We start from the raw sequence: 72,089 nt of genomic DNA, 5'->3' as shown, positions 1-72,089 counted from the left end.
CTTACAGTTTGGGAGGTACACTCAATTTTGTGCTCAGAGGTACTGTGGGACAGCAGGCAACAGTCCTACACAGTCAGCCCGCAAAATTTGATTACAGCAAAGCCTTCTTGTCTGACTGAGCATAGGCTCTATAGCTTGATTCGAAGAGGGCATCCTCCCCTTCGATCTGGACTAAAAACCTCCCCTTCCGCCCTACATATTGGGAGATACACTCAGTTTTGTGCCCAGAGGTACTGTGGGATAGTTAGCAGTTCTACACAGTTAGCCCACAAAAAGTGATTACAGCAAAGCCCTGATCATTTAAGGTTAGAGATATTTTTATATAGCCTCGTAGAGGGGATTGAGGGCTTTCATTTGAATCAAAAATTTTGGCGATCAGAGCTTCCTAGCTCAAGATATCGCCATTTCTGTAACAAGGGTTTTGGTGGACTGCACTTGGGATGGCAGGCCACAAGGGTAAAGCAAAGGCCCATGAGGAATTTCAGCATGAAATAAGGGACTTCCATGCCTCAATGAACGATCCTAGCTCAGCCCAGGAGGATCATGAAGACATGTTTGAAGAGGGTGCCGCTGAGATAGACCGCTTATCTCTGCTCAACCAAACCTTATGCCAACATGAGACCCATCATGCTGAACAACACCGAGAGATGGAGCAATGCCACAGAAAGATGGAAACCCGCCAAGATCACCGTCATTCTGAGATGATGATCAAGATGGAATTACTCATAGAGCGCATGGGCACTCGCATCCCCGCCATTGCCCCCCCTCGAATCGACCCAAGGAGTATGTCCCTTCCCGTGAGGCTAACCGCCCTTCCCCCTTGGAGACTGGGCGTAGCCCACAAGGTCTCGGTGGTACCCATGGCATTCCCCATAGCACTTATGAGATGGGTGAGCCCTCCACTCGACATGATGAGCCCCTCCTTCCCTCCCCCGTTACGAATCCTTCAAGCCCATCCTTGGCACCCCAACTCCCCCGTAACGGAAGCTACTTGCACACTCAAGGGAATGGCTCTAATGCAAATCTTGGGCAGCATGAAATGCACGGAGTGCATGGGCAGCATGCACATGGCAATGGGCAACATGCATATGGCAATGGGAAGCATGCATGTGGCAATGGGCAGCATGCATATGGCAATGGACAACATGCATATGGCAATGGGCGGCATGCACATTTTGGACAGCTTTCGGGTTCAAGTGGTCAATGGAAATGAGGAAGTGAGCTCCCATGTATGCACACAAGTGTCTCTTATGATGGCTGAAAATTACACAGCAAAGGTGGACTTAATTACCCTTGATATGGGCCCCATGGATGTTGTTTTGGGATGTGATTGGCTTCAGTAGTTGGGAAAAATATCTATGGACTTCTCTCAGTTGTATATGGAGTTTGTAATGCATGGGCAGCTTGTACACTTGGAGAGAATAAAAGAAAATGCAGAGTTTCAGCTTATAACAGCAAGACAAGTCAAAAAAGAATTCAAGAAATGCTCCCAAATCTTTGTCTTGCATTTGCATAAGGATAATGATGACCAACACACCTTGGGGAAGCAAAATGCGGCACTAAAAGTGCTTTTGGCTAAATATGAGGACCTATTTCAACCCCCCACTACCCTTCTATTGAGTGTTGAAATGACTTGTTTTTTGGCTGATTTTTGTTGTTTTTGAAAGCTGAATGGTTGATTTTATGAGATGATTGATTGGTTTGGAAGTGGGTTGAGAGTGTTTTGGATGATATTGATTGTGTTTTGGAAGTTCATGATGTTTATCAGTGGAGATATGTGGTTCTGTGATGTTCTGATTGGTTCTGTATACCTTCTGTTTTGTTCTGATTGTCTTCTATAAGGAGGGATGGAGTATTGATTGATGAAGATTGAGATCTTGAGAAAGTTTATTGAATGGTTTGTGAGAGTTTGGAATGGTTTGAGTATGAGTTATGTGGTTTTGATGACTTTCTGTAACCTTCTGTAGGTCTTCTGTAGAGCTTCTATCTCTGTTCTGTTCCGTTCTGTACTGTAGCTGTTCTGGTACTATTCTGTGACTGTTCTGTATGCTTCTGTATGTGTTCTATGGATGAGAGTGTAGCTTGGAAAGTTTTATAGCCTTGGAAAGAGGTGAATACAAGTGCAAAAGAGCTGAAAGAAGTGAAAGAAGTAGCTGCTGAAGACTCAAGTGAAGACTAGAGTGAAGTGATAGTAGTGAGCTATGAAAGGACACTGTAGTGGCTCTGGTGACTCTTCATATCAGACATACCTCTTGGGAGGGGTATTCACGACCTAAGAAGGATTATTGAGAGTGATTTTTGAGAGATTGTAGTGAGGATATGATGTATTATTGATGGAGAGAGAGAGAGAGAGTCAGAGATAGCCAATTCTACAAAAACAGAGTGATTGTATATGAGAGATTGAGAGAGAAGACTATGAAGATATTGAAGATGAATACTATGTGATGTATTTCCATTCAAAGATTGTGTATTTCTTTGCTTTCTTTGTTCTATTGATGGATTTTATGAAGATATTGAAGAATATGGTTGATTCTATCAAATCCGTGGGAGATCTACATGATGATGCATGAAGATTTGTTGTGCCTGGTGTTCTTTTCTTCATTGTGATCATATGAAACATAATAAACAAGCTTGTTGATGTTACAAGATAGATTTTCTTGCAAGAGAATTCCCTTTTCCTTGGTGTTCCTCTTGGGGCTCCATGTTTTTGGTGCGCAGCCAGGGAAACTTGCCATCAACAAGCACCAGAAGAGGCTGAAAATGAAGGAAATGACATTGCCAAGAAGAAAAGAATTCAATGGATGTTTGTAAAGTTCCTTCTTCTACTAAAGAGTTGGAATTTCTCATAATCAAAGCCATTTTCCACAAGAAGTTCATCCCACAATGGCGGAAACACATCACCATCATGATGCATGCTCTATGTGGTGGACAGTTTCCTCTTCCTGTTGAAGCAGCAGAAACTTGCATCTTGGTGGCAAACTGTTTGGGAATAAACTGAAGAGCAGAAACAGAGAGAATGACCATCCATGGAAGATTTGGCATTCATTGAGAAGTTTCCAGACAACATCAAGTGGGAGATTGTGAAGAAGCTTCAGGAGTCTTGGTCTATAGAGGTTCACAAAGACAAGAAGGAAAAGAGTTGGAATTTGTTCGTGGATGCTCAACAGCAAGATACATGGGATGCTTGGTGTACTGATAATCTTCTATTTGTTCAATTAGCAACCCACTGGAAGTTGGTAGACAGAGTGTTTTTTACAACATACACTGTTGAAACCATCAGAAGCTGGCATTACTATGATGATGGCACCACCACAATGCTCAGATGTATGCATTTTGACACCTTCAGAACCGAATACCTTCCTCTGTGCAGTGTAATGAAAGCAGAATTCAGGGACGTTGAAAAGAAAGAAGTAGAAGAAATGTTGGCAAGAGAATCCTCCTGAGACTGAAGCCTTCTGTGAACCCTCTGTGGAGCACTAACAACATAGTGGAGCCAACCCCCTGATGAATGATGCAATAAAGAGGCAAGCATTAGAACGAGTCCAGAGGTACGTGAGAAGAGAGAAAGCAAAAATCAAGGCTGAGAACGAGCTCGCAGCAGAAGCCACCTTTGACACCCTTGCGGAACTCTTTACCGAAGTCCCAATGGCACATCAAGCCCTTCCTCCTCCTGCTGGAGGTCCACTTCTAAGCCAGATCCGTCCTGGAAATATTGATGACAGGCCAGTGAATGTAGTTCCATTGCCAGTTTTTAAGGGAGAGTACAATGAAGACCCTGATCTTCATGTAGCAGAGTTTATGGTAGCATGTGTAGCTAACAATGCCAGAACCCCTGAGCATTGGTTGGCAATATTCCCCGCCACTTTCAAGGGCGCGGTGTTTCAATTGTATGAAAGACAAGCAGCAGGAACTTTTGGCACATGGGACAACCTGAAGTTGGCCTTCCTCACTAAATTCAGGCGTGACGGTTTTGAAGAGCGTATGAGAGAGGAATTTATGAACCTAAGTCAGTCTTTTGGAGAAAGAGTAGAAGCTTATGTATCACGAATGGAATCCATCCTGAAGAGATGGACTAACCATAATCTAGATGATGGCATTCAGAAGGGGGTGTTTCTTAGAGGATTACAACCAGAAGTTCGTAAGTTTGTGGAGCTGCAAAGACCAGCCACCCTGCAAGCTGCAACAGAAGGTGCAAGACTGTACGATGAAGTGGAAGCATGATTAGCGATGAATCCAGGAAGAGGAGTCCTATCTCCTCTGATACCATGAATGATGTATCCACCAAATGCAGTCCCAGGGACTGTCCCCTACCCTTACCAACAGATGCCCCCAGTATCACAGTACAGTGCACCAAATCCACAGTGGTCACAATCCATGCCTCAAATGATGGTGCAACCACAACAACAATGGTCCCAACCAATTTCCTCAATGCCAAATCAACAGCAACAGTGGAATCCTACCAACTGGAGCCAATAGCCACCAACAGTTCAAATAGGAGCTCTGAATTAGAACCAGAACAGAGATCCCTCTGCACCAGCCCAACCTATTTATGCAGTGATTACAGAGACTCCTCAAAACCCTCATGCTGGTACCTCCGGAGGAGAAAGCTTGAAGGATTACTTATCCAACTCAGTTGCAAACATAAAAAAGGAGTTGATGGATGTGATTACAAAGCAGCTACAGACGCTGAAAATGAACACCGCTAGCATATCCAACGTTGCAGGAGTAGGAAGACATGTGATGCGATCAAATACTTGGTGTGGTAAGTGTCATCAAGCAGGCCATTTAGGCACTGAATGCACACGAAAACCAACCATTCTTAGAGCCTTCTGTTCCTACTGTTTGCGGAAGAACCATACAGAGGACATTTGCTCTCTGAAAGAGATGCATGATAGGAGAAGAAAGGAAGAAGACGCAAGATTCAACTTGCTGGAATCCGAAATGACAACACAGGATATTGGACCCAAGCCTAGAGAGTTTGGTCCTAATTTTGGACCCAGAAGATTCCCTTCCCAAAGTTATAGAGGAAGACAGTCTGGTGGTGGTCAGAGATCAGAAGTGGAGTGTTATAGATGTGGAGAAAAGGGACACATCTCACCAAATTGTCCAAATCCCAGAAGGTCAGTGGATTACAAGCCCTTATGCAGTCGATGCAAAGGAGAAGGCCACACTGCAAAAGATTGTCCAAGCCCAGCCCCAGTGAAAAACAGTGCTACTGACAGTCCGGCCAAGGCTCAAGAGCCTACCTCCAATTTAGTGGAATTGGAAGTTGCTGCCATCACACGTGCAAACAAGAAGATGGAACCACCTATCCAGAAAGAAAACAATCCTCCTGCCAGAACAGTGAAGTTCAATCTTCCGCCAGAAGAACAGAACAAAACAAAGCTTGACAGTGCCGTACAGAGCCCTACAGTGCCACAGAGAGTTACAGAGATAGGACCAGGAGATAGAAGAGGCGCAGGTGCCGCAAGTGGCAGAAGAAGTTCCCATGATTCCTCTGTTGGAAGAGAGAGGGAAAATCAAAATGGGTGTTGTCCCATTCCCTAACCGATTAGAGAAGCCAGTGGATCCTATTAAGGAATACGATCTAGTCAGAGATCTAGATATCTTTAAACCAAACCTTACATTCCGACAATTATTGATGTTGTCTCCCAGTTGCCGGAAAAGGTTCAAAAGTATACTGACAAGAAGACGTGGCTTAAGGATTGCCCCTTCAACAACAACAAAGTCCAATAAAGCTCCAGAGCCTGTCAAAGAAGTGGACGTAGCTAACACCTTCCTAGATCCGGGTACTCCAGAGACTGGCATGTGGATAGAAGGCTGCTTCATTGCAAATGCACTGATTGATGGAGGTTCATCAGTGAACATTATGACGGATGTGACAATGAAGGATCTAGGCCTACAAGGTGTGCAACCCACCCAATGGCTCATCAGACTGGCGGATCAGAGCAGAATCAAGCCTTTGGGTATTCTCCCATATATGAAGACTACAGTGGCTGGAAAAGATTATTGGCTAACCTATCTGTTGGTGAAGCCAAACTCTTATGGCACATCCTACCCTCTGTTACTGGGCAGACCATGGCTTTTTGAAGCCCGAGCAAGGACGGATTGGTTCAAAGGAACCTTGACCTTGGGTAGAGGACCCAACAAAGTGGTGCTAAAACTGTATGGTTCTCAAAAAGGACATGGATCCACCTCCTTGGAATTATCTTTTGACTCCCCTAATGAGGCTACAGATGGAACATCAGCAGACGAAGATGCTGTCAAACAGATCCTTCCCAAGAAAACTGTGGCACGTTCCTTAACAGTGGATACTGTAAGCCGACTTCCAAAAGATGCAGAGTCATTATCAATGGGTGAATACTTCCTGCCTGAACCAGTAATGATTTCTGAAATCACTTCTGACAGTGAGATAGAAGCATGGATGTACTGCTCTCCCTGTTATATGGCCATAGCAGAGCCAGAGACAGAGGCAGAAGATGAAATAGAAAACCTGTTCTTCTCTTACAAAGCTCCTACAGAGACAGAGGCAGAAACAGAGACAAAGACAGTGACAGAGACAGAGACAGAAACAGATCCAGAGACAGAGGCAGAAGAGGAAATAGAGAATCTGTACTTCTATTACGGAGCTCCTACAGAGACACAAGCAGAAGCAAAAGCAGAAGCAGAGACAGAGATAGAAGAGGATGAATATGATATGAACGAAGAAGGTTATGAAAGTGAACCAGAAGAATCTATCCCACCTAACGAGGATATATATGAAGAAGAAGTTCCAGAAGCATCAAAAGCACATGAGCTCATGCTATGGGACAAAATGGCAATGGTACCATTTGGTTTGGTAAATGGATCTTCTCGTATGCAAAATCTTTATAAGAAATGGATTAAGAAGAACAAGCTGTCTTTCAGCAGTGGCTCATGCCGTCCTAACCCATCTTTGCTAAAGAAAGATAATGATGATGCACCGTGCCAACAAGCACCAGTCCCACAAACCCAACAGGCATCAGAGGGTCCCTGTTATGTGACGTTCCTAGATGTGTCATCTTCAGAGGAGGAGTCTTCAAGCCAAGAGGTAATTAATTTTGAAACCAAATCCGAAACGGCTCTAATCCCATTTCAACATCTTAAGGAGCAACCTAAGTCTCCATCAAAAGAAGAAGTTGGTTCTGGTGGGACATCAGAAGAGGATACCACTCCTTTGAAGGAGTCGGATCTGTACCCAGAAGCAATCCGTGGGACCTTCATTCATGAAGTAGAAGGTGAAAGGCAGTTAACCTTTGTGGATGCAGAAGGCACTGAACGCCACTTGAAGGTGGGTAGTAGTCTCCCAGAAGAGGAGTTGTCAACCTTGTACAACTTGTTGAAAGAAAATTTGGACGTGTTTGCATGGTCCTACAAAGACCTAAAGGGGATTGATCCCACAATACGTTAGCACCATATTGACTTGGAGCCTGATGCCAAGCCAGTACGGCAACGACAGAGGCGAATGAACCCGAATTATTCCACATTGGTGAAAGCAGAGCTGCTGAAGCTTCTAGAAGCTGAGTTCATCTATCTAGTGGCAAATAGTGAATGGGTTTCACCCATTGTGGTTGTACCCAAGAAGAATGGCAAATTGCGAATATGTGTGGATTTCCGCAAGTTGAATTCCAAGACGAAGAAGGATCACTTTCCGATTCCTTTCACAGACCAACTGTTGGACATAGTGGCAGAACATGAGCTTTATTCCCTTCTGGATGGATTCAGTGGATACAACCAAGTGCAGATCGTAGAAGAAGACCAGTCCAAAACAACCTTCACCACAGAATGGGGGACCTATGCTTACCGAGTGATGTCGTTTGGGCTTTGCAACGCCCCTGCTACTTTCCAACGAGTCATGATGGTCGCATTTCAAAATCATCTGCACGACTTCATTGAGGTATATTTGGATGACTTCTGTGTCTACAGTTTGATCCGTGAACACTGGGAACACCTGGAACAATGCTTTGACCGATGCCGGGAGTATGGGATTTCCCTCAACCCCGACAAATGCATCTTTGGGGTCTCTTCTGGAGTCTTGTTGGGCCACATTGTCTCTGCATAAGGGATATCAACAGACCCTGCAAAGATCAAAAAGATCGCAGCTCTGATAGCACCCACCAACCTCAAACAGTTGAGGGGATTCCTAGGCCATGTGGGTTACTACAGAAGGTTCATAGCCCATTTTGCAACAAAGGCAACCTCCTTGCACAAGCTTATGAGGAAAGATGCAGAGTTTACTCGAACGGAAGAATGTGACAAAGCCTTCCACACTCTGAAGCAGTGTCTGATTGAGTCACCCATTCTGCAACCTCCTGATTGGACGAAAGAGTTCCATGTACACACTGATGCATCAATTGAAGGCTTAGGCGCAGTTCTCTGCCAGAAGGGTTCCTCGAAGCTGGATCAACCGATCTATTATGCAAGCCGAAAAGTCACTGATAGGGAACGGAACTATACAGTGACAGAGCTTGAGTGCTTGGCAATGGTGTTTGCCTTAGAGAAGTTCCGCCATTATCTCCTCTCCACCCACTTTAAGTTTTATGTGGATCATGAGGCCCTGTCCTTCCTGATGAACAAAGCATATGTGAAAGGACAAATGATGAGATGGCTCCTTTTATTCCAGGAGTTTGACTTTGAGGTGATTACTAAGCCTGGTCGTTCCCATTTTTTGGCTGATCATCTGTCGCGTATCCCACAAACTGCAAATGAGGAGCAGGATGATCCAGACCTCCCTGATGCTTCCCTATTCTTGGTAGAAACTGTAACTCCCTGGTATGCAGACATTGCCAATCTGCTGGCAACCCAACAGTACCCTCTTGGCAATTCTAGTCGGGAAAGGAAGAAGCTCATGCTAGAATCAGTCCCCTACACCCTGTTAGGCGGTGCACTGTACAAGAAAGGCAAAGATGACGTGCTCAGAAGATGTGTTGCAAGAAATGAGATTGGGATTTTTCTGAAGGCTTGCCATGACGAGCCATGCGGAGGCCACTTTGCAGGAGAAGCCACAGCTAGGAAGGCTCTGCTAGCAGGATACTGGTGGCCTACCCTTTATAAGGATGCCTATGATTACTGTAAAAGATGTGATGCTTGTCAAAGAATGGGGAAACCCACCAAGACAAGTGCCATGCCACTGCAGCCTATTCTTCCCCTGAAGCCATTTGAGAAGTGGGGCATTGATTTCGTAGGCCCAATCAATCCTCCCACCAGAAGGAAGCAGAACCGATACATCCTCGTATGTACGGATTATGTCACAAAGTGGTGTGAAGCTAAAGCCCTAAAGCGGGACGATGGTAACAGCGTGGCCCTGTTCATGTACAAGAATATCATCACCCATTTTGGCAGTCCCTTAGAGCTGGTAAGTGACAGAGGCACTCATTTCCTTAATAAAGTCATGGAAGAGTTGACAGAGTTGTATACGATCCGCCATCACAAGTCCACTTCTTATTACCCCAGAGCCAACGGCCAAGTCGAAGTCACGAATCGCATCCTCTGCTCAATTCTGACAAGAACAATTGCCGCACATCGTCGTGATTGGGATGATCGACTTACAGAGGCCCTCTGGGTGTACAGAACCTCCCATAAAGCCGCAACAGGATAGTCACCATTCCAGCTGGTGTATGGTACAAAAGCTGTTTTTCCTATTACACTGGAACTACCCTCTTTGAGAGTGGCTATTAAAGAGCGTTTGGGGGACGATGATTCACTGCAATGCCATCTCCTGCACCTGGAATGTTTGGACGAAATTCGTAGGATGGCTCTACAGTGCATGGAAGCCACGCAAGCTCGACGTAAGGCTTACCATGACAGCTTCATCAAACACAAGGAGTTCAAAGAAGGTGATTTGGTCCTAGCCTACGATTCACGATTTGGCAAGTTTCCTGGCAAGCTCCAACAACGGTGGATGGGCCCCTATAAGGTACTTGCCGTCAACCCTAATGGCTCTGTCCAAGTGCAGACCGTTGATGCCTTTGATGATCCCTTTCTGATCAATGGATATCGCCTGAAGAAGTACTTCCCTCCTTGGGGATCTTGACAATTACGATCACTTGATCCTTTCCCTCATTAGCGTGGCACTGTACTTCTTATGATGCTACTTCTGATAGCCGTTCTTCAGCCACTCCTGATGAGGTGGACACAACCCTCTGTCCCCTCAACTCCACCTTCCAACCTTGATCTCTTATCCTCTATTTTCCACCAGCGACAGTGGCAAGGTTGGTCTTGATACATGGTCTTTCTACCATTCCCTTGTTTAACTCGAAGAGAAGAAAAAAAAAAGAAGCTGGCTGTGGAAAAGGTGGCAACACCCAGCAATCCAGAAAGTGGATTCATTAATTGACATCCTCAGGTTCCAGTTCCGAAGCTGCCTCCCTTGGTACGCTGTGTCCTGGGTCTTTCTGCAGAGTGTCTACCTGTCCTCTCGCAGACGCCATGTTCTATCTAACACAACATTTGATTTTATGGCTACCTCCCTGGGTACGCTTCTTCAACAATTGACGACGCGATCTTCATCGACAACCCCTTGAGTGATGTGAGATTTCATCCTAACCGGATGGGAAAGTGAGTATGGTTGCCCTCTGTAATTATCCACAGAGTGTGAGACAGAGGGTGGGGCGAGAGACCAGTCTTTTCCCTTCAAATCAAATGAGAGGTGAGTAGTGTGAATGAAGTGTTGCACGCACGGGATGGGCCTCTCAATGCACAAAGCACAATTTGTTATGTGCACTGCACCATAAGGCTCCCTGGCCTTCCTTCTCGCATCGTATGCCGGCACAGGGCGGGATGCACAGTTGCACCATCAAATGCACACAAGGCATACAAACTTTGCACAAGTGACCGTGAGGATTACATCAACGGGTTTCAGGACATGGTTGCCCTCCTGTATTTATCAACAGAGTGTGAGACAGAGGGTGGGTTGAGTGTAACTGGAGTGTCTTCATTCAATTACAGAGAGGTGAGATTGAGGGACGTTACGACACCTGGAGTTAGGTATGTTTCCGTTTCCTTATGCACCCACGGGATGGGTCTTTGCCGTCATCACAAGACACGTCACCCTGTTCTGTACATTGCACTATAAGGCTCCCTTGCCTTCCTCCTTGCACTTATGTCAGACAGGTTGGATGCACTAATGCACCATCAATTGTGCACCTTGGCATACTCCCTCTGCACCATTCCCCTGTTGATTCCTAAACCGGGTACGAGATATGGGTTCCCATCATTCTTCCTCGAGTGCTATTAGTCATGGGGCGAGTGACTGTTCTTTCATTCCATATGAGTGACTGTGAGTTGAGTGCAATATCCCTCATCATCGATAAATTTCCTGCGATTCTTTCCATCAGCTACCTCCCTGGGTGCTGCCACATGGTCCCTGCCATGACGGACGTGTGCCGAGAAGATGCCTTGGTACCTCCAGCAGCCGACAACAACACAGGACGTGCCATCACCACTCAACCTTGTTTCTTGACAAAATGGGCCAAGTTTTTCTAACCCTACAACTCCTGTTTTTCCGTGACGTTCCTGTTTTAAGTGTGGGGTGGATGGTCTGTGGCGTGGTCCTAGGTCCCTGTTACTCGGTTAACCCTCTCCATTAAGATCTTAAGTGTGGGGACACGTCCCTGCGCATCTACATTGCATATCCTTCTGCATATGCCTTAACTTGCTCATGCATGTATGCCATGACTTGTTGTTACCCTGATGGGGTCCCTTTCCACCCACCCGTTCATGTTCAACCCACCCTTGGGGTTGTTCCCTTGCAGTTTTTCTTCATTCCCTGCTTTTGAGAACTTGCCATGTGAATGCATCCTACGTTCACTGAAGTCCAAATCCAACCTTATAGCCCTGTTCCTTCCTTTGAACTGACCATTTTTTCTTTTTACCTACCCTTGTTCCGGTGCACGGTTTTTGAGTTATTAATTTTTGAAGCATTTTCTGCAACTTAGGCAGTTTTCCATGTGAATGCGCTTTACTTACTTCGGAACCACGATCTAATGCCATAGCCCTGACAATCATTTATCCCCTGCCATTTTTCCTTTTTACTCCGAGTCATTCCGAGACACGGTATTTCCATTATTAATTTTTCGGTTTTTTAAGACTTTTTCGTGCGTCTTTTTGACATTTTTCCATGTGAACCTGCCCTGTTTGCATCGGAATTCCAATTTGATTTGACAGCCATGTCCCTTGTGTCTTCCCCCACCTTTTTCCTCCCCCCTCTTTCGACTTCCGGATTTTTCCTTATTAATTTTTCAATGAGTTTTCGGGTGTATTTTTGGAGTTTTTTGCATGTGAACCCCTCATATTTCCACCGGAACTGCGGTTTAACATGACATCCTTGTGCCACCCCTTCCTACGGACATTTTTCCTTCTTCCTGCCTGTCATTCCGGTGAACGGTTTGGCCGATATTAATTTTCGATCCCATTTTCGGGTTTGTTTTTTTCTTGGGTTTTTCCCACGTGAACGCATCTTATCTCAGTCGGAACTATGTTTTGATGTGATAGGATTGTCGGGCATGTCTTTCTGCATATTTTTCATTTTTCCTGCACCTCGTTCCGATGCACGGATCTCCCGATATTAATTTTTAATTGCGTTTTTTGGTTTGTTTTTTGTGTTTTTTGCACGTGACCGCCCTTTACCCCTCCCGGAACCTCCGTCGCATATTTTTCCTGTCTTCCTCATGTTGTCTTGTCCACTTTTTGTTTTTACATCCTTTCGTTTTGACGTTCGGATTCGGAGTTATTAATTTTTCTTTATTTTTAAGAGTATTTACGTGCTCCGTTCCGCACGTGAACGCGCCCTTTTTCAATTTTACGCGTTTTAACGCGCCCCGATCGTGTCCATGTGCTCCGTCCCCGTATTCGGATGCCTTTTCACTCCTGGCCCCGCAAATTTTTTTACCCCTGCCCCGCGCATGCGCGCGGGACAGGGGCGTGTCACCTCTCCTTTTGTTTTTTTTTTAACTTAATTAATTAATTAATTAATTTTTAAATTTCTTTTAACCCACCCCTCTCCCCAACGGATATCCTCTCCCCCCCGACTCTCAACTGCCATCCCTCTCTCTCTCTTTCTCTCTCTCTCTCTCTCTCTCTCTCTCTCTCTCTCTTCTTCCTCTCCCCTCTTTCTCTCTCCCCCATCTCCCCCATCTACTGTCCCACCTCCCCTCCTTCTTCCCTCCCCTCCTTCTTCCGCCTCCTGCTCCACCCCTCCTTCTTCCCTCCCACCTCCCCTCCTTCCTCCGCCTCCTGCACGCCTCCTGCTCCCTTCCTCCTCCCCCTTTCTCCTTCCTTCCTCCTCCCGCTCCTCCTCCTTCTGCCCACGCCCCTGCCGCCATGTTGCTGCAGCCACCGCCCTCCATCTGAAGCCGCCGCCTCCACTCGCAGCCGCCGCCCTCCAGCCGAAGCCGGTGCCTCCAGTTGCAGCCGCCGCCTTCAGTCGCAGCCGCCGCCTGGTCGCCCTGTGTCGCCGCTAGACGCTGTAGTCACTCCTCCTCCCCCTCCCCTTTTCCTGCAGGTTAGTTCGTTTTTTTTTCTTTCTTTCTTTCTTTTTTTTTCCTTTAATTCATGTTAATTAACTAACCCTAGTTAGGTTAGTTAACCCACCCAACTAACCTAACCTAGGTTAGTTAAACCTAACCCTAACCCTAACCCTAACCCTACTTAGGTTAACTAACCCCCCTTAGGTTAGTCTCCACTGACTTGCCTTAATTGACTTATCTGACTTCCCCTAGACTAACCTAGTTCCATTTGACTAACCTGACTTCCCTTAGTCTAAATTACATGACTTACACAGACTGACAGGACTTAGCTGACTTAATTTGACCTTACTTACCATACTAAGCTAATTTTCCTGATTTAACTGATTTAATTAATTTCTAAATTAATTTCCACTCAATAAAATTTTAGAAAAATTTCTAAAAATTCCCTTCGCTTTTTTTCCATTTTTGGAAATTTGTTAGCTGGAAATTTCCCACCCCTAAATTTTTGAAAATTCAATATTTCCCAATTTATCCTAAAATTTCCAACAAATGTCAAAAATTCATTTAAAATTAGTTTAAAAATTCTAAAAAAAGTCTAAAAATTTCTAAAAAAGTCCACCCACCCCCCTTGACCTTTTTCCCTTCCTTTTTCACTTTCAAATAATTTTCCTACATGGCACCCATATTTCAAAACACAAAAAAAAAACCAAAAAAAAATAAAAAAACCAATGAAAAAAATATGACCAACACACACCACTTCACCCTAAACATCTCCATCTTATTTTCATACCCTAAAATGTGGATATTTCCTAACTGGCTGAAATTTTCTTTTTCCTTCATCCCCTATCTATTTGTAATTATTCTTGAGTCGCTATTGATTGGAGCACTTACCTCCTCACTAAAATGGATCAACATTTCGTCAAAGTCACCAGGGGTAATGTTACCAATGTCACATATGGATCATATTTGTCTACCTTCTTGACCTATTCAGGTTTACAGAAGAGTGTGCCTCCACCTCCTCCATCAGATCCAGTACCTCCTCCTCCACCTTCCGATGAGTCAGAACCTATTGACATAGAGGATGATGATTCTCCGCCTCCCCTGGTCATACAGCGCAAATGCTTAAAGCGGGTAGCGGATAAAGCTCCTTCAGTACTTCCTTCCGTGCACATTCCTGCTACCTCTGGCAGTGAACTCCCTGGGTATCTCACTTGTAATAACCTGTTCCGAGCACATCGAGAAGGATCATTGGACATATCAGTTCCCTCCCTGAACAGTCTAGTCTCAGGAGATGCAATTCCTTTCCTCTGTAAAGATATTCAAAGTTCCATTGAGTTGTCAGTGACAGCTTGTGTTCAACAGCTGTACGCATCTTTTTATGAAGAACTCATGCAGTCTAAGGACCAGTTGCATAAGGCAACATCCGAGTTAGCTTCTGCTAAGGATACCCTAGCAGATTTGTTTAAACAAATGAAACAACAAACCCACCTCGTTGCCACCCAAAGCGATGAGATCTCTTCTTTGAAGCTCCAGTTACTAGAGGTTCAATCCCAGGTTACTAACCTTTCAGCGGAGAAGGAGAGGATGTCCACAGAAGCGCAGGAGTTCCAAGCTATCTTAGATTACAAACTTTCAGCTTTACAGATTGCTAATGACACAATGGCATCCCAAGCCTCCCAAATCCAGCAGTTGCAAGATCAACTGGCAAAGTCACGCTCTGTTCCTCCAAGCCCTAATGTTCCCTTGCTTCCTTCTCTTTCACCGTAGGACTTGGCTGCTCTTCAGAGACAAGCTACTTTGTGTCCTCTCTTTCAAGATAAAGTGGAAAGATTGCAATCCAGAATGGACTTGTTATGGTCTACATTTGAGCAGTTTCAGGAATATGTTCCACCAAACCATTATTTCTTTGTCCACTACCACTTACAGAAGTTGGTCTTCTACATGAAGCTTTCCACGATGGATTTACCTCTTCCAGAGGATGGATGGAGTGGGGCTTGGTCTGCTGAGTTGCTGACAGAGGTAGTAAGGATGGTGTTTGAAGATTCTGTCACGCCAGATACTATGTTGATGTCCTACATGTATCTACGAGGAGACTTGTTAATTCCAGATGAGGTGGATATGGCATGGTATGTGGGGGATGTGGTATTATAGGCTGTTTTGTATGTCAACCATTTGGAGTTGCGCATAGCTGACATGTTTCAGAGTTACTCCTCCAAAGTGGCTGATTGTCATGATAATTCCTGGCATCCCATGATTGATTCTGTGGTCCTGAATCAAAGACAAAACACAGCTTCTACCTCTGCCCAGAGTACTAATCAACTGAGGATGGATCTCTTAGCCTATCTTTTAAAACATAATCTGTTTGCTTCTACCTTCTTTGATGCCTATCATAGACGATCTCTCTTAGGACCTTCTGTTCCTACCCTCCTATATTACCAACAAATGGCTCACCGCTATGCTCTATATCTTTCCCTTTGTCAATCTAATTCCACCACTATTTTACCCCTTCTTTTCCAACCTTCATCTTTTCCTCAAATTTCCATTTTTACATACTGTTCCTTTATTGAGGATAGGGTATTTTCCCCTTCTCCACCATGTCCTTCTCCATCCATTCATGTACCCTCTACATTTCCTATTTATCAGTTAACACCCTTCCTTAGTGATTCCCTACAAATTTCTGCCACTCCTTCTTTAACCTTTTCTTCCTTTTATGATTTTGCCTATCCCTCACTTCATCCACTTTTCCTTATTCCATTACCCTCTCCTAACACTTCTATATCTCAACCACCTCAGTTGGTTAGTGACTGTGACGGGTTTGATAATCAGATTTCCAGAAGAAAGGGATGGAGTTCGGATGATTCCCTTACAGGACCTTAGATCAATTGGCCAGTAATTCCAGGAGAATGGACAGCTTCCAGTCAAGCTTATCAAAACTATGTTCATTTTGCTCAACAGTATTCACAGTCTGCAGATCCTTCAGTGAGATTAACTGCTCACTTTGCTTGGTACCTGGCGTATATGCATAGGCACTCTCATAATGATTCCAAGCCTATTCCAAAGTTGTGTATGAATGTCAATGTGAGCATTAGATTTTCAGAAGAAGGGGATGGAGTTCCGATGATTCCCTTACAGGACCTCAGATCAATTGGCCAGTAATTCTAGGAGAATGGACAGCTTCCAGTCAACACTACAAGATATAGACCTTATAGCGACGTTTAAAGCGACGAAAATACAAACAACAAAATTTGCCCCCGTCGTCGCAAAAAGCGTCGTTATTGACGACGCCATGGAATCGTCGCTATATGCGTCGCTATAAGCGTCGCATTTGCGACGCATATAGCGACGCTTATAGCGACGCTTATAGCGACGCATATAGCGACGGTTACAGAGAATTTGCGACGCATATAGCGACGACAATAGCGACGCCTGCAGTAAATTTGCGACGCAAATAGCGACGGTAACAGAGGAAAAAAAAATTTTGTGGCAGGGCAGCAAGCTGCCCTGCCACATATAGCACTGTGTGCTGTATGAGAGCCATACAAAATAGTTTCTGCACTGCTGCATACAAAGCGTTTGCAAACAAAAAGAATCTATACTAAAATCATAAAACTGATAGATGAAATAAATACATGATATCGCATAAAATGCGATTGGTACAATCATAAAACAATATCACTAATACATAGAAAATGTCTACATAGATCGGGCGACTAAAAACTAAAGGTATGTGAGCGCTAAGGATCCGAGGGCGAGCTACAAATCGTCGTCCCCCGAAAGCTCGTCCCTCTGCAAAGGAGCATCAAACGGATTCTGCAGAAAAAGAAACAACATATCAATCCACCATACAATAATGCATTCAAATATCTCATGGTAACTACGGACATGAAAGATGAGAGACTTACTGCGCCGCCGCGTCTGTACAATCGGTCGATCAATGATCTGAGACCGTGCCTCTCTGCATATTGAGTCTCAAGGCCTTGCGGATCGCGATTTGTAATGGAGTACTGCAAAGAAAACAAAATGCTAACTGTTAGAAATATGATTGTCAGTACAAATAATATCTCAAAAAAACAAATAAGCAAAACAAAAGAGAAACTTACAAAGTCCTTCAAATATGTCCTGTGGCCGCCACTCCCAAGATGATGTACCGATCCGGCCTCGATTCGTGCCCTCGCCGCCTCCCGCTGCTGACTCCAACGTCCTGGCGAATTTGTAGCCTCCTCCCTCAGTCGGCGCCAGTCCTCTGCATCTAACCACTCGAGCTTTGGAGCCCCACTCTTGATTGCCTTGCGTGCGTCGGATCGTCTATGTGACATGTATGCACGCATGCAATCCATCATCCAGCCCGTAGAGAATCTATCCACTGCGGCTGGCACCGGGAACTCCTCATGCAAGGATGCTACTATGTACTCCTTGCTCCCCTCCGGTATGTTCCTCCAATGATCCAGGACGTTGTGCCGAAAAACTTGTTGGCACAACTCCCTCATGCGAGCTATCACCCTCCTCCCCTCATCATTCATGATGATAGCTCCTGACCTGCCATCCAGTAGGTATCCATAATCCCTAGGAGTGTGCCTCGTATGGGCCCTCTCCCATCTCCGTCCACGCTCCTGGGCATATCCAGGAGACCCCTGAACATCCGGTGTACCGACGGGGGTACCCTCTCCCGGAGTGCCACTGAAAGGGGTGCCACCAGAGGGGGTGCCACCAAAAGGAGTGCCACCAGAGGGGGTGCCACCAAAAGGAGTGCCACCAAAAGGCGTGACATCTGCCGACGGCTGCGCAAAAGCCGGAGTAACTGGAGTGGACGTCCCCACAGGTGTGACAAATCCTGGAGGTGACCGAGCTCTAGATGAACGACGAGACGGAGACACCGCGTCCGTGTCTCCACAGCAGCACCCCCCTGATCCTCCTGCAGTCGCAGTCCCTCCCTCTGGCCCAAGTCGCGAGCGTCGAGATCGTCTGCTCGAAGCTGAAGCATCTGATCGCACTGAAGCTGATCTAGCAGAGCGCCCTGACGAAGAACGAGACAGCTCCTGATCTGCTATCTCTCTGAATCTCGCGAGCTGATCTGGAGACATACGTGCCATCATCTCCTGAAACTCCTCATCGCTCATCCCTCGACTCATACTGAAAATAAAGATACCTGCAGAGATAAAAAATAATGTTAGAATAATCAATTGAAACTATACAAAGCGCATTAATATAAATCATTTTTGAAAAATCCATCTTAAAATGCATATCTTATCTACCTTTATGGAAGATCTAAACAACGAATTGAGTAATACAATTCTCCAAGAATGAAGTATTCTATGGTCCCATGTTAATCTCCTGACATAACTCTGCATACACTGGAAGGTCGATAGACATGTCACCACAAAAGAACGAGTCTGCCTCGTTCTCAAAAAATTCTACGACTTCTGTATTTCCATCATTGTTAGCCGATGCGGGCTCCAAGCTTGCGGTGGCCTCCACCCCTTGTAATTTCGATCCCTCTATTTGCATATATTCTTCATCTATGCCTGGAACATCGCTTTGATCGTATACTCTCGCACCTCTAGGAGTTGAAGGTATAACATACCACCATCGAGGTTGTCGGGGATTTGGATAGAAGATTACCTGTTCACAAACACTTACAAACCGTCTTCGAACCATTGTGACATAAAGCATGTCGTATTACAATTAGCAAGCAAATGACTAGAAGATTACCTGTTCACAATGTGCCGGCAACACAAAGGTGTCGCGCAAATCCGTCCATTTTTTCTCGGAATCTATTTCGAGAAATCCAGATGGACCTCGTCGAACCGTTGCGCCAGCTCCTCCAAGTACCACTTTGAACCACTGCCTGAGTCTCGTATTCATCTCGAAACAATATGCAGTCGTTGATACATGCATGGATGTTATTGTAGTCCATGCCAAGCTTCCGTAAAACATGTCGTGCATCATCACGAGACTCAGGCATGGTGTTTGCAGGTGGCAATATATGATATTTCAATAACCTGAAAACATCATAAAACACCTTGAAAAATCCATCCATATTTACAATAATACTGTTTTTAAAAAAAACAATGAAGTCTATATGCAAGGTACCTGAATAACTCAGTCACACTCGTATCACTCCAACCGTATTTCGCTTGCACACTTAAGAGTGCAAGCAATGTCTTCAACCGAGATACTCGGCACCCATCATATAATGGTATGGATGCTTCCTCTCTAAGCGGGTCAGATGTCTCAACATCCATGGGAATCAATGCATCGATCATTGCCTCCATCTCAGGCTCCAAGATTGTAGGCAAGTCGGGAAGGTTGTCTGTCTCCTCTGGCATTGACGATATAGATGGGCCTTGCGAGTGGTCTATTGGCTCCTGCCATCCATCCATCTCACGTCCACGAACTCTTCTAATTGGCCGCAAAGGGTGCACTCCCCCTTGGGTCGAGACATCACCCCCCTGGACACAAAATTTGCCAACAAGACCCAATCTTATTGTGTATGGTTTTCAATTAGCTTGAGAGTACAATGCATGAAAAATGCTAACTTGAAAATACCGTTTGCTGAAAATCTGCAATCGCCTGATCAATAATCTCAGGTTGAAACTCGCCAAATCGTCGTACGTGTTCTATAGACAATCGGCGTTTTCGTCTAATTGCCAACTTGCATTGAGAGCAAGGACATGGGACACGCTGATTAAGATACGACTCGCGGTCTTGAACAATAGGACCTTCTTCGTTTGCCATCTTATCTACATTACAGCAAACGAGGCTTAAATGGATAGCTTTTTGGAGATGTACGTCAACTTGCAAGTTGACCATAAACCTTGCATTGTATATAGTAGTCGAGAGATTTTCCGATATTATATCTCGACCTTGTATCATGCTCAACGATTTGTTTGTCCCGGTAGATAATTTTTTGTTATATCTCGGCTTTGAGTATAAGTAATCCATTTTAAAATTAATGCGCGCCATCTATGAAATTTTACAACTATAGAAATAAAATTTATTTCAATCAATTCTACTCATAGTCATAAGACCTGAGAGAAATTATCCTATACTCAATTTAAGGGATCTCCACTTCTATAACAATAATTTTGGGTTAATTTTGATGAAGTACGTGGCCGTATGCAAAGCACATTGCATACCATTATCGATACGTATATTATCTTAAATTTCATTCCCTTCCCTCTCCCTCTCCCTCTCCCTCTCTTTCTCTCACCCTCTCCCTCACCCTCTCGTTCTCTTTCTCTCCCTCTCTCATTTCCTCCCTCCTCCTCCCTCTCCCTCTCCCTCCCTCTTTCTCCCTCTTTCTCCCTCTCCCTCTCCCTCGCTCCCTCGCTCCCTCTCCCTCCCCCTCCCTCTTTCTCTCCCTCTCTCATTTCCTTCCCCTCCCCCTCCCTCTCCCTCTCCCTCTCCCTCTCCCTCTCTTTTTCTCCCTCTCCCTCTCTATCTCTCTTTCTCTCTCATTTCCTAAACAAGCAAAAAATAAAGTGATTTAAACATCCTCCAAGCAAAAGGGAGAGGGAGAGATACAATGCACTCTCCCTCTCTTTCTCTTTATATCCCTCTCTCATTTCCTTCCCCTTCCTATCCCTCTCACTCTCTTTCTCTCTCATTTCCTCTCCTAAACAAGCAAAAAATAAAGTGATTCAAACATTAAACAAGCAAAAGGGAGAGGGAGGGAGAGAGAGAATGCACTCTCCCTCCTTCTCACTCTCTTTTTCTTTCTCTCCCTCTCCTATTTCCTCCCCCTCCCTCTCCCTCTCCCTCTATTTCTCTTTCTCTTTCTTTCCCTTTCCCTCTCCCTCTCCCTCTCTTTCTCTCTTACTCTCTCGTTTCCTCTCCTAAACAAGCAAAGAAGAAAGTAATTTAAACATTAAACAAGCAAAAGTGAGAGAGAGAGAGAGAGAATGCACTCCCACTCTCTTTCTCTCCCTCTCCCTCTCTTTCTCTCCCTCTCTCTCCCTCTCCCTCTCCTTCTCTTTCTTTTCCTCTCCTAAATAAACAAAAGAGAACGATTTAAACCTTCAACAAGTAAAAGAAAGAGAGAGGGAGACTCACCAATGAGATATGGCGAGCGTGGGCGGCTTCTCTTTGCAACGAGGGCTCCTCCTCTCCTTCGCGAACAACGACGGTGGCGGTGGCGGTGGCGGCGGCGGCGGCAACAAGTCTCTTCCTCCTCTTCTTTCACAAAGCCTTGGCTCTCTCCCTCGCTCTCGCTCTCAAAAGGCGAAGAAAACAAAATGAAAACGGCGCTCTGGTTTCGGCCGCGCTTTTTTTCCCTGCGGCGTCGCTATATGCGTCGCTATTTGCGTCGCACTTGAGACGCAAATAGCGACGCCAATAGCGACGCCGATAAACGCCGTCGCTAATCGGCGTCGCTATTGCCCTAGTCCCTTGTAGTGCAAGCTTATCAGAACTATGTTCATTTTGCTCAGCAGTATTCACAGTCTGCAGATCCTTCAGTGAGATTAACTGCTCACTTTGCTTGGTACCTGGCGTATATGCATAGGCACTCTCATAATGATTCCAAGCCTATTCCAAAGTTGTGTATGAATGTCAATGTGAGCATTGATTCCCAACAGTTGGATATATTGTATTTTCATGCCCTTTATTTGCCTAGCAGATACCTGGTCCTGTTGGAAAGGATGTGCTGTCTTCAGTTTTTTCAAAATCCTTCCAAAACCTTTGTAGATGAATCCTTGTCTATGGATCGTTTCCGACAACATCAATCTTTCAAGAGGGATCATCTTCATTGATACCTTTCCAATGTATGGTGGATGCTTTTTAATGAAAATCTCTCTTTTTGAAGGATTCATTGAGATGGTTGTGTTGTATTAGTGTTTGTGTTGTGAGTTCATTTATGTAAAACAAACGTGGTGGTTTCCTATTGGACTGGATTTCGTGTGCGAGCTACATTTTGGAGAATTATGGTGTTGAGGTCGTGGTTGGAGAGTTGAAGCTGATGCTGATGAAGAAGAAGAAAACTCTTATATCCTTTACAAATTTGTTGTGATTTTCAGTTTGATACGAAGTGTTAATGTATCAAGGGTTTTCCTTTCTTTGTATTTTTATATCAGATACAGGTTATAAGTTGGGGTCGTGGTGGATGGATTCTTTTTGAAGAGATATTGACGATCAAAGTTGAGCTTTTCCTTGAACTTGTATTCCCTTTTTCTTGGGTTGCGAGGACGCTTCCTTATTAAGTGTGGGGATATGTTGAGTGTTGAAATGACTTGTTTTTTGGCTGATTTTTGTTGTTTTTGAAAGCTGAATGGTTGATTTTATGAGATGATTGATTGGTTTGGAAGTGGTTTGAGAGTGTTTTGGACAGTAGTGAGCTATGAAAGGACACTGTAGTGGCTCTGGTGACTCTTCATATCAGACATACCTCTTGGGAGGGGTATCCACGACCTAAGAATGATTATTGAGAGTGATTTTTGAGAGATTGTAGTGAGGATATGATGTATTATTGATGGAGAGAGAGAGAGAGTCAGAGATAGCCAATTCTACAAAAACAAAGTGATTGTATATGAGAGATTGAGAGAGAAGACTATGAAGATATTGAAGATGAATACTATGTGATGTATTTCCATTCAAAGATGGTGTATTCCTTTGCTTTCTTTGTTCTATTGATGGATTTTATGAAGATATTGAAGAATATGGTTGATTCTATCAAATCTATGGGAGATCTACATGATGCTGCATGAAGATTTGTTGTGCCTGGTGTTCTTTTCTTCATTGTGATCATATGAAACATAATAAACAAGCTTGTTGATGTTACAAGATAGATTTTCTTGCAAGAGAATTCCATTTTCCTTGGTGTTCCTCTTGGGGCTCCACCTTCCCCCTTAGAGATTGGTGGATCACCCGATTGACTTGGAGTCCCATGCCAAGCCCATCAATAAACCCCCATATTGACTCTCTAAATGTGAGAGAGAGGAAGTAGCAAAGAAAGTCAAGGAGCTCACTAAGATGGGATTCATAAAGCCTAGCTCTTTCCCTTATGCCTCCCTGGTTCTATTGGTTAAGAAAAAGGACGGATCTTTCCGGTTGTGCATTGACTACTGTGATCTCAATAAGATCACCGTAGAAAATAGATACCCCATCCCTCGAATCGATGACTTGCTTGAAGAACTCAAGGGAGCACGCTACTTCACCAAGATTGATTTGCGATCCGGTTACCACCAAATCAGAATGAGGGTGGGTGATGAAGTAAAAATAGCCTTTCGAACTGACCGTGGCTTGTACCATCTCCTTGTCATGCCATTTGGGCTCACTAATGCACCTGCCACATTTCAGAGCTTAATTAACAAAATATTGCAGCCATGGCTTTTCCAGATTGTGTTGGTATTCTTTGATGATATACTCATTTACAGCAAGTCACTGCATGAGCATTTGAAGCATGTTTGATGGGACCTGAAATGGGCTGGCACTGGCTATAGCACTAGCTGGACCTCATGCTCATGACACACAAACACCCTCACGGCCTCGCGGACCAGGAGCGTCAATCTAATGCTGAAGAACAAACTGCCCTAAAGCTTAATTCATGCATTTATAGTTTATAGTCCAACGTTTCACTTAAACTCCTCAGAGGGAGAACCTAAAGTACATAGGCATAACACCTCGTCACATGCACTTAGGAGGTACTCCACCGACCAATAGTCGGAGCCCCACTGCAGCTCTCCTACATCCCAGGGATTGGCCCTTTAATGTGCTGCTAAACATATAACAAATACGAACACAAAATCCTCTTAGGGTACCAATATTTTACATTCCAGGATGTACCATTCCTCACTACAATTTTCCCTTAGGACCCAACGGCTAACCTACAGCTTAGGGCATCCTCTCACGCTCATCGTTGGTCACAACCTAAGGAAGACATGTGCCATGCATCCAGGAGATCTTTCTGATACCTTTGAATTATTATGCTTAATGCAAATCGTGTATGGATATGTGCTCAGACAAAAGAAAGATCAACATTGTGCAGTGCATAAAACATTCTTTCCATGAATTTTACTAGTGCGTGCTGCATTGAAGGGAGGCACTGAGCCATATGCTCATGCTACCATCCTCTTTATTTAAACCGGTTCCTATATGCCAAGTGCAATGCATAAATAAAAATTTTTCTTTATCTTTCAGCATTTCAACCCCTCTTCATCTAACTCTTAGCATTTTGCATCATTGATCGGTTAGATAGGGTTTCTATGCATTTTTCCCTTTTAAAAGAACGATAAATACACACAAAACATAGAAACGGTGACAAACTAAGGCCAACCTTGTGCTTTGCCATCGTTATACATTGCACAAACATAGATATAATTTTCCCTGAATTTTCTCAGCCCATTTTCCATTTTTCCCTAATTTTAAACCCATTTTTGGGTAAATTTTTCCTATTTTTCTTTAATAAATAATGGCTGAAAATGAAATTTTATTGTGGGATGTGGCCCTTAGGTTCATTGACAACAAAAACTCAGATTTAGTTGGTGTGACATATCATATTTCTCATTTATATAGCAAAAAACCCAATTTTACCCTTAAAACGCGTGTTTTTCATGTATTTTAACACTAATTCCGGCCATTTAGCCTTATATTTTCTGATTTTCAGGTTGCAAACAGGCACGACGGCCATAATTATAAATCCCAAGCACTATCCAAGTCCACTGATCAATAAGTATCCCACATATTAAATACAAACGAGTAATCACACAACTCAATATGCGCTCAATAGGCAACTGCCAAAACAAGGGAGTAGTTCACTGCTCAATACCTGTAAGTGCATCCAATTAATAGCCAAGATCCATAATCAGAGAATCAAATCCCATATAGTATCCAAGGTCATAACAACTACCATCCATAGCCAAAGCATAAAGCGTTCACTAAGACATCATAACCCGTACTGGGTAGCCTAGGCATAAACCATGTCATAGATGAAATGCCAACTGCAAAGAAGTGACAGTCAACAAGCTCTAATCTCAGCTCAAAAGCATTCCAGAGCATAAACAAGACATGTGGTATAGTCCAAATACATCATGACATCATATTGAGTAGCCGGGAGCACCCCGTTGACTAATAGGCATAACCCAACTATAGAATAAATAGCTTTAGCCCTGAAGTTTGCAGCAACAAAAAATAGTCCAAAACTGAGTAAAATAATGCTCAAACCAAAAAGTGTCAACTCATAGGCATATATTCCCAGACATGTAGGCCCCAATCGGGCATAATCGGGCATCAAATGGCAAGATCTATAAGCATAAAATTGAAGTAACATGTGGCTGCCCTATTTTGGATAGATTTGGGACTGTTCAAAGCAGTCAATGGCTGAGCTAAATCAGCTCCAAATGCATCTCACAAAAGAAGCATAACATCCACAAGTGATCCGGTATCAATAGACATCAGTAGAAGTATCTCATAAGCCATAGGCATACAAATACATGTTGTCTCATACCTGAGATCTGTTGTAGAATATTCTATCATCAGAATTTGGAAAATCTGACATCACCATCACGTCTGGAGCATGCCAAAACCCCAACTTAGACTCTTACCTTGCCTGAATCGGGTTTCTAATGCCCGAGCTATGACAAAAAGAGTGATTTTTGAGCCATTTTTGCAAAATACGCAAATAAAACGTAAGCATACTGTTGTACTTGAGGGGCCAAATCAAGGTGGGTAGGGGATAAGCAAGAGCCCAATGAAGGCCTACAATAGGCCTATACAAGCCTAGGACAAGTCCAAGCAAGAGGTGAAGAGAACAAGCTTCAATGATGGAAGCTATGGCTGCCTCTTCATGAAACCCTGCTGTTCATGTAAAAGAATGGCTGAGAACAAACTCATACCCCATGGAAAAGGTCGGAAAGAGACCAAAAAACACTCCAACAATCAAGCTCTAATACCAGTTAAAGGGGATGCAATGGCAGTGGAGAAGGAGAAGTAGAAGATGCGGGAGAGAAGATCACACACAATGTAGGTGCTGTCCAAAAACTATGATAGCCTTATTGCACTTTTATATATATATATGAATAAAGAATATGGGCGGTCATTGTACATGGGTAGGCCCAAGGGCCTTTTACCCCAATAGCATCGTCATCACAGATAAGATAAACAATGTGACTTTTTGTTTTAATCTACCACGTCATTGGAACATTCATAATGATTTCCATATAAGTTTGCTATGCCCCTATATTGGAGAACCTCCAATGGAACCAATCAAGAAAGATATACTTGACATAGAAGAAATAGAAGAGTTCCTTGTGCTGCCTGAAAGAATTTTACACCATCAAGACAATACTCTAAGGTCACATAAGGTACTACGAAAGTATCTGGTTAAGTTTAAGAATTATCCCTCATTAGACACTCAGTTTACGACTCAGAGAGAACTACAAGACTTTCCAGATCTTCTTAAGGACTATGTATCCCCTCTACAGTTAAGGTCAACTGTTTAGAAGCCAGAGGGATGTTACTAAATTGATTGATTATTACGCATTCTCTATTTAGTAAATTTATGTCAATGAATTAATGCCTCGCTTTTCTTTAAGTGTTGATGATGATCTAGCATGGCCATGAGCCCATTTAGAGACCAGTATTACTAGTGCATCACTTAATGGGGTGATTAGAGCACTGTGATGGGGATATCTCATACAAGCAGTACAAGTTATAAAGGGGGAAGGAAGTGTCTACCAAGTGTAAGAGTGTACACAAGAACCAAGGAGTTACACATAAATGAAGATGGATTGAGTTCTAAGAAGAGGAAGTGCATTAGTATTGTGTATATGTATTTATGTGGGCATCTAGGGATACCTGGAAACATTTACTTGTGTGTAATGAGCATTGCATTCGTTTGGGGTCATCCTCTCCCTTATAAGTCAAGGTTTAAGATCCTTTCTCTCTTAATGAATTAAGGAGAGAAGTGATTCTTTCACTAAGAAAGATGAGAGAGGTAATTCTCTCACTAAGACAGATGAGAGACGTTATCATCTGGAAGTGAGGAGAGAAGTGATTTTCTCTTTCTAAGTTTTAAGATGACACAAGATTTTGTGTGAAAGTCAATCTTAAGGGTGAGCCCAAGGCAATCTTACGAATTCTCCTTATCTATGGCTCAAGGTGGTTGCATGGACCATAAGTTAAGAAATAGAGTTTAAAAGGCTGCTTTTGTTAAAATAGATATAGTGAATCCATTTTTTAAGTATCTCGTGATAGAAAGTTGATCTCTAAAAATGGATTGCTATGCTTATAAAAAACAACGAGATCTAGAACTTTTGTGTTGGACGTTTTTCCATCTGAGTAATGCACAGAGAGATATTTCAAAATTGGTGCTGCATAGTAGGTCTTGGAACAACCACATCTTGCATGAAGATCAACCTTTCCAATCTTGGCACTCAAGTCTCTCTCCAAGAAGAGAAGCTCTTGGAGCCTATAAAAGGGAGGCTCTCCTTGGGTGTGGAGGAGGTGAAGGAACCATCACTTTTCATGTATGCAAGAGGAGGAGAGAAGGTGGTTCGAGTCTCACAAAGTGCTGCGGAAGCTCTACTGAAATCAAGCTCCAAGAGGAGATCCCTACACATATTGTGTAGGAGAGAAGGAAAGACTCGAGAATGATCAAAAGTTGCCAACTTCCAAGTTGTGCAAGTGTTAGTCAGTTGTATCCCGTGCAAGGAACCGTGATCTTGTTCCCAAGATCTACAAGTTAAGAATTGGTTTATGTGTGCTCCTTGTCAATAATGTAACTCCACAAGGGGGGGGGGACTAGCCCATCTTCTAGTCCCTAGTGTGTTGTCAATCTAGACTCTATCTATCTCTCTCTTTCTCTCTACATCTTTCTTTTCTCTCATTTGTTCTCTCTCTGCGCCTCAAGATGAAAGAGGAAGTAATTCCTATTGAGATCAGTGCAAGGATGATCAAATTAATTCCCAAAGTGTTGGAGTGTCTTAAGATAAATCAATGGAGGCCATTCATGATGTTATATGTGACTTACAAGTTAATGGAAAAGACGATAGCACTCATGCTCAAGCACATCCTATCAAGAGCCATTTGTCCAAGGTAGTAAGGATTTTTATTTTACGAGAAGATTCAAGATGCAATATTAAACCTAGCAGCATTAATAGATTGGGCAATTGCTAGCAGGCTAAAGACAATGTTAGTGAACATGGATTTTGACAAGACTTATGATCGGGTAAGCTAGCATTTCATCCTAATAACTGTAGGGGTAATTGGCTTTAGGCTTCAAGTGTTGAAATGGTTAGGATGCTATTTACTAATGCAACTACCTAGGTCTACATAAATGGATCACTTATCCCACCCTTCTCACTGCAAAGGTTCATAAGATAGGGGTGCCCTTGGCCCCAATACTTTTCACCATAGTAACTAACCCAATGATACAACACTTAGAGTGGCTAGCCCAAAGAGGGATACTTAAGTTGCCGGAAGGCAACCACTTTGTCACACAATTTCTTGCAGATGGCAACTCCAATATAGTGGAGGCCACCACATATCAATTAGATTAACTTTTTGGGGCCTACTAACTTTTTTCTCGCGTTTCAAGTTCCATGATAAGCCCACACAAGATAGAGTTCTTGTACTTGGGTCTAGATGACCTATCAGAATAGCTTAAGGATTATGGGGGCAAGGTGATCCAAAAGGGTGAGGTCTTTAGATATGTTGGTTGTCACATGGGGTTGGGCCTCACCTAGTAACAATAGTGACAACACCTAGAAACAATGTCTAATATTACAAAAAAATTTAGCAAAATTATACACAATTAGCACATTGTTACCAACTTTTTACATTAAGTCAATGCAGATGCGATGTGTGTTGTTGCTGTCTTTGGAGGCCGTGTCTCTGCATTCTGGCCAAGAGATGTCGATACAAGGAAATTATTGTATGAGGGGAAGGTGGAGTTCTAGATAAAATCTAATAGATTTACTTAGTGAATCTCAATTATGACTATCTAAAATTTTCGAATAGGGAATTAGTATCACCTAGAGAAGATAAGATCTTGTCTTCTCTCCCATGACCCCTCTCCCCCATGGTCTTCCCTCTCCCTCAACTGACAATGCCCTCTTTCCAACACCAAATTTGATTTTGCTTCAGTGAAAAGAGGCAGGTCTAGGAGCTTTGTGGTGGTTTGGCACATCACCTAAGAAACACTTGCGTGCCCCTCGTAACCCGCAATGCAAAGCACATGATATCTCCTTAACCAAAGTATCTTTGCCCTGGCCACCAAGTCAAAGTGTTACACTCTATGAGCTCAATGTGAGGACCATTGGACACACCCTTTTTCTTTTAAGGGTCTGGTGCATGAACCCTCTACGAATACATTGCACCTAGTCTACCCACAACTATATACAAATCTAACGACTCTATATGATTTGGTGGTCAAAATGCGAGCCGTCAATTTCAAAGTTCTAAAGGTGCATTAGAGCTCTAGGTATGATTATACCATTAGATTTCAAAGTTCTTAAAGACGTCCATTCTAAGGTTTAGAGTGGGGGGAAAGGAAATGAATTGGAGGAAAATTAGAAAATTAGAAAAAGAATGAGGCTGTTTCATGATGAGCAAGAGGAAGAAGGGGAACATGTCATGATTTGGAGTGGTGAGTTCATTTATCACATACCACATGGGCATGGAGTTGCTAACTACACAAATGGAGACATATTCAAAGGTACATATGACATGGGAAAGAAGCAAGGGCATGGTGTCTACAAGTTTGCAAATGGGGCAGTTTATGATGGACAATATAGTAGAAATCTTAAGGAAGGTCTTGGATTACAAAAATATCATGACAATAGTTCATATGATGGATCTTGGAAAGCTGGTAAAAAGGAAGGTTATGGGATTTATATATATATGAATGGTGATATGTATCAAGGTGATTGGTTAGATAATAAAAGACATGGTGTGGGTACATATTACTATCAAAAAGAGCATGAGCCAGTATTGTGGAACTTGGGCTCTTGGAAATTTTGATAATGGGAAATGGGTACTCATAGATGGAAACTCTTATGAAGGCCATTTCACATCAAACAAAACACAAGGTCTTGGCAAGTTCAAGTTCTTTAAGACTAATAATTCCCTACATGGAGAATATGCAAATGAAAAGTGGAGATGAAGGGATCTAATCTCAATGCCATAATTGTGCACTTTGTATAAGCAATGGAATGTGAGAACTGGGAAACTTACTCCCATGCCATCACCTCTTGGAATTTGATCCTAGAATGTCGTCCCATGGAAAGAAAATGTTGTTGTAGTCACATGTGTTGGCACAACTCATACACATTTTGAAGGCAAAGGATAATTGGAAGGAATGATCGCATCCAGCTAATTAGTTGACAAGGTTGTGGGAAGAGTTGGTTATTTTCCCACGAAATCATTGTCTCTGGACGGGAAGATGAAGACTAGCAAAGGTAGAGCCCCTCTAGGCTTATACTTGCTCCATGTCTGATAATGAAGATGATAAGCAAGAGGAAGTTTGGGGGACGCTCTATAGACAGTGCCTCGCATGATCGATCTCGTGACAGGTGCAGTTGGAGAGAGAGAGAGAGAGAGATGAGGAGCCTCCATCCCTACTCACCCGCATAGTCGACCTCATGTTCTCGTTCGTCCACCTCACCGAGTTCGAGATCCTCTTCTTCACCATAACAACTTCATCATCTTCAAGAACCTGTAGTTGTGACCTGTAGCTACTGTGAAGGCTGTATAAATTTTGTGGGCATAGCTTTTTGTGAGATTGCTAGTTTTGAACGAGGGTTTGGATTGTCTTGCAACCAACATTCCATGCAAGGATGAATTTCGGGATGCCAACCTTCTTGTGTTTGCCGACAATTAGCAGGATCTTCCAAATGCAAGGAATGCTGTAGAGATTACAGATAAGCTCCGATTGCATTCTATGCGACAGCTACATTGGGTTCAATGTAGAAACGATGGAGTATAAGAACATAAGTTTCATAGTTTGGGATGTGGGTGGCTAGGATAAGATTAGACCACTTTGGAGACACTATTTTCAAAATACATAAGGCCTCATATTTGTGTTAGATAGTAATGACAGAGACCGTATAGTGGAGGTTCACGATGAGCTTCACAAAATGCTAAATGAGGATGAGCCACGGGATGCTGCATTTCTCGTGTTTGCCATCAGGCAGGATCGAGAGAGCAAGGAGAGAGAGAGGGAAGGCATCTAAGTACATTCAAGGATCATGGCGACAAACTCCATTGATCAAACCGCCAATATTTCCATTAGGAGCAATCTTCTTTTAAACCTTAAGGTTTAAAAGATTTAACTTTTAACCTTATTAAGCCCAATTCACATGTAATTATCAAAATTTGCATTATCAAGATATGCGGCAAATTTGGAGTTTCGAGCAATGGAGAATCATCAAAGTGAATGTGTACTACGATGGGAAGAGCTGATAGATTGATTTCCTTTCCTGTGCACTGTGGAGACATTGGCTTTGAAAGCGCAAATTTGACTCGTATTGTCAAGTAAGCATCTTATCTCATTTAACAAAAATAAATGGTGTGACATGAATATTTTCTCAATTTAAAATTTTTGTAAAATATGTTAAGACCTAGATTTCTATGTTGAATGGTTGTTTGCATTTATGTAGGTCTAATTCTATTTTTTAAGAATAAAAAATAGCCAAAAATGCTTTTAAATGGCATAGATAAATTTTTATAAAACTTTTGGTTGCATAATTATGAATTATAATATTTTTCCCATGATTTTTATAATGCTAAAGTTTACCAAATTTTTTTGATAATATTTGGAGATCATTTAACATGTTGGAAAATTAAAAAATAGTTATTTTCGAGTAAAAATTCAGTTTTCATTTAAAAATTTTATGTTTTGCATCAATAAAAATTACGATCTTTCCATGGAAAAGCTGAAAGTCAAATATTTGATGCTTTAGTAAATTTCCTAGAAATTAAAAAAGCCAATTTAATGTTATTCTTGTTAAAGAAAATATCCATGTAAACATGGTGTTTTTGACTTGACATAATTAAGAGTATACGCGGTGTGTTAATCTATGACATGGGGAGAAAAAAAAGAAATATAAGGGTATTTTATGATAGCTACTAAGTTAGAAAATAACTACAATCCTTAATCGAATTATAAACAACATAAAATTAACAATTTATTTGTATGATGGCCTGAGGGGATGTCTCAGAATCTGTATTAAACTTTTACAGGTTGTTCATTTTAAAAATTGCTTAGATGATCATTAAGATAAAGAGTGAAGGGCCACTAGGATAATTGATAATTAAGGGGAGATATGGGGGTTTAAAATAAACAATGTATGTGTATACATAAGAGTGCAAAAAAAACTTGTTTTTATCCTGATTGATGTTTAGCAATGAAGAGAAAAGAAGAATGTTTATAATTAATAAATAATAATAGGAAGTTATTATATAAAGGCAGAGAAGAGATAACTTAAAAGGAATTTAAATGGAGATGCGTATATAGATCCATTGGATCTATGCCATCTTGAGACCAATTTCCCAAGGGATAAACTTCCTAGGCTTAGTATCCTAGTGTCAAGTATAGAGACATAGCTGTGAAGGTTAAAAACAAAAGTGAAATGTAAGAATAAGTTTATTGAGTTCTCGATATTAGATTAGTTGGACTACTATAAACGAGTGTCATAACTATCGAGGAAGGCTAGATAAATCATAAGAATTAGTTACCAATATCACCTATTCAGTCCAATAACTTGAGGGAGTTGACTTGGCAACCCAGTGAAAAGTGGCTCGAGTCATTTTTTGGTGTGTTTGCCAGGAGTCAAGTTCACTCGAATGGGTGATTGATATCACTAGGATATTTAAATCCTAGGTATTTATGAGAGAACGTGAGGTGAATATTTATCTTCTTAGAGTTGGGACTATAAGGATTACTTGCAAACTATAGTTTTATTAGCAATGCATTTTGGGCTAATAGATACAAGAGAAATAAATACAATCAGTGTGTCGTACCACGTTGAGGTATTATCGTAATGCTCATCGAACTTCTAAAGAGTGGTATGGAATGATGTGTTGCCTTGGATATGTGTATCCAAAGGTTTAAAAGTTACTTTTTCGACATGAAAGATGTTAGAGAGGTCGCTAAAATTTTAGGCCTAATCCCTGAGCCAGAAGAAAAGTTGCCTTATGGAGAAATAGACCCAGAGTTACCAATGTTGAGAATCTACCAATCACACCCTATGTATGCCCCTTTGTATGGAATAGCTAGGCTAGGAAGATGCAATCCATTCTAAGAAGAGAGACAAAATCCCATATGCACAGTGGATGTTAAGTGCTACCAAAGAACTCTATATAATGATGTACTTGAACTATCACTTACACATGAGATGAATACAATATAATGATGCTTTCCTCTTTCAGTTAGTATCATTGTCATTGTCTGTCTAATACACAAGAATGTGTTTATGAGTTCAAGTCTCAATCTTGAAACCTAATTCACTTGTGTAACAGTCTTGAAGTTCTTTGTATATGTCATCATGAGGTTTATCTCTACCTTCCAACCTCCATAGCTTTTGCCATGCTCTAGATCCCATGTTTCTCAACAACCAACTATTCTAAACCTTCTAAGCACGCATGCAAGAAAAATTTTAATTTTATAGCTTCAAAAAAAACGTGAAAAATTTTGGAGTATGATAGTAATAGCAATTTCATTAATAGTGGATGAATTCAAAGGAGAGACAGAGACAGCAAAATGAAGCTCGAGATAAACGAGCTAGAAAATGTGCAGTGCGACAGGAGGCTTGGCTATTAGAAAGGGTGAATGCATTATTGAATCTGCGGATATATGATGTGTCTAACTCAAACGTAGAACCTTTTAGGCCTAGTATATCATTTGATAGAACACCGTCAAAGGGAAGTGAAATAAACTCATATCAATGGGATCAAGTCGCCTCAAGCACTAGTAGTGCCACTGGGGAAAGGAGTAGACAAAATAGTGGAAGTAGGGGGAGTGAAGCTAATGCTACAGTAGGAAGTACTGAACCAACTTTTGATTGGGATTTAGAGTTGAATTTTGGATTGCACCAACTATTTAAGGAGCTTAAGGCACCTGCGTGGTTGGATGTTACCCAAGATTTAGGGTTAGAGATATTATTTAGAGAAACAATGGCTCGCAACCCAATCAAATTAGCTGACTTTATGCAATTTGGGAGATTGTGGGATGAGGATCCCGATGCACATTTGCAAAGATTTGAGGTGACCTGTGTCGCTAATGAGATAGTAGACGATGACCAAAAGCTTCATATTTTCCCTGCAATATTAAAAGATAAGGCAGCAAGGTGGTAGGGGAACCTAGATGCCCAACATAAAGTGACTTATGTGGCTTTATCAAGAGCATTTCTAGAAAATTTTAACAGCAAGGTTTTCAAGATAGACTAGCCCTTCAATTGGATTATTTGTCCCAAGGCACAACCAAAAGTGTTGAACATTACATTGAACGTATGGAGACAATTATTCAAAAGATGAGTCCATCTCCTAATGAACCCACACAAAAGCATAAATTTATTGATGGGCTTAATCTTGAATTTCATCAGCATGTTAGCCTACAACTGCCATTTACACTGCCAGATGCTAAAACACATGCAAGACAATGGGAAGAAGTACAACTTAGCCAACAACAATGGAGGGACTTATTTAAAGAACATCAGATGGCCGAATATCCAAGCACTTCAAGCGGGGTATCTATGAATGTGTCTTATGTAACCGTTCCTTTAAATCCATCGATAATTGCAAGTTCAAATGTATCAAGTGTACCTTTATATCCATATACTTAAAATCCAGCCTATATGAAGCAAAAGTAGCTGATCTTATTGCAAAATCCCTAGGAAAGTTGAAGGAGGAAATCATGGGTGCAATGCAAGCAATTTTGAAAGAAATTTATTCTATAACCACACAGTCTTCTAGTACACAAGAATACTCGAGCATCTCAACTCCAAACCCACCTAGATTTAATATTTGGTGTGGTAAGTGTTATGGGTATGGTCATGTGGCTATAGAGTGTGTGACGCCTTCAAGACTAATGCCTGACCATCTGCTGCTCTACACTTTTTTCCTTAAGACAGGGTATTTAGATACAAATTGTTGGCATAACATAGTTCAAGAGAAACAATAAGCTCATTTGATGCAAAATAATTACAATTACATGGATTATAATAATACGACTTATGCGATTGGACCACCTAATCAACCTTTTAGGCCAAGGTGATTGCCAACCCAAGGTAGACCCCCAGTACCCCGAAATAATTACAATAGTGATGAAAGTAGAGGAAGAAATTCTCATTTTAGGAGAAATAATGGTACTTTTCGTAATACAATGGGGCAAAATGGACAACAAAGGCCTAGGGGACCTATAACTTGTTATCGATGCCAACAAGAAGGTCATGTAGCTACATATTGTCCAAATGCGTGTAAAACTCAAGACTTTACTCCTCTTTGTTGGAGGTGTAGCGGTGAAGGACATCACAAAGAGAATTTCCCTAAGTGAGAAGATAACAAAACTAATGACAGGGGTAAGCAAGTTTCTAATGAACCCTCAAGATCATCCCCAAATTTAGTTGAAGTAAAAACAACAAGGCAAGTGAATGGAGTTAGGTCTAAATTCATACCCCATAGGGTGACCTTTAAGGCTAACCCCATGAGGTTACTAGAGTGCAAAAGCAACAACAAGAGGAGCAAGGTCTGGAGGAAGAAAGTCTACAATTAAAAGAAGTAGTGAAGGATAAATCTAAGAATATAGATCCTAATGTAGAGTTACCTGAGTCAAATTACCCACAACATTCCTCTGGCCATCCATTATTACATGTGCCTTTAACAAATCCTAAAATTCAAGTAGGAGTAGCTCCTTTTTCTGAAACACTGATTCCTCCCAAGGAAGGAAGTAAAGAGCAAGCGGAAGCAGTAAACAAGACCTATGATCTTTGGGCTACATTAGAATAAGTATCTTTGGCCATTGACCTTTGAAAATTGCTAGAAATAGCACCTACATGTCAAAAGCATCTTTATTATAAATTAGTTCGGCATCGAAGGAAGAGGATCGATATTAATGCTTCCAAAGGAAGCGCAAATTCTTCAAAAAGAAAAGTAACTAAGGACGTAAAAATAGTAGATTTGTTTGTGGATTCAGGAGCTCAAGTTATAGATACTACTATTAATTGCCACTTGCTAAATGAAGTGCAGTTAGATGGTGGTCTCAGTAGTCAATTTGATAACATAACAAACGATGCAAGAATTAGGGTTGAAGAATCTAGAACCTACCCATATAGTTTTATGTGTGGTTGATCAAAGGAAAGTGATTCCTTTGGGGTTACTTCGAAATGTGAAATCTGTAATTATTGGCCTAGAGTTTCATGTGAATTACTTAGTAGTTCTCTCATTGTCAAATATCTCTTCATATTTTGTGTTCTTGGGTTGACCTTGGCTATACCAAGCCAAATGCACTCAAGATTGATATAAAGGTTCAATTGTGATTGGTCCTCAAAATGATCGGGTTAAGATACAAGTTATTTCAAATGGATTTTTAAAAGAGTTTTATGATTTAGAAATGGAGAGGATCGATCACAAAGGGCCTTATGCTTAGTTTTTTAAAACACAACACCCAACAAGAGTAGAAAAAGTAGAGGTAAATACAATACATCATCCTCACAAGGTAGAACATATGGGTATTGGTGAATATATTATAACATTTTCATCAAATAATGATTCAGATAGTGATATTACTCACTGGTTGTCTATGTTTGAAGATACAACCCTAGATTTCTTAATGCTCTCTACAAGGGAAGTGGAATACTTTGATGATTTGCTTGAAACATATTCCAAATTATCCATGGATCAAGAAGAAAATAATCAGGATGATGCAGGTTTTATGTAGAGCAAGGTAGAAGCGATTTCTATGGATGAATTAGAAGAGGAAGAGATGCTTGAGTTAGTGACATTTAATGTAGATGATATCTCAACAACCTCTTTGAAAAATATGGATGAATTTGACGCTACTGAGAATAATAATGGCATGCCTGAGAGTAGGGTTTTTACTACTTTCCCTTATGAGGGAAATGCTCTAGCCTTTGGATTTGAACAATTGCGAGATACAACTAAAAGAACTTTTTGTCACCAATTAGAAAGAAAAGAAAGAGAACAGAGGAGTAGGAATAGGTGCAAATTGTTACAAAGACCAATATCGCATGATGATGAGGATGACTCAGCTTCAGCCTCACATAGGTTTACACAAACATCTAGTGAACATCATGGTAATTATGTTAGGATTATTAGAGAATTAAACAAGGCTTTGGAAGTGGAACGTGAGGCAACAATGGCCGTTGTAAATGAAGTAATGAAGAAATTACTAAGTTACAAAAAGAAAAAGCAGAATTTCAATTTAGAGAAAGGCGATATCTAGATGAAATTTCACTTCTAGATTTGTATTTAGAGGAACATAGGTCGAAATTTAGTAGTGGGGAGTTACAGATGGAAAAAGCCTTACCTATAGATAGGAACTATTGGGATGAATATGAAAAGACTAATCGGTTTCGGGAAAAATATAAATCTAAGTGTACTTTTGAACCAAAAACTCGAGTGAAAAACCCTACTAGTTCTCCTTGGTTGTATCATCCCTTTAAGCGCTTCAATGGAATTACTAGAAGATGTGTCATTATTCTAAGGGACCACTAGTTCGTTATCAATGAGTCCAATCTAAACCCACTAAGATTAATATGAAAAATATGCCAGAGGTTATATTATCTCATCCCAAAGAAAGGGTAATGGATTTTACTATCTATGGGGATGGAAAGGAACCACAACTTAGATGATTTGAACCTGCAACACCTACGGATGTTGTAGAACTTAAACAAGTCATACATTATCTAGGTTGTCAAATTCAAGGTGGGGAAAATGAGGATCTGCATTCATTAATTCTTAAGCTTAAGGGTAACCAATGGTCTTGGAGTTTAGATGATCAAGAATGTTTAGAAAAGAATAATATAATCTTACGTCAATATCATCGTAAGTTACATGCTCAATATCCATTTGATTTAGAGTAGATACCTAGCATAATTGATTCTATCAAATCCTCATTTATAATGAAGTCTAATGAGGATTTAAATGCCACTAATGGCTGCTTGGATAAAAATTGGGAAAGATATATTGCAAAATCCTTTTTTGAGATAGCAAATGCCTATAGAATAGAAGTTGATGGTGCTACTTAAGATAATGTCGCTATTATTCCTTATAGGGCTTTACCCTTGGTACATTCTGTGAATGCGGGGGAAGAAGAACCACAATTGAGTGCCAGGAATAGTTTGCTTGAAAATGTATAAATGAGGATATCTGAGGATGTACCTACAATCAAGCCTAAAAAAATACTCTCTTTGTTTCTTAAAGAGCCCGAAGTAGAAGTAGTTAAAATAGAGATGGAAGAAGGGAAATATTTAAATCTGGGAGCTCAATTGGAATCTCAAGATCAAGAAAGGTTTGAGGAGGTATTACGAGCACATGTTAGGGAATTTGCTTGGTCTTATACTAACCTTGAAGGTATTAAAGTTTAACTTTGTCAGCATTATATTGATCTAGAACCAGGTACAAAACCCATATGTCAACGCCAATGATGAGCAAATCTTGTGTATGTAGAACTTGTCAAAGCTGATATTACTAAGGGCGGATTCACAATGGGGCGGCGGAAGTGAGTGATGTGGAACTCCTTGTCCGGGTGGAAGACTTTACATTTTTCTCCTGCCGCCGCCCTTCAATTCACACGGAGACGGCGGTAGAATGGTATTCACATTGCCGCCGCCCCTTGAATTCACATGGAGGCGGCGGAAGCAAACAAAGTGATTTGGTAATTTGAAGGTCAAAACTAACAAAAAAATAACAAATCACAATAAAAATTAACCATAATGAGAGACCAAGATTACAATGCTTATAGACCAGAAAAACAAACAAGGTTTAACCATAATGAGAGAAAAGGATTATAAGGCTTATAGACCCTAATAAGAAATAAAATACTATGTCCACCAATGTCAGTCAATACTGATGAGAAGTTATTACAAATCATGAAACTTGAGCTTCAGAGGAAGATGAGGATGTATCTGCATCGGAAAGATTATCACCAAAGAATTCTTGAACTTGTTTCTTTGAATGTGTCCTATACATTGATCTTGCAATGTTGTTGCGTCGTTTAGCACCAGATCCGAAATCATGTTGTACGGTTCTTCCTCCACACTCGTCTCCTTGTTGTGCTCGTTGAATTGCATCTTCCGGTTGGAGGGGACGGATAGCTTGAATTTCGGCCATAGAAGTTACTGTTGTTCTTTGATCCTCTTCCATCGAACTGCCAATTTGTAAGCACGCTTCTGCTTCACGCACCCAATCCATGTCAAAAGAGTCACCATGACGGATACAAATATTATGTAAGACAAGACATGCAGCTACAAGACTAGGCACGTGGTGAAGATCCATATCACATCTTTTGAGCAAGATGCGAAACCTTGCCTTCAACATGCCAAATGCTCGCTCTACAGGCATCCTAGTGCTAGATTGTATGAAGTTCCAATAGTACTTCATGTGTGATAAGCCTTCCTTACATCCCTTAAAGGACACCAACATGTATGGTCGTGCAGGATAAGCACAATCGCCAACCAAGCAGTAATTGCCCAACAAACCCCTAACACATCTTCGTCCGAGTTCACTTCTTGTGAAGTTCAAAGAGTCGTGGATGGAGCCAGCCCAACCCACATCATAGTCCCAAATTGAGCAATTTGATGCAACCGTTAATTGCAAAAGGATTGAATGAAACCCTTTGCGATTAAAGTAATCCTCATGGTTCTCTCTCGGTGCAATAATAGGAATGTGCGAACCATCGATAGCTCCTATGACATAGGGGATGCCTCTAATGGCCTCAAAGTCTCTTGATAGTTTCTCAAATCTAGCTCCAGAAGGCCACTTGATATACATATCTTTTAGGCATGATGATAAGAAATCTCTACAAAAATATAAGACTATGCCACAAGCTGTGCTAGTGGCACATCCATATAGGTCACCTAAGACCTCCAAAGCTGTACCACTAGCTAGCCTATGCAAAGCAATAGATACACGAGTCTCACTGCTCAAGGTTTCACGCATATTGATGCGTTTTTTCTTCAATTGTGGAGCAAGTTTGCCACACAAGTATACATCGACCCATACGCTCAACTAAGTACAACCACATTTGTAACATAGACTCTTCATCACTCATGGGGGGTGGTGATAGAAGCTCAGTAATCGCAAGAAAGCATAACCATGCACAAAACAATGCAATTCTTCTTGGGATGGCCATGTCCACCTGCAAAAATATGCAACACACATTATTTAGATTTCTCATTGCTTACAACATTTCACACCAACACACTAGAAGATATAAATAACATTGCAACATCATTTTGATGCATTCAAAAATTCGGCCATGGTAGCATGGAGGGCAGCTAGTAGATCCAAACGTTTGTTTTTGGTGGCCTCCTGACGAATAGAAGACTCCTTCAAATGATCAAGTAGAGCATGGCCTGTGTTGGCCATCTCATTCAAGGTGTCCTCTATTTTGGTAGGTCCCTGACGTCCTGATGGAGGTGTAGGTTGAACCTTGGCAGTGGAGTTTTGTGGCTCCCCCTCCTCATTTTCATCATCTATTTGTGTGTCTAGGGGGTCATTACATGACACAGAGCTAGCATGTGATACACTCTTTACCTGTGCTCTATTGTGATAATATTCGTCTACGACATCAAACCATTTACAAGTGTATTTTCTATTGTTACCAGACACACTATTGTGAGCTTTGTCTACCCTGAATTGGCCTAAAACATGTGCCCACTTCTTCCTACATGCTTCGCTATCTTTGTCAAAATCATGATAAGTAGCAGATAGTTTATCTGCCACTTTTGCCCATAAATTAACCCCCTGTTTTTGAGGGTTGCTAAATTCATGGCTCATGCCACCTCGCACGTGGATTAGCTGATCCACCCAAAAATCTTTCCATTTTCCTTTGCTTTTATTGTCGAGGTCGTCGTCTTCGGTAAGGTCAACTGCTGGCGCCTTCTTCTTGGATGCCCTTGGCCTCTTGGATGAAGCAGACTCTTGCACTTCGTCCCTGTGGTCTGGCCCATGCTTCTTTGAAGTTTTGGCTTGTGATGGTGTAGTTTCTTTCATTGGATTTGGAGGTGAATTTTTTGATGGTTCATGATGAGGACTTGGTGGCTTAAAAGCCACATTTGGAGGTGGGGGTCTAAAGAAGAAGGGAGAGGTGGGAGAGGGAGAGGTTATCATGGCCGTAAAGCCATGAGGAGGCATTGGAAAATGTGCAGATGAGAAGGGGTATTGTGGTGGCGATGTAAACATTTGGGAGAGAGGTGTGTCATCCTCCATTTGAGAATCAAATGGTTGAGAGTGAGTAGGGTCCATAAAATGTACCTGAAAGAAAACAAAAAAGAATTAGTCATGATAAAAAATTTATCCTTCAAACAAAATTACAAGCATAAAAAAGAGAGGCCTTTGGTGGAGAGATGGGAGAGAGAGAGGCCAAAGAGAGGGCATATGGTGGAGAGAGAGAGAGAGAGGCCACATGGTGGAGAGAGGGAAAGGCCATATGATGGAGAGATTTGCCATATGGTGGAGAGAGAGAGAGAGAGAGAGAGAGAGAGAGAGCAATGCCATTTGGCGGATAGAGGGAGAGAGAGAGAGGGTGTATGGTGGAAGAGTGAGACGCCATTTGGTGGAGAGTTGTCATGTAGAGGATGTAGAAGCCAAAGAGGGCCAAAGAAATTGGCAAGTACCTTCGAAACCTTGTTGGTTTGCACCTACACATCACAATTGAAGCAAATGTGTTAGTATGCTATTGAATAAACCAATTGTGCAATCAATAAAAGCTTGAAAAAAAAAAGCTCAAACTTCAAAGGTGGTTACCGAAATTGCTTGATAGAAGGGCAAACAAGTCTTGATTTGGACAGAATTTCCTCACAGCACCTTTTTCACAGTGGCAAAGGAAGTACAACACAAAGCTTCAATTTATAGGAAAAAAATGCAAGAGCTCCTTGAACAATGTGTAGACGTTGGAAAATGCAACCGTTGGAACTTGGGACGTGGGTGTTTTGGTTTGTTTGTGTGAAGAGAGAGACAAACGTTCATTTCTGGTGATGAAACGTTTATATTTTTGAGGAAAAAATCGAATGGTCAAATGGTGCCATGGTGGCTTTGGAAATATCAAAATTGGAAGGGGGGGACCAATCAGTGGTCACTGGTCACTTTCAACGTTCATGAGTGAGCTGTGAACGCCGAAATCAGCACTTGCGTGGCATCTTTGTCAGGCGGCAGCGCTCTTGGGCGAGGGGGGGGTCGGTACAACTACATGGCGCGCCTGCCGGGACGTGGCATGAGCAAGCCACCGCTACCGCCGCCCACTGTGAAAGGGGGCAGGCACGTGGTGTGCTCTGGTTCGCAGGATCCGAGCGGCAGCTGCTGCCGCCGGTCCTTGTGAAACCAGCCTAAGCTTCTTGATGCATGATTTATTTATCATGTTTCATATAGTGAATGGGTTTTCCCTATTGTGATAGTACCCAAGAAGAGCAGTAAGAAGATTTGCATTTGCATTGATTATAGAAAGCTAAATAGTAAAACACGTAAAGATCATTTTCCTTTGCCATATACAGATCAAGGACTTGACAAAGTTGTAGGCCATGAGCTATATTCCTTCATGGATGGGTTTAGCGGCTACAATCAAGTGTTAATTCATCCTGAAGACCAATCCAAAACTACCTTTACTACTGAATGGGGTACATTCACTTATAAAGTAATGCCTTTTGGCTTATGTAATGCACCTACGACATTTCAAAGAGTTATGATTGCAGCTTATCAAGATTTTCTTCAACAATGGATGGAAGTTTTTCTAGATGGTTTTTGTGTCTATGGGATGGAAAAAGAAATGCCTAATCAATTGATGCAAGTGTTTGAACATAGTAACGAAGTAGGTATCTCCTTGAACCCTAATAAATGTGTTTTTGGAGTGCTAAAAGAAACATTGTTAAGACATATCGTTTCTAAAGAAGGCATTGCTATAGATCCATCTAAAATTTCTAATATTTCCACACTTCCACCTCCAACAGATCTTAAGAAATTGTGTGGATTTTTGGGGCATCTAAATTATTATCGATGATTCATTTCTGATTTCGCAAAAGTGGCCTCAGCTTTGACAAATTTGCTACAAAAGGATACTCCTTTCAATTGAAATGATGTCTGCCTTTGAATTTCTTAAGCAAAAGTTAATTGAAGGACCAGTATTGGCACCTCTGAATTGGACAAAAGAATTCCATATTAATGCAAATGCATCTATGTATCTTGTAATAGCAGTTTTATGTCAAGCTGATGACAATAAGGTGGATCATCCAATTTATTATGCAATCCATAATTTAAGTGATGCAGAAAAAAATTATACTACTAGTGAGAAAGAATGCTTATCAATGGTATTTGCGGTGGAAAAAATTTGTCATTATTTATTAGGGAATAAATTTACTATTTATGTGGACCATGAGGCATTAAAGTATTTGCTTAATAAAGCATAACTTTTGAGACATGTAATTCATTCGATGTTGTTATTTTAGGAGTTTGATTTTCAAATCGTTACTCCTCTTAGTAGAGCTCATGTTCTAGCAGATCATCTTTCACGATTATTAACATCTGATAAGGAAGAAGGTGTGGAGGATGATTTACTAGATGCATCACTTTTTACTGTGGAGATCCAAGTTCCATGGTATGCTGATATTGCAAATTTTCTTAGCAGAGCTCGATATCCACCTGCTACTGATAAACGATGAGAGCAACAAATATTAATGCAAGCACGCTACTATGGATTATTAGGGGGTAACCTTTATAAATTCTTTCCACACAAGGATATCTGGCAATGTATAAGGGAAGATGAAGTCCCTGTGGTTCTTAAGGAATTGCATGATAAGCCATGTGGTGGCCATTTTGCTGATGAATTAATAGCATGAAAAGCTCTATTAGTTGGTTATTGGTGGCCTACCCTATTTAAAGATGCTTATTATTACTATCGAAAATGTGATCTCTATCAAAGGACTGGTCATCCTTCTAAGAGTTTGGCTACACCTTTGACACTTATATTGGCATTAGCACCTTTTGAGAAGTGGAAAATTGACTTTGTGGGCCCAATTGATCCATCTACTAGATATTGATCTAATCATTATATCTTGGTCTGTAATAATTATATCACCAAGTGGGTGGAAGCGAAAGCGCTTAAGATAGATAAAGCCATTGAGGTGGCTAAGTTTATGTATGAGAATATCATTACCCTATTTTGGTTGCCCATTGGAATTAGTAAGTGACCGAGCTTCCCATTTCTTGAATGGTCTTATTAGCGAGTTAATGAAAATATATAAAATTAAGCATCACAAATCAACGCCTTATTATCCCCAAGCTAATGGCTAGGTTGAAGTAACCAATCGCATTATTTGCGGGATTTTAACTAAAACTGTTGCTTCTCACAGACGAGATTGGGACGAGATTGGGACGAGCGTTTGTATGAGGCATTGTGGGCCTATAGAACCACTTATAAGGTGACAATGCAAAATACACCCTTCAATTTAGTTCATGGAATTAATGCTATTTTTCCAATTGAGCAAGAGTTGCCTACTCTATGAATCAACCTCTTGTTACGATTAGGTAAGGCTGAATTGTTGAAGCAAAGGATTTTACAATTGGTGAGGTTAGATGAGGAAAGATGGTTAGCTTTACAAAACTTAGAAGCAATGCAGAAATGTCGAAAAGCATGGCAAGATCTGAACATTAAAGTACAAGAGTTTAAAGAATACGATTTAGTTTTATTATATGATAGTTGCTATTACAAATTTCCTGGGAAGCTTAAAATTTGTTGGTTAGGACCTTTTAAGGTTGTTAAAGTTTATGATAATGGTTCTCTTGATGTGCACAATACTAATGCTAAAAATGAGATATTTAGGGTTAATGGCCTCCGCCTTAAACATCTTGTGACTTAGTTTAGTTAGGTATAGCTAGATTAGTTGTTATAATAATCCTTTAACTAATCTATATTTGGATTTCTTTTATTTTTTGGCGGTTTTTAATGGAATGCAAGTATGGCTTTTCTGTGGATGGATGTGCTTTACCCTCATCTTGATGAGGATGTTTACCAGTGGCACCTGTGCCCTATTTTGACGATGCAGTTGCAGCTTCGCTCCATGATGTGATGGAGGTTTTTAGTGATGCACTTGATAGCCGGTCTATGACATCTGATGTGTCTACGTTGGAGGCTATTCATGAGCATTCTCTATCTGATTGTTTAATTGATAGGCTTGACTTAGATAGTATGGATGATTTTGGCTTAGGGTTATTGTTTGCAGTAGAAGATCTTAGGGAGTTTGAAGATTTTAGTTTAGCTCTTTTGTTTTCTCAGAGTCTTTTGGGGTTTTTACTTTATTTTACATATTAAAAAAACATACAAAAAATAATCATTTTAAAAAAACTTTTGGTTTGTTGATACCTTTGCATTTTAGGTTCTAGTGCACTTTAGCTTAGTTAGTCTTCACATGGTTAGGTATTTAGTTGACGCACTGTTGGGATACTCCTTCAGTGTTGGGAGCTCATTACAAGGAAGTTTGACTAGATGGCTAGTTTTTAAAGGAGTTTCACTCTTTACGGATCTAACATATTAATGGTTTAGTGGTTATGGTTGAGTTCTATGCAGGTTTGATGATTATTGCAATTTGTGAACCACTACGTGATTATCTTTGCATTATCTTGGAGTTGCAATATCCATGTACATAATATGTTGTTTCATATCTAATCTATCTATTTATATTCGTTTGAAATAAGGGAAAGTTATATATATATATATATATATATATATATATAACTTGATTGAAATCATTTAGAGTTTTCCAAACCTAAATACCTACAAAATAAACACAAAACTCAATTTTTAAAACACACATACACTGAAAGATACATAAACAATTTAGTCTATATGAGAGTCCACCACATGGGATGGGACTTAACACAAAGGAGTGATTGAAAGGGGGTGATGTGTGTGCATGACATAGTGAATTTCATTGTATGAAAGTCTGATTAGGAATCCAATAAATTTTTTTCCCTATCTTTTTGTTTTAAAAAAAAAATGATGTGGGTGTAGCTGAATAACAAGGTTCTCTCCACGAAATTTTGACTAGGAGTAGCGTGGACGAGAGATGCTGAGCTGATGAGTATCTTTTCTTTATCATTTTCCCAGTCAGAGTGACTAGTATTATGTGCTAGATTAGATTCCTTGAGCAAAGTTTTTGAGTTGAAATGTTTGACCGTTCAATTCATTAATGCATTCTTAGCCTTCTAGTTGATACTTTTATAAAAAAAATCCAATCCAAATAATAAAATATTTGAAGAGTCCATATATTTATTCTTCAAAAGGCAAAAAAAAAATTGCAAAAAAACGTCCTGAGAATGCAGGGTTAAAGGAAAAAAAACACCAAAAGAAGATAACCATCGCCTCTGAGGTCTTGGTAGGTTGTAGGGATTTCCTTGGCAGGTGCCTTGCATCTGATGCCTTGCATCTCTTTGGGGTGGGACCTTTTGGGAAGGAGAATAAATGTATATACTCTTTTGGCATTGAAAGAAAGCCACTACTATTTTAAAAAAACAAACAAACAAACAAACACTTTGGACAATTGGAAGTTAAGGACCATTGACTAGTTGTTCTAATAGAACATGGATGGTTAGCAACTAAACCATAGGAGTCCTATTTGGTGTCGTAATATTAGATTTCTTTGTTTGGGTTCTTTGTTAGGCATGGACCTTATCCGTGAGGCTATTTCAGATGCAATATTCCTAGTGGGATAGTAGTGTGGCATTTTCTTGCCTAGAGGGATTCTTATTGTATAGTGGCTCTAGAAAGCTTCGTAGTTGGTATATTCTATGCACTGTTGTTATGCACTTAAATGGGGAGAGTGGAAAAGGAGAATGTTAGTAGGCACATGTTTTTACACAACTTAATTGAAGCATATGTTTTGCTTGTCTAATAATATGACACAAATAAGTATTTTTCTATGTACAGTTTTGTAGATCTTGTAGTAGTGCTCACGAGGATGCTTCGCAATTAACTAAGGGAGAGTATATTTTTCTTTTGAGGTTGTGTAGCAGTGCTCGTGGTAGCTGTGTTTGTGATGCGAGATGTCCGTGAGGTACGAGTGCTCATGATGAGGACACTTCACAATTAAGTGGGGGAGAATGACAATACCTAGAAACAATGCCTAATATTGCAAAAAAAAAAGCTCGAAAAAAAAGAAATGTAAGGGTATTTTATGATAGTTTCTAAGTTAGAAAATAACTACAATCCTTAACCGAATTATAAACAACATAAAAATTAACCATTTATTTATATGATGGCCTGAGGGGACGTCTCAGCATCTATATTAAACTTTTACATGTTAGTCATTTAAAAAAATTCTTAGATGATCATTAAGATAAAGCATGGAGGGTCACTAGGATAATTGATAATTTAAGGGGAGATATGGGGGTTTTAAATAAACAATAATGTATACACATAAGAGTGCAGAAAGAACTTGTTTTTATCCTAATCCATGTTTAGTAATAAAGAGGAAAGAAGAATATTTACTGATTAATAAATGATAATAGGAATTTATTATATAAAGGTAGAGAAGAGATAACTTAAAAGGAATTTAAATGGAGATGTGTGTATATAGATCCATTGGATGTATGCCACCCTGAGACCAATTTCCCAAGGAAAAAAACATCCTAGACTTAGTATCCTAGTGTCCAGTATAGAGACAAAGTTGTGAAGGTTAAAAACAAAAGTGAGGTGCAAGAATAAGTAAGTTTATTGAGTTCTCGATATTAGATTAGTTGAACTACTATGAACGAGTGTCGTAACTATCGAGGAAGGCTAGATAAATTATAAGAAACTAGTTACCAATATCACCTATTCAGTGCAACAACTCGAGTGAGTTGACTTGGCACCCCAGTTAAAAGTGGCTTGGTCTTTGGCCATTCACTTTTTGGTGTGTTTGCCAGGAGTCAAGTGCACTCGAACGGGTGATTGATATCACTAGGTACTTAAATCCTAGGCATTTATGAGTGAATATGAGGTGAATAGTTATCTTCTTGAAGTTGGGGTTATAAGGATTGCGTAACCATAGTTTTATTAGGAGTGCATTTTGGGCTAATAGATACAGTAGAAATAAATACAATTAGTATGCCATACCACATTTATTGGTATTATCGTAATACTTATTGAACTTTTAAAAGAGTGGTATGGGATAATGTGTTGCCTTGGATATGTGTATCCAAAGGTTTAAAAGTTACTTTCGACACAAAAGATGCATTGAATCTAGGGATAGATATTGTGTCTGACTCAAACATAGAACCTTTTAGTCATGGTATATCATTTGATAGAACACCATCAAAGGGAAGTGAAGTAAACTCATATCAATGGGATCAAGTCGCCTCAAGCACTAGTAGTGCCACTGGGGAAAGGAGTAGACAAAATTGTGGAAGTAGGGGGAGTGAAGCTAATGCTACAGTAGGAAGTATTGAACCACCCTTTGATTGGGATTTAGAGTCAAAATTTGGATTGCACCAACTATTTAAGGAGCCTAAGGCACCTGCGTGGTTGGATATTACCCAAGATTTATTCTTAAAGATATTATTTAGAGAAACAATGGCCCACAACCCAGTAAGATTAGCTGACTTCATGCAATTTGGGGGACTGTGGGACGAGGATCTCGATGCGCTTTTGCAAAGATTTGAGGTGACTTGTGTCGCTAATGAGATAGTAGATGACGATCAAAAGCTTCATATTTTCCTTGCAACATTAAAAGATGAGGCAACAAGGTGGTACGGGAACCTAGATGCCCAACATAAAGTGACTTATGCAGCCTTATGTTCCTAGAAAAATTTCAAAGGTAATGTTCCAAGATAGACTAGCCCTTCAATTGGATTATTTGTCCCAAGGAACAACCAAAAGTGTTGAACATTACATTGAATGTATGGAGACAATTATTCGAAAGATGAATCCAAATCCTGATGAACCCATGCAAAAGCATAAATTTATTGATGGGTTTAATCCTGAAGTTCATCAGCATATTAGCCTATAACGGCCATCTACACTACCAAATGCTAAAACACATGCAAGATGGTGGGAAGAAGTGCAACTTAGCCAACAACGACAACGGGACTTATTTAAAGAACATGGGATGAAAAATACAAGCACTTCAAGCAAGATATTTAAGAATGTGTCTTATGTGACCGTTCCTTTAAACCCATCAGTAACTGCAAGTTCAAATGTATCAAGTATACCTTTAAATCCATATACTTCAATTCCAGCCTATATGATGCAGATAAGTATGCCTTCTATGCCACAATCTCAATCCCCTCTTGATGAAGCGAAAGTAGATGATATTATTGCAAAATTCCTAGGAAAGTTGGAGGAAATCATGGGTGCAATGCAAGCAACTTTGAAAGAAATTTATTCGATAACCACAGAGTCTTCTAGTGCACAACAATCCTCGAGTAGCTCAACTCCAAACCCACCTAGATCTGATATCTTGTGTGGTAAGTGTCATGGGTATGGCCATGTGGCTAAAGAGTGTCTGACACCTTCAAGACTAATGCCTAACCATCCGTTGTTCTGCACTTTTTGCCTTAAGACAGGGCATCTAAATACAAATTGTTGGCATAAGATAGGTCAAGAGCAACAACAAGCTCGTTCAATGCAAAGGAATTACAATTATAGGATTTTAATAATATGACTTATGCGATTGGACCACCTAATCAACCTTTTAGGCTAAGGGGATTGCCAACCCAAGGTAGACCCCCAGTACCCCGAAATAATTACAATAGAGATTCCATTGGTTTTCAAGAAGAAGGTCAAGGTGCAAATGTAGGCAAAGTAGAAAACCATGATAGAAGGAAGATTGATCATCCTCAACTCCATATTGGTGTCTCTTGTAGTATTCATAGAAACCACTTTTGGATTTATTACAAAGTCCTGGAATGAGCTTGAGAGGGTTTTCAAAAATTTCAATGTGTACCAATGGGGAATCACACCAATGGCACACCATTGCATGGGACTTGATAACTATATAGAAAAAAGAAGGGGGACTTGGAATAGAGTCCTTCAAGGATAAGGCAAGAAGAATGTTTTTGGGAGTGCTAAGTAGACTCCACACCAATCATCCCTAGACATCAATGTGTGGAAATGGTTAGGAAGCTACTTACCAATACAATTTTCCAAGTGTACATATATGGATCACTTACCCCACCCTTCTCACTGAAAGTTAGAGAATGAGCGGAAGCACACAAGTGAAAGCAAGAGAAAAGCAAGAGCAATGGTAGATGGAGCAAGAGAGGAAGAGAGAGAGACACATCGTATATGGAAACTCCAACAGTCACAATGTATGTCTAGCCTTCTCTTATTCAAATGTCACTAAAAGAATAATGAATAAAGTGATAGTGATGGGCACCCACCACCTGTCAAGATTGTGGGAGAGAAGGAAGGAGTCTCACTTGTAGCTTTCTTGCTTGCACAATGGGGGAATACACAAAGGGTGGAGGCTGAAAACAGTTTTCCTCTTCTTAGTTGTGTAAGCCAAAAGAACTCTCATACAAAGAAATAGAAGAACCCTATATATGGGTCTCAAACCAAACTCAACTGACTAAGGTGGCATACTAACTGAGCCATGAACTAGAGTAGATAAGGATAGCTGTCATGTAGCTATTATTCATGGGCGGTGTACCAACCGCATCTGCAACTGACAAGTCGGTGACATAAATACACAATGGTCACCTTGGCGTATCACGAGTGGAGCTCGATATCTCAACACTCCCCCTCGAGCTCAATCCCAATTCATGCACACCAAGTAGGTCTTTGAACTTGCGCAGCTTCTCTGCGCCCAATGCCTTTGTGAATATGTCAGCTACCTGATCCTCTGTGCTGACATAAACTAGATCAATAAGACCTAGTAAAACCCTCTCCTGCACATAGTGATAATGCACCTCAATGTGCTTTGTCCTAGCATGATAGACTGGGTTATTTGCCAAGTGTATACTACTCATGTTGTCACAATAAATGACAACTGGCCCATCTGTAGACTGATGCATATCATAAAGTAGCTTATGCAACCAAGCTACCTCACATGCAGCCATTGTTGCACCCCTGTACTCAGCCTCTATGCTCGACAAGGCAATTGTAGGCTGTTTCTTGCTGCTCCAAGTGACTGCAGCACTCTCAAAAGAGAACACATATCCACTGGTAGATCGTCTATCAGAAATACTACCAGCCCAATTAGCATCAGTGTATCCATGCAACTGTATCTGAACCCCAGTCTCATAAAATAGTCCATACTGCAATGTGGACTTCACATACCTGAGCATGCGTCTAGCCGCATCCAAATGTGGCTTCCTTGGAGCCTGCATAAACTGACTTACCAATCCAACAGCATAGCTCAAATCTGGCATGGTAATAGTCATATAAATCAAACTTCCTACTATGCGTCTGTACATAGTAGGGTCTTCTAGAAGCTCACCTGCATCTGTGCTCAGCTTCACATTCTGCTCCAAAGGAACTGAAATAGGCTTATAGCCTGTCATCCCATATTTGGACAGCATGTCCAATCCATACTGCCTCTGCAAGAGCTGTATCCCACTTGGTGATCTAATCACCTCAATGCCCAAGAAATAACGCAGCTCTCCCAAATCCTTCATCTCAAACTTCTGCTTCAATAGCATTTTCACATGAAGGATATCTTCATCACTGTCACCTGTCATAATCAAATCATCAACATAAATGACAAGTAGCATAATACCTTTCTTTGTTTTTCTCACATAAAGTGAGAAATCTGCCTTGGAAATCTGAAAGCCAATAGTGACAAGATACTGTCCTATCTTGTCAGACCATGCTCTAGGTGCTTGCTTCAAGCCATACAAGGCTTTCTTCAACCTGCAAACAAACTCAGGATGAACAGCATGCACATAACCTGATGGCTGCTCCATATAGACCTCTTCTTGCAAATCACCATGCAAGAAGGCATTCTTTACATCCATCTGATGTAAAGACCATCCCTTTGATGCAGCCATAGCAATGACTACTCTTACGGTTGCCATCCTTGCAACCGGACTGAATGTTTCTTCATAGTCAATGCCATATGTTTGTGCATACCCCTTGACTACTAATCTTGCCTTGTATCTGTTCACAGAACCATCTGCATTGTGCTTCACCTTATAAACCCACTTACAGCCAATTGCATTTTTACCTTTAGGCAAAGGTACCAATTCCCATGTAGCATTTGCTTCCAAGGCATCCATTTCTTCATCCATGGCTTTCTCCCATTTTTCTTTTCCCATGGCTTGCTCAAAAGAAGTGGGTTCTGGTTCCTGTATCACTTTGACCATATATGCATAGTGAATGGCTGTAAATCCATCATATTTCAGCCTATCCACAGGATACCTAGCTCTCGTAGACCTGCGCAAAGTAGGTTCACTCCCAGGTGCTCTCAAAACATCCCTGGTTTTCCTTACTCTAGGTGTAACAATAGAAGGAATACCCAACTCATCATCAATGCTCTGTTATGAGCCACTGGATTCACCATCCACATAAGAGTGACCTGCATTCACATCAAACATGGGCTAATCAACCTTCTCTTTTCCTTTTTGTGATGCCTGCATACCACTATCTGCATTACTTTGAGAAGATTCTCTTGATCTCAATCTTCCTGTCCATGGCGAAGAATGTGAACCATTGCTAGAGGACGCTCCAGGTCCACTAATATTTTGTGACTGCTGCTGTGAATTCTGTGCAGCATTACCATTTTGTGCATCTACATCATCAATCACATTTACTGGTTTATACCAGCTACTCATCTCATAAAAAACAACATCTCTGCTCACTGTAAACTTACGAGTAGAAGGGTTATAGCATCTATACCCTTTTTGTTGCAGAGAGTAACCAATAAAGATGCACTTCTCAGCTTTTGGATCCAGCTTGGATCTCAACTCATCTGGCACATGTACATAGGCAATGCAACCAAAAATTTTCAAATGAGAAATATCTGGTTTCCTACCGGTATACCTCTCCTCTGGAGTCATTCCATGTATTGCTGCAGTGGGAGTCCTATTCATTATGCAGACTGCTGTAGCAACTGCTTCAGCCCAATAAAAATCTGGCAATTCTTTTTCATTGAGCATGGCACGAGATACCTCTCCAATATGCCTGTTTTTCCTTTCTGCAATTCCATTTTGTTGTGGGGTATGACTACATGAATATTGCTACTTTATGCCATGCTCCTGCAGGAACCTTGCAAACTCATTTGAGAGGTACTCTCCCCCTCCATCTGACCTTAGGCATTTTATTTACAGGCCTGTTTCTTTTTCAACCATAGCTTTAAGGGTTTTGAAATGCCCAAAAACTTCACTTTTCTTTTTCATAAAATACACCCAAACTTTTCTGCTATAGTCATCAATAAAAGTGACAAAATAATGACAGCCTCCAAGAGATGCAGCTTTAGTAGTCCATACATCAGAGTGGATTAATTCCAATGGTTTCTCACTCTCTTGAACATGTCTAGGAAATGGTTTCCTTGCCTGTTTTCCAAACTGACAGGCTTCACATACCTTATGCATTTCTGCAACCTTGAATTTAGGCAAACCTGCAACAATATTTTGGGCTTATATTGATTTAAGTCGTTGTACATTAACATGACCAATGCGTTTATGCCAGATATCAATATCTGCAACTACACGGTCCCATGTGCAAACATTGCTGCACTCAATTCAGACATGTCTGCATCCAATGTAAACATTCTGCCCTTCTTCTTTCCTTTTGCTATCAAGCGACCTTTATTTTTCATATCCTCAACAAAGCATCCATGAGGATTAAATTTGACCTGCAAGCCCTACTCAACCATTTGACCAACAGAAACTAGATTCTTGGTGATATTCGGGACATGAAATACATCAGGCAGGTATTTCTTTTTCCCATCCTGCATAGACAAAGGAAATTTTCCAATTTGCACAATAGGATGTGCAGTATCATCAGCAGTCTCCACAAATCCTGGTTTTTCCATTTTCCTTGCATCCTCCATCCATTCTGCATGACCTGTCATGTGGTTTGATGCACCTGAGTCAACATACCATACATCATTGCTTTCTTCTGCACTTGTCACAGAATTGTTCATGTGCTGCACCATAAACAAGTGCTCATTTCTGTCATCACCCTGTTTACTAGAAGATGCATAATTCCCTTGTTGCAGTTTTCCATTCATGATGTCATTCTGCTTTTTATAGCAGTCTTTAGCCATATGACCCATTTTACCACAGTAGTAGCATTCAACATTACTGTTTGCATTTTGGCCTCTTTGCCATCCACCACGACCTCTTTGGCTCCCCCTGCCTCTAGAGTTACCATGTCCTCCTCCATAGGACTGGTTTTCTTGAGTTTGCTGCATATTCTGATTTCTGCCACGGCCTCCTCTACCTCTGCCTCTACCTCTTCCAGCATTTGAGTAGAAGACAGCTTCTTTTGAAGTTCCTGTTGAAGAAGATGCACCACCATTTCTCTGCTCCTCAGAAATCAGAAGAGCAATCAACTCCTCAAAATCAGGAAATCTTTCACGGACGGAAATGGATGTTCGGAACTGTGCATAATCCTTTCCTAGACCATTCAAGGTCACTGAGACTAAATCATCATCTTCCATTAGCGACCCAATGGAAGCAAGTGCATCTGCAATCTTCTTCACCTTCATGTGGTAGTCATTGATGCTCATACTTTCTCTTTGCACATTGTGCAACTCTTGCTTGAGCTGCATTTTCCTGGCTTGCATATTTGTGCTATACATTTTTGACAAAGTATCCCATGCCTCCTTTGGCGTACTTGCATCTTGAATATGCATAATCATAGAGTCTGAAATGCTGATAGACATCCATTACATAACTTTCTTGGCTCTCTCATGCCATGCTTTAAATGCCTGCATTTGCTGTTGATTGGGAACATCAGGAAGAACCGGTTCTTCTTCATTTCCTGCAACAAATTCCCAATATCCTTTTCCCATAAGGAAATTCGTCATTCTAAACTTCCATGCTTAGAAGTTGTTCTTGTCAAGCTTTTCAGTGACAATCTGTGAAAGAGAATCAGATGCCATTACAGGAGACTACAAAAAATTCTGTCACTGCAAAAAACACAGCTTCACCCTCAGAAGGAAAAATATGCAAAACTGGCGAAAGTGGTATTTAACCACACAGTCACTTCCTAGTGATGATTTTGCATCAACAAGCAACAAGGATGATTCTGTAACTCCCAATGTCTCTGCGCACAAGCATACGATGCAATTTCTACAATAACTTTTCACCGACCTGTAGAACAGTGGCTGCACAGCATAAAACTGGGCCTTTTCCTGAGTGTGTGCAGAAAACTTCCGCCTCCAAAACAGGCCCCGAAATGGCCTCAAATCAAAAAAATAAGGTCGCCGAGGGCTAAAGCGCTCGCCTGCAGCATATACTGCCCTCTTGCTTCACCGCGAAGGGCGTCTCAACCTGAGACAATGCACTCCTGCACTTTCCGGCTATGCTACCTGCAGAGATCTGCTCCCAAAACAGAAAATGAAAGCAACACTGCTTCTCTTACCAAAACACCGCGAGCTTGGCTTGCTTTCTTGAGCTCCTTACCACGAACAAGGCTTTGATACCATGTCAAGATTGTGGGAGAGAAGGAAGGAGTCTCACTTGTAGCTTTCTTGCTTGCACAATGGGGGAATACACAAAGGGTGGAGGCTGAAAACAGTTTTCCTCTTCTTAGTTGTGTAAGCCAAAAGAACTCTCATACAAAGAAATAGAAGAACCCTATATATGGGTCTCAAACCAAACTCAACTGACTAAGGTGGCATACTAACTGAGCCACGAACTAGAGTAGATAAGGATAGCTGTCATGTAGCTATTATTCATGGGCGGTGTACCAACCGCGTCTGCAACTGACAAGTTGGTGACATAAATACACAACGGTCACCCTGGCATATCACGAGTGGAGCTCGATATCTCAACACCACCTACAGTGTACAGGTGTATGGGTAATATGATTGTAATTAATACACATGGTAGTTAAGACATGCATCTTTATCCCCAACAACCTCTCACGTAAATGTGAATGTGCTCCTAGTGAGGAGAGAACAAGAAAATTTTGACAAAGTACAACAAGATGAGGAATATATATCATCTCATTCTATACCCATGATTTTTGTAATAAAGATAAAATGTTCTGTTGAGCTACTTTCAGTGAGCAGATCTACAGGATTCTTATCAATCGAGATCTTCACATGCTCAACAAACTTGTTCTCTACCACCTCCTTGATGAAGTAATAGTGCACCTCAATGTGCTTTGTCTTTGCATGGAAGACTGGGATTCTTGGCCAACTGAATGACACTCATAGAATCCAAATGCAATGTAGGGACCACATTAGTAATACCAAGGTTTGTGATCAAACGACCTAACTAGAGAGTCTTCTTGTAAGCCTCGATGGCTACAATATACTATGCCTCTATGTGTAGTAGATAAGGTTGTGCATTCCTGCACCTTGGAAATCCAAGAAATAACACCTCCAACAAAGGTGAAGACATAAATACCTAGAGATGGACTTCCTACTATCTGCATATCTTGCATAATTGGAGTCAGTGTACCCCATGAATCTTGTATCCTAGATATCATAACATATGTACATACCTACATTGCCCTTAAGGTACCTCATGATACCCTTCAAGGCATCCCAATGTTGCTTGCCAAGTGTAGCGATATAGTGTGCTGCCACAACTCCCACTACAAAAGCTTTGTCAGGGATGAATGGCTATCATGGATGCATTAAACTGTCCCCATTGCAGATGCATAAGGGATCTTGGCCATCTCGGCCTTCTACTTATCAAACTATGAATAATCAATCTAACTACACATGAGAAGGTAAAGGACATCCAATAGGCTTAGCATCCTATATATGAAACTGCTCAAGGACCTTTTGGATGTACTCCTTATATGACAAGTAAACAAGTCCCTTAGAGCAATTGTGCGTGATGCACATCCCAAGAATATGCCAGGCTTGCCCCATATCCTTTATCTCAAAGCTCTTCTTAAGCTAACCTTTCAAGGCATCTGACTCATCATGAGCACTCCTAGCAATTAGTATGTCATCCACATAGAGTACCAAAATCATAAGCTACCATTACATGCCTTCTTTGTGTATAAACATGAATCCATATCATTATGGATATATTCCTATGAGTGCATGAAAGCTTTGAACTTGTGATACCATACTCTAGGTGTTTGCTTAAGGCCACAAAGGCTCTTTCTCAACTTGCACACTAGGTGTTTCCTGTCTTTTTTTTCAAAAGCCCTTAGGTTGTTTCTCACCATATAAGTCTCCATGTAAGAAAGTTATCTTGACATCCATCTAATAGAGGTCCAAATCAAGTTGTGCAACCAAAGCAAAAACCAAGCATAGGGTAGTCATTTTGATAATAGGAGAGAAGACTTCATCGAATCAACATCATGCACCTGCTTAAAACCCTTAGTAACTAATTTGGCCTTATAGGCTAGCTTGGGATATCCAAGGATACTCTTCAACTTGTACACCCACTTGCATGGCAAAGCACATTTTTCACAAGGTAAAGGAACTAAATCCCAAGAATGATTTTTCTACACTGAGACATACTCTAACTGCATGGCCCTCTCCTAAGAGTGATTATCACCTCTGTGTATGGCCTCATCATAGGTAACAAGCTCACTAGTATCTATCACCATAACGTAATCCATAGAGGGCACAAATTGATTAGACTTGCATCTATCTTTAGTAGATCACCACAAAATAAGTTGTGGGGCCTATACATCCTATCTAACATCATGGTTCTGGGCCACTAGAGCATTAGCTATTGATGTTGTAGGTTATCTAGTTGGTTGTACAGTGATAGGAGGCTCCTTCTGAAATATCACCCTACATACCTTAACGACTTTCTTAGGCTACTTGTGTGTTTTCTCCTCTCATGGAAAACAACATCATGGCTACAAATGACCTTCTGAGTTTGTGGATCTCATAGTTGATAGCCCATCTCACCTACATCCCCATAAAGAAGCATTTTCCGAACTTAGGATCTAGCTTATTACGCTTATATTTGGAAACATGGCAGAAAGTTTCACAACCAAAGACACGCAAATGTGCATATGATGGAGGTTTTCTAGACCATACTCCTCTGCAACCTAATATTCAAGAGTAGTACATAAATATTGATTAATCAAATATACGATAGCAGTAACTGCCTAAGCCCAAAAGTGTTATAGTAAGCTTGCTTGGCTAAGCATACTACAAACTCGCTCTTGTATTCTATTCATGCACTCAGCTACCATACCATTCTGGGGGATGAGATGTATGGGGTAGTTAATACTCCTCTCATCACAAAACTGCTCAAAGGCTTTAGATACATACTCATCTTCATTGTTAGATCATAGGCGTTTCAGCCTTTACCCAGACTAGTTCTTAACAAAAGCAAGCCAATGCTGAAATGTAGCCAAGACTTTCGATTTTTGCTTTATGGGGTATGCCCAAACCTTATGTGAGTAATCATCAATGAAAGTAACAAAATACTTCATGCCACCTAAAGACTTGCAAGGCATAGGTCCAGAAACATCAGAATGAATAAGAGCCAAAGGCTCACCCATGCGTGTAGTGCTAGATTTCTTATGGGAGTTACGAGTCTCTCAGCCAGAAAGACAATGATCACAAGAATCAAAACACTTATCAAGGGATGGAAGATACTACAAAGAGATGAGCATTTTCATTCCCTTTAATGACATGCACCTAAGGTAGCAATGTCATAACAATACATGTGGTATTGCGGCCACCACTGGCAAAACATGGTACACATAATAGTACTAAATGTGTCACATGACTTAGGCAATGTAATTAGCAAGAATAATGGACGAAGATTTTCTTAAATTCAATGCCTTGCAAATATAAGTGACTGAACATAGAATGAACTCATTTAAATAGGCGGACATGGAGGTCCCCTCCATATGAAGGTCCATGAGTTACTTCAACCAATACATTTAAGAGGCTGGGCTCTACTTATCATAGATATTATGAATCTTGTCCTATTTAACTGCCAAGCGGCTGCCCATAACTTCCCCTTAAATGTATTGGTTGAAGAAACTCATGGACCTTCATATAAAGGAGGGGACCTCCATGTCCTCCCATAGCTGCCACAGCTAGTCTGCCCATCAAAGAAAACATTATAATAGACCTGCTTGGAGAGAAAAAATGATTGTAGATTTATATAACTCATTCAATTCAGCCTAATCCTTTACATCAAAGCATTCAGGCTTTATACCCTCATGTGTCAATGGCCTGATCTACAATTTTTGCATTAGAACTTGCTAGATTTGTGCCTTCCAATAGCGCTAATTTGGGCCATCCAACTTCTCAATGTTAAAGATAGCATTGTCATTCAATTCACCAACCATAATGCAAGAGGTGAAAGCACAATCCAAGACAAATAGGCTGATGTCAATGACAGCAAAATAGCCCCAAAATCATAACCAAAACAAGGGATAAGCAAGAGAAACTACTGACAGAGAGCGCAACCTAGGAATAGAAACACGTGGCTTTGCAAGGCTAAGGATCCGCACCCAAAACCTAGGAGGCTGAGAGACAATCTATAAAAATTCGCATACGGTCAAGCCACAATGGGTCCCCAAGGCCTTGTTGCAAGTGCAAGGCTACTATGTAGGTAACACCTAAATTTGGATGTCTAAAGCCCAAACATCCAAAGGTACTACTCAAATGTCATCTTCAAGCTTGCCCATATGAAACGTCTTGTCAGAACCCTCTTCTGAGATGCCACGTGATTTTCAATTGGAGAAAGCCCAATTTTTTAAAAACACTGTGAGTCTCTTTGTAAGGTTTAGATACACTAAGACTTTGGGGTGCATTTCAATTGTCAAATCCAAGTAACTCTCCTTAGATAGAATACATAAAACTAAAATGATAGGCTACTATAATAAATTGCAATTGTATGCTAACAACCAACTATAAGCAACCAAGAAAGAAAGACCATAAACAATCATAATTGTAGTGTGTCAGTTACCCATATTACACTATTTTAGAGTTAAGGTATTGGATGCTTTGAGAATGTTCTTGTTTTGAGATAAAATCATACTCTAACAACATGTTGCTTTTCAATCTTTCACTCTTTTGATTAATTTATATGGATATACAAAATTAGTGATAACACATTTCTCTATTTCCTTAGAAATACTCGGATAATATTAGGCTACAATTTTGAAAAAGGCGATCACATTTTTGAATTTAAAAGTGTATCAATGTAGCAAATACAAGTGTAAATGCTCAAGTAAACTAAAGACATATTAGTATCTTCCATGCATGTGACCTTGTTTTCAACTTGGAAGATTGAAGCTCGTGAGCGACTTAGTTGGTTCATAAAGTAGCATCATATCTAGCTAAGGAAGTTGTCAATCATAATAAACTAATCATTTTATTGTGGAAGAAGAGAATGCATTACTTACTGCAAAAACATTCATAGTGAGTAACTTCAAATGATAGTTGAGTTTGAGCAAAAATGATGATATACTTGTATTATTAAGGTTTTCATTATTATAGATGTCCATACTTTTTGCAACAATCTTGTTAGGATCAAGACCCATCAACATCATCATCTTTACTTGATATTTGTACATATTTCCTTTTAATGTTGAGTCACAATCATAGCAAGCATACTCACAATCAGCATCATTAAGGATGTTGTACCAAATGTCTTTATCATGAACACTTCACACCTTTGCCATGGTATGCTACTCATCCAAAAAACTCACATATTCATCAAGAATAGCATGAGCATGCGTAATGGAGTTCATAATCACACTAAGAATATTGAATTTTTTCTTGAATCTAGCCTCTTTCATCATATCTTGATACCAAGAATATGCATGGCATGATCCTAGCAAGTTATTAATGAGCCAATCAAGTCTACACCCATGGATGGTACAATGACCAATCAAGAAATGACTCTTTAAGCCACCTACCATTGGTCTCGTGGTTAGCATGGGGCAACAATATTGATGCTCCAATCCACATACTTGGATCAAATGCCTTTTCATTATATGGAAATAGTATAAAGCATAGTAATATGCTAAAATTTGTAGGGAAAACCAATTCATGACATCCAATTCTCCTTGAAATAGTGGATAAAATCATGCTGGCACCTATAATCACTACATAATTTTTGTACCAATGTTGAAGCTTCTTCTTTTTTATATGTATTGTTTGTGTTCTTTTATGCATGTTCATTATAGTTCCCAAAACCCTGAATATATGTGCTCTAGTGGTGGGATCTTTTACTTTCTTCAGCAAGTTCTTGAGCCAAGCTCATCATATGTGCCAAAGGCATAAGAAGATAGGGACCCCAAATACTTCCCCACACAACCTAAATATTTATTGCACACTTATTATAGCCAAACTCAAAACTTGACAACACATATAATAAAAAATACATATACATACTGAATTTCTGGAATTTCAGCTTGGGCATCATCAACCATGAAAGGATCAAGATCCCATGATTTATTATAGTCCACAAATCTATTTCTTAGTGATGTTAACCATCGCTTAGTGTCATTTATTGCGTTGGATGAAGTTATAATCCATGCAATAGGCACAACATTTTGAAAAGCGTCAAATATGAGCACTATAAGTGGAAACTGAAAAACATATACAATGAAATCATTAAGTACAACAATTGATGTAGCAAATAAACCATAAGAAGTGTCATACACTAATCTTATATTGAATTTGTACCAAAAGTGGCATCCTTAGCAATGAGGCGATTATTCCCACACTTGTTGAAGACATCAAACTCTCATTTGCTTTGTAGATCCAAAATAAATTATTGATCTTTATGTTTGACATATGAATGTTTGCTCTTTATTACCAATCACCCAATTATGAACACAATGCATCATTAGCATCAATTTCTAGAGTGAAAGTGTCAAGCTTACTTGTAACATTTAAAATGTCATGCATTGTTAAAAATGTGTCTCTAGCTAGATGAAGTGATCCTTCCATATAGCTTATTTGAACTAGTTGAATGAGATGTTGCAAAACTTGTTGTGGGGTAAAACGTTTGTGCAATAAGTCTTAAATCCAAGTTTTCATTTGAGAAGACAACCAAGGAGCAAAAGACAACCTTGATGAGAGATTGCTTTCACAATATGTACTATGGCACACCTCTCCTTTCTTATCTACATGATGATGTTGTATGTAGCTAATACATCCAACATGTTTCTTGCATCCTTAGGACCAAAAGCACACCAATACCTACAAGAAATCAACAAATATATATTGTATATGGCTTTAAAAATGTAAATGTGAAGGGTACAAGAAAATTTATAACAAATAAGCATATGCTTTTAGTGTTAGGTAGCTATCATAACTTGGGAGAGCTAATGATGCAGCTTCCCTATGGTTGGTCCAATCCATCCTAAAGTTGGTAGGTGCATTATCTCAATTATTTTGTCCAAGGACAAAGTCATCCACACAGTCCCAAGGAATATAGGCATAGTGTAAGATGTCATAGTTCATTCTTGGATCCTTACATGTAATTCATTGAATGGTACTTGCATCAAATTTCCCAAGGGGAGTATTTTGTAGATGTAAGTGTCATGCACGTTAATCTTTTTTTTGATATGGTATTGTAACTGTGCTCAAACCACCAACAAGTAACATTGTGCTATCTCAAATCTTCTTGAGTAATGACTACGAAGATAACATATATTAGAATTTGATTGGAGATGATAAAGTATAAATATTTTCAAGCATATATTAATATATAAACATGGCATAATAGGTTTTTAATTATAAATTTAGGATCTAGCTCTTGGAGGTCTCAAATATTATTGTTACAAAGTGCATCCACATTGATTTCTATAGTAGGCATGAGCTTAAAAACATGAATAGAGAATTTTAGTTTGATGCCTTGATATATAAGCACAAGTTTTTCTATGTAAATTTAGGATATATTTCATAGAGATCTCTACCATTACAATAAAAAATTTCACTTACTTTGAATTATGTAGTAAGTATGAGCCAAAAAACATAATAGTGTACTACAGTAAAAAGGCCTCATAGACGCACTTTTAGACGCGATTTTTGAATATAGAGAAAATCTTACGGGCACGTCTATCCGCCTGTCTATTTGCGCGTCTACAGCATCGCATCTATAATTGCATGTATGAACGAATTTACACGCAAAAATAGATGCGCAATAGACACACATATACACACGTGAATACAAGCCCATAATAAACCAAAATTGCTATTTATTTAATTTATTCTATGCGTTTATTAGCGCATCTATCTGGCAATTAGATGAGCATATAGACACGCCCGTAGACGTGCTTTTACAAGCACCCATAGAAGCAAACGAAAAACAAAAAATCTCTTTTTTTTAAAAAATATATTTAATTTATTTTTTAAATTTGAATTATCTAGTGAGTGTATAAGCGCGTGTACTCTGCATTGTAGATGCGCTTATAAACGCGCATTTTCTGCAATTTAGACGTTTGGAAAAAAGACAATGGATCTAAAAGCACGAGAATTGAAAATAAAAGTCCATGTATTCATTATAGATCAAAAGCATTTACATGGGGAGTTTAAGTGCTTGCGACCTACAGTGTGGCCGCAAGCAGTAGGCTCAAAGATGGATAATACATATACAAGAAAACAAGGCCATAGAGGAGGTATGGTGCTCCTCTACGAATCTGAAGAAGAAACATCTTTGCTAGCACCACCATGGCTACTAGCATCTCTATCCCCCTCCTCGCTATGCTCCACATCCGGGTTCGCCTACACACACAAAAGATCAAGGTTTCTTACATAGACATGGTGGAGAAAAAGTTATAATTAGCTATACTTTTAATAGGAAAGTAAGAAAAACATACCTCCTCTGGCTGTCGAATCCTCATAGCCTGGTTGTATTGGTCCTCAATGATGAGACCCTCCTCATAGAAGTGAAGCCATGTGGCTGCGCGGTTATGGCCTCGATGGTAACCTACCTCTGTACGAGCAGGTATCCTACCAATGATAGTAGTCTACAAAACAATTATGATATATACAAACAATTATGAGACACAATGTATTAGAACAAATTATACAAAGAATTGAAAGAAATATAAATTTTAAAAAACTAGAAATCAAAATATACTTACAAACTCTGCCTCCCATGACTCTCTGCTGCCCGATCTGTAATGCGACGATCCCATGGTTTCCATTTGGATCCGTCACGCCTCTGCGTGCTGACGACTCTTCACTTTCTCTGTTGCTTTCTTCTTGGCTTTCTTCCACTCTATGCGGTGGCACATAGTTGGTTGGGTATACGCTCCACGCCCCTCCTCCTACCTCCGTAGTGAGTCCTTGGCACATGTCATGAGGTGGGATCTTTTGTTGTGGAGAAAATCCCTCACTTTTGTGCGTCCCCAATCATCCGAGAATCGCTGACCCTCAGGATTTGGGTACCTCCTATGGATTGCCCTCAATACCTCCTACCACAAGCCACTTTTCAAAATTTTGAAGTAGACAAAACAATCTTTATACGTCGCATGCACGACGCTCCTCATGTACGCCATTACATCCCTTCCTTCATCATCATGAAAGATGCCACCAGTATCTGTAACTCTATAGTACTGGCGTACTGGCTCCTCTACGTGATCTACTGGTGAGGGTGATTGCTCACCACCTCCTAGGCAACCCCTAAACAAGCCTCGTCCTCCCCCTTGACTCTCCCTCCTCCCTCTCTGTCGACTACCCTCAGCCTCGCTGGATGCATGTGCTTCTGCAGATGCACGTGCATCGGCTAACGCTTGTGCTTCGGTCGATGCATGTATAGGTGTTGCACGTGGAGTACCTTCACGTGGAGTACTTGCATGTGGAGTACCTGCAATTGGAGTTTGGGAAGTAATGCTAGGCAAAGACGTCAGAGGCGTTCTAGACATGATGCTGAACACCTCGTCTGTTGTGGGAGAGCAGCCAAGGTGTCTGGTCATCTCTCCCATGAAGTCTTCCCTACTAGGAAAACCTCCAAAAAATGCATTGACCCCCCTACCGAACGAGGCCAATGTATCATTCATGCGATCCAAATCTGGGTCATTGCTAGATGAACCAGGATACGACATCTACAAAAAAAACATAGAAAAAAGACAAATTTCTTTGCATACAAAAAATCATATATTACCTTCATCCATACCTAAACATTTTCAAAGAGCTTTCTTTAGACATTGAGCATAAAACTTAAGTGCTAATGCTTCTCATAAACAAGAAACTGATAAACACAGACATGGGATTGGTCACATTCGTCATTGTAAAAATATATATTTTTTATTAGAGCTAGGAGAGTTGGCGCGTGTATGACCGTGTCTAAATTGCAGGTTAGACGTGCTCTCAGACGTGTTCCTAAAGTCAACCCTCTGTCCAGAGCGCGTCTATATCCGCATCTGAGATGCAGTATAGACGCGCTGTCAGACGTGTATTCTAGGTCAATGCTCTGGCGTGCGTGTGTATCATCAAGTGTAGACTGCAGAGCACACGTGCCAGCATACGCACTCTGAGACGCGTCCTCAGACGCAATGAGAGAAAACATTTCTTCGCGTCTATACCGGCATCTACATTGAAATGTAGACACGCTGGCAGACGAACTCAGTTAGCTGATTTTAGTCTAATGATCGCCATTCATGATTTACAAAATGCAATACATAATGGAATCAGAAATCCTAATACACAGAAAAAGCAGAGAGAGAAAGAGAGAGACACAGAGAGAGAGAGAGAGAGAGAGAGAGAGAGAGAGAGAGAGAGAGAGAGAGAGAGAGACTCACCTTGGGTGTTTGGTGTGGCAGGTGGTGGCGCTTCTTCCTTCTCCTTCTTCCTCTCCTTGGTAAGTTACCCTCCCTTGATGCTTGCTTGCTGCTTCTTCTTCCTCTTGTTCTCTCTTTCTTCCTCTCCTTGGCTTTCTTTTTTCCATTCTTGTGTGTTTGAAATGAAAGAAGAGGTGAGTCATGAGGAGGTGAGGCATGAAGAGACTGCATGTCGGCTAGACTCGAGCTTCAGAACCACAAAAAACGCAGGAAAGGAAAGGGACAGTTTGAAAAGAAATGATTTAAGTATGGTTTGAATTTTGACGTGTGCGTCTATTTTGGCATGTATATGCATGTCTAAGGTTTATGTAAACGCGCGTATAGATGCGAACTTAGACGCACAAATAGATGCAAATTTAGACGCATACGTAAATGCGGATATAGACGCGCATTTAGACTTTATCATAATTTTTTGTTTTTAAGATAAGTTTTGATAGTGAATTCTTACAATAAGTTTTAATGTATTTATGATGAGTTTTGTGTATTTAAAATTGAGATCTTAGAATAATCAATACACTAGCTTGAAGTTTTTATGTAAACATATGAATGACAAATATTTTGATGTTGTCATGAATTAGGTTTAATCATGTCGTCGTCATCACCTAGTGCGGTGCATGTTGATGAGTCAATGAGCACATCCTCAAGTGAGGATGAAACATTACGTCTTCATAATCGAGATGCATGTCTACGATGAAAAATTAAATGCATGTGTGATCGTTGTCGAGGGTGTATTTTTTGAGCACGTCGAATTGCAATGTCACACCTCAGCTTATATGGAGAATGGGACTGAGAAAAATCACCGGTATTCATTGTTTTTTTTAACCACTAAGATTGCTAGTCTATGTTACTCAATTTATATCAACGTACATGTAACTCCCTTTTGTGGTTGAGATGCGGTGCCACATCCTCAGATGCTCCCTCCCGGGCGTCGAGAGGCTGCAAAACGTCGACGCGAGGAGGCAGAGTCTTCAAGAAGAGTAGAGACTCACGACCATGATAGTAGCCCTCATGAAATGCCCCATCAAGTCGTAGAGGATGAGATTTTGGACAACATGGTATACCATCTATTTTCGCAACCGGTTCAGGGAGAAGGTCACTCTACGAAGCCAAATGATCCACTATACGTAGCATCATACAGTGTATAGCCAGTGGTATTGGTGAACTATAATATTCCTCCATCCATGGCAATTAAAAAGGGACATGTAATGTTGTCCCTTCTGATTCCTAGAAAGCACAAGGTAAAAAACATGGACATTTACTTAGAGCCTTTGATTGAAGAGTTAGAAATGTTATGGGAAGGTATTGAGGTGCAAGATACAAGCGCATCTGCATCCTCTAGAGATTTCACATTGAAGGCCATGTTGTTGTGGACCATGCATGACTTTCCAGGATACGGAGAGTGTTCAGGTACATGTATATAACTCTATATTTGAAATTCAAGACTTGAATCAATTGCATTTTATTAATTCACTTGTTTGTTCAGGTTTACGTAACATTGGTCGCATGAGACGAGCCTGGCCACGCATTGGACCCAGAGGAAAGATTGAGCTACCCCATGCACCTTGGATGTCGTCAAGGACAAGCCTGGCCACGCATTGGACCCAGAGGAAAGATTGAGCTACCCCATGCACCTTGGATGTTGTCAAAGAACGAGGAAAAAATAGTGAAGGAACAAATATGTAGCTTTCGAACACCCACAGGATGTATGAGATGTCTCAAGGGAGTCTTCATAAAGAAAAAGAAAAGAGGTGTGGAGCAACTATCTAGTTTGAAGCCCCATGATTGGCACAAAATGATTCAAGTAAGGGTATCTCTAACCATGAAGATAGTAATTAGTGGAGTAACTATGTGTAAACTTTGGGGTATGATGGCTTTTTCCTCAACTAATCATTTGATCTATGAATATTGTTTACATTCAGTTCGTACTTCCTACTAGCATATCCCATTGTGTATCCAAAGATATACGTGATATCATTTACAAGATGGGAGAGCTTGTGAGGTGTGTATACATTGTATTTTTTCATTATATATATTTAAATTTCTACACAAAAATAAACAATTCTCAAATACATCTTGACAGATACATGAGCTCGAAGAAAATTGATCCAAACACATTGCAAGATGCTCGAGTATTATCTGTTGAGGTGGTTTGTTTGGTGGAGGAAATTTTTCCTTGATCCATTTTGACTACTCAATTACATTTACTCGTACATTTGATTGATGAGATCGCACTTTGTAGGGCAGTTCATGCAAGGTGGATGTTTTTTCTTGAGCGCTTTATGAAAACCTTGAAAGATTTTGTGAGGCAAATAGCACGGCCTGAGGGAAGCATGGCTGAGGGTTGGTTAGTGCAATCATCCCTTGTTTATATCTCTGAATATCTTGTTGAAGTGGACCCCTCTCAACCACTACCATGGAAAGATGATGAAGACTTGAGGATGACCTCTATAATACCTCAAGGAAAAGGAATGAGTAAAGTGCTAACAAAAGAAGAACTTCGTAAGTTAAATAGTTTTTGTGTGCTCAATAGTGATATAATGAGCAAATGGGTGACACTATATAATGAAGCAAGGGCAAGAAGAAAAAGCGAAAGACAAGCATTTCGCACCAGATATGGACGTAATGTCTCATTTCCAGATCATCTAAATGTGCTCCCAGGTCATATTGATATAGATTGGTTACATGAGAAAATGGAGAGAATGGAAAAAGAGAAGGAAATTAATATATCTCAAGAAGAGTGGGAATACGCACGAGGTTGCTTATCAAAGGTGAGATATACTATCAATTAATTTGTTTCTATAAGTTATATTTTATATAAATAATTGACATGTTTGATCTTTTATCTTTTACTACTAGTGCACATTATTCAATGCTATTTGGTGTGAGGGTAAACATCTTCGAACTCAACATATAGATGAAAAGAGAAATACCCAAGATTGTGGTGTCCTTGCTCACTTCGAGAATGCCAATGGTACCATGGAAGGTTATTGTGGCTTGATCCAAGATATTCTAAAGCTTGACTTCAGATGATTCTTTATATATGTACTGAATGTGAAGTGGTTTAAAGAAGTGGTAACAAATGGTGACCATTGCACAATTAGACGTTATCCAAGTGGTTTTGTAATCATTAACTCTACAAAATTTCACCAAAACAAGAATGACACATTAGTACTACCTCAACAATGCGAGCAGGTATATATGCAAAAGCTAATTTTTTAATATGTATACATGTGATACATATACACAATATAATAAGTATTTAAGTTTCTTGCTTTTGTTTTTCAAATACAGGTTGTGTATCATCCAATGGTAAACAATAACCGATGGTGGTATGTCATCCCTATATCTAATCGTTCAAAACCAATATATAGTAATATTACCGACATGGAGATAGCAGATGACAATCCAACAATTAATGATGATGTGCATGATGACACCATAATGGATGATATGCGTGATATAGTACAAGATGAACCTCGTGAGGATGTTCAAGAAAACACAAAAGAAGACAATAATGTGATTGTCGATGATATTGATGAAGTTATTGAGCAATATAGCAACACATCTGATAGTGAGATAGACTTATTTGTTTCGTTACCTCTTGGTAACATAGACCTAGAAGTAGATAGTTTAGCAAGGGCTGATGTCATTGAAGATGAGATGGATCGTTCACTCTAACATACTTAATTTGCTTAATGATTCAATGTGTATTCATAATTCTATGGTTTTTATCATGCGCACACGTGCATACTCAAGAATCAATAGTCAAGTTTAAAGCTAAATTGAATTTTCCATAATAAAAAGGAAGTATTTTTTATCATCTTCAAGTAGAGAAATTACGAGATACATATTGCAATGCTTGCTACTAATTGTATAATAAGGTTTCTGTCACTTGCCACTAATTACTTATATCAGGCTTGTCAACTGGAGGAACTTCCATTCATTAGAGAGCAATGCAAAAATTAACTCTGGTTTTTTAATTCAATGATTCAATGTGTATTCTTAATTCTATGGTTTTTATCATGCGCACACTTGCATACTCAAGAATCAATTTCAGGTGGTTAAATAATTATTTACTTTGGTTTTTTTATTATATTAAGTCCAATTTTAGGTGGTTAAATAATTGCGCGTCTGGTGGTGCGTCTATATTGGCGTCTATTTACGCGGATATGTAGATGCAAAATTCGTATCTATTTACACGCTCTTTTACACGCACATATAGACGCAATGATAGACGCGCCCGGCTTTGTGCGTCTAACATGCACGTCAATGCCTCATTTCTATTGTAGTGGTGAACTTTAGATTCTTGACCACACATAAACAACAACCATTGCAATATATGAGCTTATGAATATAAATGAAAAGTGGCCCAAAACAATCTAATATTGCTAAGCCACATTGACAAATTCAATTTTGAATGATATCTAAGTATGAATAAATTATAAAACTGCATAAATGCATTTTTCTACTATTAAGCATGATATTCTTAAAGAGATTCACATAGAAAAACTTGATTTAAACAATAAATATTAACATTGGAATAGCAAATAAGAGGTGTATGGAATAGGAAAACCTTTCCATCCAAGCATGATATCGATAAGAAGTTTCGAAATTAGATTCTCAATGTCTTAGACTACATATTTGAATGTGAAAATTTGTGTGCATCGATAGAACAAAAGGTTCATTGCTGCTACAGAGTATTTTGGGAGGTGGAATTTCATACATGTTTCAAGATTTTACCAATAGTTGTATTGTTAAGAACTTGGAGCTTGTTTCTAAGAGCATGATTCTCAACCAACTTTAGACCAAGTTGGGAAATGTAGATGGAGATAGCTCATTTCTAGGAGTTCTTTGGACTTTCATATGGGAGATCTCCTATCTTTTCAATGGACAATATGGGAACTTGAGTTACTTGTGACAACACTGACAAACCAGATTAAGCAAATGACTCAAACCATTGTAGGCATACCAAACTCGCAGTGTGGCAAGGGGGAGGAGCATAGCAATACCAAGCTGCTCTATCGAGAAGGACTTGGAGAGGCAGCTCAACCTAGCCGTAGGAGCGGAGACCACATGTCCAGGTGGAGAAGACGACAAGCTCGCAAGCTTGTGATTTATCGTAAGCCGACATGTCAATATTTGAAAGAAATGTTGCCGGTCCAATGGCGGCGATAAGGGCTAACTAAGCTCTTCCCATTGCGTCCCGTCTAGGCGGCTAGATCTCCACCATCTTCCTTCACTCCCACGCCATCACTTGACCCCATGCAAAGAAAACGTTGTTCTCGTATAACATGACATTTGAAGGCCAAGGCTAAATATTGGAAGGGACGATGGCGTGATCCAGTTCATTATTTGATAAGGTCGTCGCCGGAAGAGTTGGTTATTTCCACGGAATCGCTGTCTCTGGACGGGAAGACGAAGACCGGCGAAGGTATGGCTGCATTTCCTCGTCATTCATGTGATTAAGCGCAGAAGAAAAACGCGCGCGCGCGCGCGAGAGAGAGGCAGAGAGAGATTTATTGTCCGTTCAATGAGTTGGGCATTGACAAGATTATATTCATCAACCCCACTTGCTTCCTCTCGTTGATGATGCAAACACTCCCGCGTCCCTCAAC

At 40.5% G+C, this 72,089-nt stretch overlaps 2 protein-coding genes and 1 pseudogene across 4 annotated transcripts in view; 2 read left to right on the top strand and 1 right to left on the bottom strand.

The window, feature by feature from the left end:
- Nucleotides 1-30,005: 30,005 nt before the first annotated feature.
- LOC148016987 (uncharacterized) lies at nt 30,006-30,579 on the top strand (annotated as a pseudogene).
- Nucleotides 30,580-40,883: 10,304 nt separating this feature from the next.
- Nucleotides 40,884-41,900, bottom strand: LOC148016986 (uncharacterized). The gene has a single exon (XM_087662873.1). The coding sequence runs from the start codon at nt 41,898-41,900 to the stop codon at nt 40,884-40,886; it is 1,017 nt and encodes a 338-aa protein (XP_087518999.1).
- A 29,801-nt stretch (nt 41,901-71,701) lies between these two features.
- LOC148016985 (uncharacterized) overlaps nt 71,702-72,089 on the top strand; it is a 3,789-nt gene continuing 3,401 nt past the window's right edge. For 2 of the 3 annotated variants that reach the window (XM_087662992.1, XM_087662993.1), the window contains exon 1: nt 71,915-72,089. This exon is cut by the window's right edge. The gene's annotated coding sequence lies outside the window, so the exon portion shown is untranslated. The other variant, XM_087662991.1, reaches the window with a different exon arrangement.

The sequence above is a fragment of the Lygodium microphyllum genome, chromosome 22 (assembly GCF_053477565.2).
Source record: "Lygodium microphyllum isolate KBCC chromosome 22, Lygodium_microphyllum_v1.1.10, whole genome shotgun sequence".
Lineage (NCBI taxonomy): Eukaryota > Viridiplantae > Streptophyta > Polypodiopsida > Schizaeales > Lygodiaceae > Lygodium > Lygodium microphyllum.
The sequence above is the reverse complement of the archived record's forward strand: the minus strand, read 5'-3'. Positions and strand labels throughout refer to the sequence as shown.

Coding starts and splice junctions, on each gene's coding strand:
- LOC148016986 (XM_087662873.1), bottom strand. CDS start 41,900: ATGGACCCTACTCACTCTCAACCATTTGATTCTCAAATGGAGGATGAC.